General features: G+C 40.9%; 3 protein-coding genes across 4 annotated transcripts in view; 2 read left to right on the top strand and 1 right to left on the bottom strand.

Moving 5' to 3' along the window:
* Positions 1-1164: 1164 nt before the first annotated feature.
* On the top strand, positions 1165-28965 carry LOC122780146 (short transient receptor potential channel 4-like). The gene is made up of 15 exons (XM_044042961.1): positions 1165-1474; positions 5239-5468; positions 7106-7324; positions 13424-13564; positions 14882-15058; positions 15402-15602; positions 22628-22973; positions 23931-24070; positions 24147-24347; positions 24437-24558; positions 25216-25411; positions 25504-25698; positions 25925-25966; positions 26217-26306; positions 27373-28965. Exons 2-15 carry the CDS (start codon positions 5310-5312, stop codon positions 27964-27966), a joined length of 2823 nt encoding a protein of 940 aa, XP_043898896.1. The 5' UTR covers positions 1165-1474; positions 5239-5309; the 3' UTR covers positions 27967-28965.
* A 3752-nt stretch (positions 28966-32717) lies between these two features.
* Positions 32718-53030, top strand: LOC122779926 (periostin-like). 2 transcript variants are annotated; one of them, XM_044042602.1, is made up of 23 exons: positions 32718-33023; positions 34277-34375; positions 39371-39435; positions 39547-39704; positions 39778-39942; positions 40031-40177; positions 40269-40410; positions 41662-41874; positions 41963-42097; positions 42629-42777; positions 43132-43268; positions 43962-44092; positions 44595-44725; positions 45339-45441; positions 45536-45603; positions 45682-45727; positions 45811-45846; positions 47421-47648; positions 47749-47784; positions 50471-50515; positions 50768-50854; positions 50934-50972; positions 52419-53030. In XM_044042602.1, exons 1-23 carry the CDS (start codon positions 32905-32907, stop codon positions 52469-52471), a joined length of 2532 nt encoding a protein of 843 aa, XP_043898537.1. In that variant the 5' UTR covers positions 32718-32904; the 3' UTR covers positions 52472-53030. The 2 variants fall into 2 exon arrangements, with proteins under 2 accessions (XP_043898537.1, XP_043898538.1); XM_044042603.1 differs by lacking the exon at positions 50471-50515 and having other exon boundaries at positions 32719-33023.
* A 7901-nt stretch (positions 53031-60931) lies between these two features.
* Positions 60932-60948, bottom strand: part of LOC122780215 (UDP-glucuronosyltransferase 2C1-like) — a 4737-nt gene continuing 4720 nt past the window's right edge. Inside the window, exon 4 of the mRNA XM_044043072.1 lies at positions 60932-60948. This exon is cut by the window's right edge and continues 2648 nt beyond it. The gene's annotated coding sequence lies outside the window, so the exon portion shown is untranslated.

Genomic DNA, 60948 nt, shown 5'->3' with positions numbered 1-60948 from the left:
GCTTCTGTAATGAGAAAAAAAGTGTTTAAAATCTATGTATATTGTGTATACGTTTATAACACAGTCTTAAAGAGTGACAGTAAAGTAAATTAATATCCTGATTAAAGGTAAAGTAAAAGTTAAGTGATAGTGCAAACTTATAAATCCATCTTCTGTCCTATAAATAATAAAAATCCATGAAACAATCATTATTATTACATATACAGTCAGAGGCTCTGTGCATCCAAAAATGTGTCCCCTGTGACATAACACAGTAATCAGACCTGCAGATGAAATGCAAACACTGCCAGCATGACCTCTCTCTCTCTGTCTCACACACACAGACAGACAGGCAGAGGCCATGGAGACTATATAAACATGTCAGTGGATATTCAGCAGCATTACACACTATTAGGAAGAATTTACAACATCAACAGCAAACCAGAGAGAGAGAGTTGTGTTCATATTGAGTTTATCTTAAATTAGAGGTCATGATTTAATCTTGGTAAAGTTGTTCTTAGACAACCTCTTGTTTCAGTGCATAAAACGTGTAAAAATAAGTTTTTTTTTGCAACTTTATGAATATAATGCATTATTTTATTATTCTAAATGAGTATAGACGTTGTTTGCACAATGACCTTACTGTCTTACTTAAATGTGTATGATAAAAAACAAATGCAGATATTGAGAAAGTGACAAGTTATTTTTTTTTAATAAATTAATTGGTCTGCAGTGCAAATTGTGCAGTATAACGACATTGTTATTCAAATGGAATAGAATATTGTTTTGTGGTATAATAAACTCTACATGTCTGGCCGAGTTATTTTCTTTAGACGCCTGTTCCTCCTCTTGCAGTGCCACGGCGTCCAATGCGTCTCCAAATGCGCACGACCAATCTGCAGCAGCAGCAGCAACAGCAGCAGCAGCGCGCCGCAGACCGCCTGCTGCCAGGCATCTGGCTGCTCTGCGTTTATTCCCGCAGGCACCGCTTCTCGCTCAGTCTCCCCCCAACAGGTGGATAAGTCGGACATTGGCGGAAATACACGCAGGGGCGAAAAACTGTACGTGCAGCCGCGGAACGGATCCAGCAAAGGAAACTTGGCTGCTGATCTTCACCTCTTGGATTGTGTTGTGCGGTGAGCTGAATATAGTGTGCGCCGGTCTTTTTTTTTTCCTTCTTCTTCCTATCCAGATTTGACCTGATGGAAGTCGTGATCACAACTAATCCAATGTGGATCTACAAGATGAAAACTGCAAAGTCCAAACAATGACGAGAAGAGGGGATTCAGACTAAAAACCAAGAGGACAAAACGCAACATTAACGCGCAGAGTCCTTGTGCAGAACCACTGCAGTTTCCACATCTGGCGGATGCCACATTCAAGAAGTTTAAACCCTCTTCTATGGCATTAGTCCTCCTGTGCTCTCTGGATATGTTCTAAAGGAAGAGCAACACCGATCTCCCTGAGCGAAGTTCCAATGTCCAACATCCCAAAGGTTAGTTTTCTGCTCCATTCTACTTGAAAATTCACATTTCTTTCGTTTGGTGCGCAAAGATGGATACATAAACGATGTAACGGGGTCCCTCCGCTTGTAGAGGTAAAGAGAGGACTCCTCTTTTATCTCCTCGAAGCATTTTTATTTTTATCCACGCGGCTCCCTGGCGTATTTCTCGCCCACAAACACAGAGATAAACATGTCCAAATTGCTCACCTGTGAGTTTACGCAGGCGACATTCACCACACATGGCGCTGCTGCTGCCAATTTACACAGACCTGTTGTCTGTTCATGAGTGACTACTGACAATTATATGACTGTTTTTTTTTCCTCTCTGGGTAAAAGCACAGTGCAGGGCAGGCTGTTCTCTAACTGTGCTGCGTGTCTGCAGGAGCAGAGCTCACATATGAAGGGTGTCCAACTTTCAAAATAAAAGACAGATGAGACATATTTACTGCCACAGAACATGTGTGATGCTGGAGCTCCTCTCCTCCCCACACCCTTGTGTTTCAGTAATAGCACATATGAGCAGACAAACCACGCATCCTTTAAATTAGCACAATTAACCCGGTGTGGATTTAAAGGTGATTATTACACAATACTATAAGAACAGAGAAACAAAAACATGTCTACGAAGGCTGTGGCGATGTTTCCCATATAAAGCAAAGTATGTGGTGTGACCTGATTGCTCGTGTCCAATAAGTATAATATTTATTTCTCTGCCACTTAGACAAGCACGACGGTGAAACTGTAAGTAACCGTGGGGGGATTTTAACTGCCACTCACGACACAAAAACCCCAAATTAAATTGATTGAATTCAAATTCAGGTGCTTGACCACACAAACCAGATTTAGCCAGATTTTAGCCTCGAAACAAAAGACTCAACTCGTAAAATCTATCATCTTAAGTCTAGCTTCAGACTGCTTCTTCCTCACACCAAACTCCATTGAAAAAAATCATCTATTTTACATCACAGCACACAGAAGTCGTTGATCCACTGCTGCTTCCATCAGTCAGTTTAACTGTGTTATTCTGCGACTTCAGCGTTTGAAAGCCTTTGTCGAGATTTACTAAGTGACATGAACTTAACCAAATGAGGCAGCAGGAGACCGGCAGCCCACTTGTCATCCTTGAGCTATAAAGCATCATTTTCTGTACGGAATTTGAAAGAGCGAGTGTCAACTTTACGTCGCAAAAGGCTGCAAATCTATCTTAGATGTAATCAGTATTTTCTTAATTGGCTAAAATCAGTTGGGGTTTTTTTCCCCGTGTGTCTTTGTTGGCAGCCATGTTTTCAGTGACAATGAGCAGAGGGAAGCAGAGCGGAGGGAGGCAGCAGAGGGCGACGGGGGCCGCGCACAGCTCAGGCGGTGCAGACTACATGTCACTACCTCATACAACAACACTTCAAAATCCTGATCCTGACCTTTAACAATCTGCCGTTGGTGGGGTGTGCATTTAAAAAACCCCACAAAAAAGTCCATACATGGGCTGTCGCTGCAGAGTGGATGATGTTTACTCATGTTATTCAGTGGCAGGATTTGTTTCAAAGTAAAGTCCACAAAGTATACAACTAATTTCCAAAGATAACAAATAAATAAACCACATGTTATCATGAACTTAGAGGAAAAAAAATTTCAAACTTTGATACAACTTTCAAATCTGTCAGTTAAAAGTGAAGCAGCCGCTGAAGCCAGGTTAATTAGCCTAATTTAGACGGCAGGGTAATCAACAAGCTGATATCTCATTTGCTGAATTATTGCAAAAATGAGCGCTAGTATTGTTGCCTCACAGCAAGAAGGTCAGCGGTTTGGATCCCAGTTTGACTGAGGGCCTTTTTGTGTGGAGTTTGCACGTTCTCCTCATGTGTATGCGGGTTCTCTGTGGGTTCTCCAACTTCCTCCCACTGTCCAAAATAGAGGCCTGAAAATTACAACCCGACCCAACACGTAAGCAAAAACTCTGTGCTTGCCAGAAAACACAAAAAAAACCACTTTAAAACATGTTTTCACACTTCATCTTTTAAATTAACAAGATATTGCGTGCTAATTAGGGCGATTTAGAAGATTCTATCCGCCTCTCATAGAGATGAACAGTTTTTCCTTCTTCTTTCTTCTTGTTCGTAAACTAACTGGGCTGCCATGAGTCTATTAACGCGCTCGTTTATCGTATCGAGATACACAGCAGTAATGAGTTCTCCGGAGACAGTGGTAGGAGATCGATGGGAACATTAGACGCGAACCACTTGAACTTTTCCACTTTATTTTGTTTTGTGTTATTAAACACATCTTTTACTCTTCCCCCTCTTCTTGTCCTGTCTTGTTATCTTGTCCTCACTTGTCTTGTGCTTTTAAAGGGCGTCCTCAGTGGGGCTTGTAGCAACCAAGCAATTTTTCTTTAGCAGATTGTTTCGGTGGCGATTGTCAACCTCTTACATCCTGGTGGTTCGTTTGTGGTGCGACGACTGCTGTATTTCACATGGTCGTCACACGGCACGTGATGATGACAATCGACACACACACACAAACACGTGTAGATCTCACTAACAGATCCCACAAAATGCTGGAGGAATATTCCTGTCACCGAGCAACCACAAAGTCAAGTGCTGTCAATCAATTACGGAGCATCACTAATGGCATTAGGCAAATAGATTAAGACAGTTGAGAATTATAATTATCCATTGATGCCGCCGTCGTATATCAAGACAGCTCGTTGGTGTAAGAGGTTTGAGCGTTCAGGTTTACAGCTTTTCTCTTTATAGCGCAATAAATGCTCCAAGGTCATGTACAGTATGTTAGTGTAGTAACATCATGATGGAGGACTCACTTGTGCTGTGGGTGGACACTTGGGGATTGGAGGCAGGATTGCATCCAGCGTTCTCACTATCATGTTATCGAAGTATTATGTTAATCTCATCTTACTTCTGCTGCAACCACTATGTAATAACATGTGGTAGTAACAGAGGGAAATACTGTTTTTTAACACAGTAATTATCAAATGGGATCCATAAAAATATCGTTCACATTTTATCAAGCTATTATCAGGCTGAACAAACACTGGACGTGGACTCAAAAGCACAACTCGACAACAGTCCCAGTTCCAAAAAGCACAAGGCAACAAAAGATACAAAAATATGGCGACTGGAAACTGAAAAGGACACTTACTGGACGGCAGACAAGACGAACCGGCAACAGACGCGGGAAACACGCAGGCTAAATACACAGGTGGAGGGATAACGATCAACAGGTGACACAAATCAGGTAATCACAGAGGAGGGAAACTTGACAGGAGGCGGACACTGAGATGAGAGGCAATGGGAATTATTTCAAAAAATAAAACAGGACGTTACAGCTATTACCTGGAAATAATGTGGCATTATATTACCACTGTTATTACCAAGCTGAAACTATATTAGAAATTAAACACGATTACCCTGATATTACCTCCCTATTTTAAAATGACATGCTGTCGCTGTATTTTATTGTGAAGTGAGACCTGGTTCACACGGACATTTTTATGCAAATTAAGAACCAGTAAACACAGTTTTCTCACACTTATGTCCAATTTACTGTGTTACAGTTGCATGACGAAGTTGGTCAAGTTAATGACCTGATATTCTCCCTACGTTTTTAATCTGTGTAATGATTCCACTTCTGCCTCTTCTGCTTCTCCCACTGCTCTTTTGTTTCTTTGCAAAAGTCACCACTAACAACAACAGGTGCCTTCTTCCCTCGTATAATGCCATTATCTCTATCCCCTCCAGTGTGAAGTCCCCGTGCCTGGCAGCAGCTGTAGCAGTGTGAGCACTGTGCTGGTGAGCTGAAACCCGGGGAGATGTCACAGCTTTACTATCGGCGCACTGACAGCTCCTCGTATCGGGACCGCATCCCACTAAGAATTGTGCGGGCCGAGTCGGAGCTGTCGCCTTTGGAGAAAGCCTATCTCGGAGCTGTGGAGAAGGGCGACTATGCCAGTGTCAAACACGCCCTGGAGGTGTGTATGTACGACAGTGTGTGTTTGTGTGTGAGAGAGAGCGACTATAATATGGAAAATGGAGCATTTTGATTGGTGAGTGGAGGAATGAATGCAGCCACTGAAACACTAAATTATGGATGGATATTAAATCCTTAATCTAATTGCTTTGATTTAAAAAGGATTAGGAGATTTATTGGCTCCATGTGCAGCCGCGACGATTCTCGTTCTCTTCATTTTCACAAACGTCTGGTACTCTTATTTACCTTGATAAGGGTCGGTGCTTTAGCGGACACACAATACGGTGCACTCTGGGTGCCTAATATGTTTTAAAAAAAAAAGGATGATGTGCTGTGACAATGACAGATGACACTTGGGGACTGAATTAGTTTGTCGATATGAAGATGGACGGCGATAATGATCGATGCCTTACATAATAAATCACAGTTGTCTTTTCCTGATTTGTCTGACACAATCACAATTTAAGGAGGCGCTGTTTTGGTGTATGCCAAATATATGTCAAACATGCCACGAATTAGAAACTTAAAACTTAAATTTATAAATTGTCTCCAACATCCTGGACCACATCACACCGGTCCTCAGATCACTAGCTTCCCGTGAGTCAAAGGATAGATTTCATCTTACTCTTGGTCTTCAAAGCACTGAAAATACTTCCCAAGACTTATTAGTTCCCTATGAAGCATTCAGAGCCCTAAGATCATCAGGGACAGGATTACCGTGTGTTTCCCAGAGGCAGAACCACACAAAGTGAAGCAGCGTTCGGTTATTCTGCTCCTCACCTGTGGAACAAACGTCCTGAACACCTGAGGTCTGCTCAGACTGTTCAGTCCTCATTTAAATCAGGCCTGGAAACATTATTATTATTATTATTATTTACTGCAGCTTTTTCTCTTAGTTATCAATCCATTCTTGTCTTTTCAATGCACTTTTGTATTGGTAAATCACACTTTTATCTCTCGTGATTTCAATGACTATTTTCATTTTTAATGTTGATTAATGTCATTTTAATGTCCTTTGATTTTCTTAATGTATTTCTATGCCCTTAGCGCTTTGAGTTGCCCTGAGTATGAATAGTGCTACACAAATAAACTTGCCTTGCATAGACTATAGAACAATCAACCACTAAATTGCAGCCTTGCGATGTGCTAATTGCTTTGTCTCAAATTTCCATATGAAAATGCTGAATTGTTTCTCTATAACGGGCCATTAAATAAAACAATGTAATCAGAATCTAAGCAACCACACCAGATATTGCCCCTGTGATTTTACGCACGCTGCCGCCTCCTCCGAATCAGATCCATTTGAGAGAGATTAGTTGAATATTCAGGTGCATGTCAGTGGCAGCCTCAAGTAGAAATGGGGAAAATTGGGCAGTACTCATGCAGATTTATTTAATTTTTGTTGTCAGGCTCAGTTGACGGTTACTCAAGTGACATAATTGGGTACAATTTGGCAGATTCTGCACAGCGCCATCTCCGTTTCATACGCAGCGGCGCTCAGCATCGCTATCACCGTTGTTGTTTCAGCTCTAAACTGTCTCTCTGAGTCGCTCAGTCCGATCTCAGTAACGTTGTTGTTGTGGGTCTTAAAAAGAAAAACAAACCCTTGTCATCCAATCACGACCTTATTTCCCCCAGGAAGCGGAGATCTACTTCAAGATCAACATCAACTGCATCGACCCTCTGGGCCGCACCGCTCTGCTGATTGCCATAGAGAACGAGAACCTTGAAATTATAGAACTCCTGCTGAGCTTCGGCGTCTATGTCGGCGATGCCCTGCTGCACGCTATCCGCAAGGAAGTGGTGGGAGCTGTGGAGCTGCTGCTAAACCACAAGAAACCCAGCGGTGGAATGCAGGTGAGGACGCAGCGGAGGGGAATGGAGGTACTTTCAATTTAGGAGTGCTTTATTCATGAGGCTGTGGGGCATCAGTCTAAGGACAGTTATGTCTTCCACACAACCAAATGGCATCAGCATGTTTTTTTAGCACCAGTTTAACTTTTTTTTTGTTAAAGAAATCCCTCTTTTGTCCAACAAACACGGTGCAGTACGGACGCCACCAATAAACCCCATATATCGTTGTGCTTCCACACCAGTGACAGCAGTGGCCAGAGGCACTATTATGTCTTCAGCTTGTCTGCCCGTCCAGCTGTCCCAATCTTGTCAATCCGAGACGGTCTCGAAGGAATTTCACAATTGGCACAAATGTTCCCTTCAGCTCAAAGGCGTGATGAAATTCTGCCGATCACAAAAACATGTTTCTTGGCCTCCGAACACGTCGGGAACACACTTCTGTAGACTGAAATTGTTAGTCAGCAAACAAACACATATGGAAAACATAAATACTACATTATTTAACCGATTTTAGGCTCAGTTCACACTGTGTATGGCATGTTTTCATTTCAGCGGCCATGTTAACAAATGAGAATGTGTGTTCATACTCAAATGCATGAACTTCCATCCCTGCAATTGTAGATGACACAAAGAAAAAGAGAGGTGGTATCGATGACTCAAGTGTCCAATCAGAGCGGGAGTTTTCCGGTTTCCTCCCCACATGTCCAAAAACATTTGTCTCTATATGTTGTCCAGTGTGTACCCCACCTTTCGCCATATGTCAGCTGAGATTGGCACCAGCAGCCCTGCGGCCCTCGTGTAGTAGATGAATCTCACAAACAAAGCGCTCTAGAGGTGCTTGTTATATTGCTTTAATTACTGGAATTGAAAACAAATAGTCTCATTTGTTTCAAATTGGCGCTCTTTGCACTGATTGCGTTCCCTTCAAGGAGAGTTCTCTTTGCATCTACTTCCTCCTGCCACACATGCTCTGTGCACACGCTGGAACACGTGCTCATCCTCTTTTTCTGCCTGTCAACAGTAATGCGCTCATGTTTTTTGGGGGGGGAAGATGGTGTTAATCGCCGCTCGTGTCGTGTCCTTTTGCGCATTTAGGCTTCGATAAAAATGAAGTGAATGATGGAACAAAGACGGGAAAAAAGGAGAAAAAAAACACAAGCGATAGTTTGTTAAATGTGAAAGGGACCAAAAATTAGCTGTGACATCTATCAGCTGCTATTGCCTCTTTACTTTCATGTCCTAAGATTCCCCATCACATGGGTAGATTGTGAGAATAGCTCAGTCCAGTGTTACCGAGTCTCCCCAAGAGAAGCTCAATGATTGTATTAAAAAGCTGCCAGGGAAAAGTGTGTTCTATTTTAATGACTTCCATTTCGCTCGAACAGTGTGTGTTATTTCTTTTTTTTTTCTATTTCTCCAGCTGCCTGAATGATGTGTTTGTAGGAATCTTGCAACTGTAGTGGATTATTTGTTTTCCACCCAGGAGTGCTGGCATTTGTGAGTAGCTTAATGCATTATCTGCAGAGTCTAGATATGCATCCGGCACAAACACTGGAGCTCAGTTTTTCTTAATTAGAAATAGCCTGTGGCTGCGTTTGTGTTTCCTTTCTGTGTTTTTCATAGTCCATATTTTCCATGTTGGTTTTAGGTTACTGTGCAACCTACATAAGGATAGTTATGTAAGGGAATCCCTCGTCCTCCCACGTGTAACGCTGCAGAGCATAAACAAGCATTATCACGTCTGCAGTGAATCCACAAGGATTCGGTACTTATTTTTTTCCGCAGTGTCATTCAAAAAAAAACAACCAAAAAAAAACCCCGGCTTCGCTGTCACATTTTATCGCTGCTTCATCCAGATGTGTTTGATGTAAAACCCAGTGGGGAGGCTTTACAATGGGGCCACAGTGAAAACAAAAGCAATAGCAAACACTGCGGAAGTCTCACCCGCAGCAGATGCTAATGTTGTATATTTAATCAACATGCCGATGGCGGAGCAGACATACATTACACCGGCAAGAGGGACACAATTTCGTTTTTCCTTTCTCCGCCATCATCACAGCTCCATATCTACCAGCCATGTACCACTCATGCTCCATGCTTGGGCACAGGCCGAGGCTGTTTGATGTCGACCATTTGATGCCCCTCCTCCTCCTCCCACACGGAGAACAGAGCATATAGCTCATGAGATCGCCTGCAAAATACGACAACGCTCCCACTCTGCTCTCTGACAGGTTTTTTTGTTCCTGCAGCACTGCGATGCCTCCGGGAGTAGGAACTAATGTCCACATGATGAAATGACTTTGTGCTGCGGTAAATAGATGATGAAACATTTTTGAGAAAATGAACGATAACAATTGTTCAGGCATTTTGTTCACGAGAGAGCCTCGCCGATTCTATTTCTGTTTGTACCCATAACAGACGACTTTGAAGCGAGTCATTTTTAGAACGAGCGGCGGCTTGAACTGTCACTTGTGATGTTTGGGCATTTTGCGTGTCAGATAAAATGAATGAGTTGCCCACGTATCGATGGCACAGCTCGTTCTCATTAAAGCTGCTCTCACGTGCAGAAAGAGACGAGTCTGTTTGGAATGATGTAACTATCTCTGCCCACATGCTGACATGCATCTTTTACATTGCCATGGTTTTTATGCAATAGATTTACAAAATCGGTGGAGGAGGTTGTGAAAATGTTACTCTTAAAAAGGACATTTTTCAACGTGGGCTCTCTTGCTGCTTCTCCACCGCAGGAACTTTCTCCAGGATTTTGAAAAACCTCATCATGTTTCCACAGAAATTACCTGGGGGAAAAAAACCTTCCCTCGACCCCAAACTTTCACTGACAAAAAAACCTACTTGTGACCAGGGACTTTCCAGATTACCAGGAACTCTAGAGAGGCGGGGCTATGTCCTGAATGGAATACATTCTGCCAGCGTGGCTGTAACTCACCTTTAACCCTCTTATGACCATCAAGATAATCAGGCTGCCTGGATTTATCGTGATTTTATGGCTGTATTATTGTCAAAAAACGTTATTAAACCATTTAGGATTAATAATTACAGTACAATGGTGAATCTTGTCGTTCTGTGGAAGTCCTGAGGGCAAAGCTCTATTTCTCTTCTTCTACCACTTTATCCTCCACATGAGGGTCACACGGGGTTGCTGTGCCAATCACTGTTGAGATCCTTTTCCAGATATCACAAACCGTCTAGGAGTTACGGTAATGAGAATTGCGCATGCCAAATCCCGGATGAACAGAAGGGTTAAACAAGACCTTTAAAAGAAGACGAAGAAAGAAAAAAGGTGTTTGTTTGTTATGGGTCATTTAAAAAATAATTACACAGAATTCTTAGGTAAATCATTACCTGGTGATGAAAGTTCCTGGAAATGTTGGTGGAAAAGGGGCTTATGATTATATGTGTGTGTGTGGACATGAATAGTATGGGGCCAAGAAAGAGGACAATCTGCTTGAAAATATTGGTTATGTTACGCCCCTGGAAATGGGGGAGAATGTATTATCTTTGCATTACCTTTCAATTTGTCGCGGCTACGCTGCTCTCGCCCCGAGATTTTCAAGTGGTATTTCCTCCGTTAAGTGTATATCTGCATGCTTCAAGAAGGCTGTGCTATATATGGAAGAAATATAACCAGACTACAGACCGCCAGCGCCGCCCATTTCCATTGATGCAAGCGGTCAGTCCACTTTTTGGTTCAGACTTAAACATCTGAAGAAAGTACAAGAAATTCCATTGATGACCAGACAATCGTGTACATATATATATATATATATTAGAGCTGGGCATAGATTAATTTTTTTAATCTAGATTAATCTCACTGCAATCTTGGAGTTAATCTAGATTAATCTAGATTAAAATGGCTCATTTGAATTCTTCTTCTGCTAAGTGGCGCTCCTCTGTTTTCATCACACCTAACATTAGGAGTAGGACAGAAAAAGTATATCAGAGTAAGATTGCTAGTAGTAGTAGGCAACTATCAGCAACTAATCAGCAAAACGTTGATAACGTTAGCTAAAGCTATACCGCGTGAAGTTAGTTTCAGGTTGGATATTCATTCAGACAGTTGTCGGACGCGACGGTTGGATATCCAACCTGAAACCATTTTCACCGTGGTAAATTACATAGGCCGTTATAAAACAAAAATGACAATAAATTACATAACGTAACGTTACCTACATCCGCGCTCAGCCAGGTCAGAGCCTTCTGGGCCAGGTATACATCCGCGCTAACATATCAAAGTGAAATTCATAGCTTGCTCACTATGTGGACCCAGGTCCCAGACCCAACTTTGAGAATAGATTAACGGCGATAATTTTCTTATCGCGCGATAAGAGTCTATTAACTATAATATATATATATATATATATATATATATACATATATGTATATATATATATATATATATACTGCAGGTGATCTCTTTACGTTTTCAAGGAATGTTTACTTCCCCTACAAAGCCAAGACTGCTAGTTGTTTTTAAATTCTCTACGGTATCTGTTGCACAGCTACTATCCTTCAACCTTTAGAGTCTATTTTCTCAGCTTCCCTGGTTGTGCAGCTTCGGAGAGTTCCTTCTCTTTCACACCTATAGTCCACCCACACCAGTGTGTTTTTTTTTTTTTGTCTGATTAGACCTCAAGACAGTGTGGGTGAGGATAAAACAGACTTATCTGACATCTCTACTCTCCCAAGGTTTGTGTCATCACCATTTCCCAGTCATTTTGAATCGGACCCGCTCTCGTCAGCCAGAGTGTGTGTGCATGTGCACACGCGACAAGAGCCTCATGTTCCCAAAGGATTTCATATGATTTTTTATTTGGATCAACTTTCAACATCCATTTTCCAGCACCTTGCAGCTGTGGTAAATTCATATGCATGTATACATACATAAAACATATTATCCCACTGTTTTAATCACAATAAAATTATTACGATTATAATATACTTTAAACAACTGAAATTGTGTTTTATAATAGTCACAAATACACACACTATGGAGGTCCAGGCAGAGCAGGTTTCATTTTGACCTGCACTATTTTATGCCTCCATCTAGCAAGCCAAATATTCAGTAAATTAGCAATGTGTTAGGAAAGAAACACGGTTTTGCTCTTTCAAGGTCAAGAGTCACACTTTTCCAGCACCTGAAGTCATACATACACAGAATGATTATTGAACTCCTTTTATGACAATAAAAGAGATATTATTATGCTAGAAACAACCAAAATCCTGTTTTTATCATAGCCACACTTACACAAACACATGTTTAGACCGTCTCATTTATTGTATTCCTCCATCTATCAGTAGAGTCAGTGCAGTCATTATTTTTAAGCTTTTTCAGATATTTAATCGAAAACCCAATTAGGCTACTTTTTAAACCTTGAAAACACATCATTATAATTCAAGCACCTACGGTTTTGACACATACATCACCCAGCTACTGATACACACACAGATCAAATACACACATTTGCTCACATTTGACACGCTTTATACATTTTTAACCCGTTTTAAACATGATTCTAAATCCTAAAATATGCCAACAAAAATACCACCATTTCCCAAGCGAGTTATCCTTCAACCCTTCTTTGACCGTCCTGTCTTTCTCGTCTCTCGTGCTTTCAATTCAAAAAATAAAAGCGTTAAGCTCATTCCTCGGCCGCCTGCAGCCACGTGTTGCCTCTGAAAGACATGGGATGAGTTAAAGGGGCGAGCTGGAGGAGGTGATAAGAGGATCAAGTGGAATGAGCTTCGTTCTGAGGATAATGATTCCAACTGAAATGTGTTCAATATTTTTACTACACTGACACCTGTTTACTGAGGTCTGGATTTTGTCTGCAACTTTGATTCGATTTTTTATAAACTGCACAAATGTTTCCTGAGATCCTGCGGTCTTCCGTTTAAAGTCATCGTAAAGCTCTTTGAGCTGCACTCTGGAGTGAGCAGAGACCTTTTGGAAAGAACACTCAGACGAGTGTAAATTGGCAATATTTACAGCACGATACCGAGGTCAGACGCTGTGCGTCGGGGGCTTCATTGAGTGCAAAGTATATGTGATTCAAGCTTTTCTTTGCTCCTCTGCGTTCACAGGTTCCTCCAATCTTATTGGACAAGCAGTTCTCTGACTTCACCCCTGACATCACTCCCATCATTCTTGCTGCACACACCAACAACTATGAAATTATCAAGCTTCTGGTGCAGAAAGGTGTTTCTGTGCCGCAGCCGCATGAGGTCGGTAAACCATAATTGGTTTTGTGTTTGTGTTTCGTTGCGGCCTGAAAATGGTGTGTCACTAAAATGTCAACAACTGTCCAGGGGATAAATGTGTAGTACTTTATATAGGGATGCACCGATATGACTATTTCCGCCGATAACCGATATCTACCGATATCTACCGATATCGATATATGTTTTAAAAAAAAGTTTCTGAGGTGATAAAAGTTTGTACAGAATGAAAATCACGCAAGCTGAATTTTTGAATGTCTTCCTTTATTTTCAAAACATGTTTTACCTCCAAATAACAAGGTCACATAAGACACAAGTAACCAACTACAAGTAAAGGTTTTTAGAAACCTTTACCACTTGTAGCAAGTGTGTAACTAAATGAAAGTACAGTTTAACTCCCTCAACTCACTAAACTCCTGTGAGAAAGTTTGGATCATAAATTACAAACATGAACATAAATAAAAATAATACCCTGCCAAAGTTACTGTAACCGAGATAAGGGCGTCTATACTGGGTATGTAAATAAAGTCAACAACCCTTCCTCCCGGCAACAACAACCGCGCCACTTCCCTTCACAATAAAACTACACAACAGATATGAGAAACAATACCTGACGAGCTCTACTAAGAGCTGCCATAATAAAAAAAAAAACATGTTAAAATACTTTATCAAACTTGCCAGTATTCATGGCAACCAGATATTTATTAAATGCAAAACATCGGAAAAGTAGCGCCGACTTGGCAGGTTGTTGCGGGGTTCAATATGCGCTATCAACTAGCGTTACTAGCGTTAGCTTCCTGCCTTTGTTTGTGTACTTCTGGGTGGCGGATTTTCAAATGACATAATCAAATTTGTGGTATTGAATGACTTGACGCGGAACCCTCCTCGCATTACCTTGACTTTGCAAGTGTTGCATAATGCTTTTCGCGTATCTTCAATTGACACCCTGAAAAATCGCCCACACCGCTGACATTCTCTCTCCTCAACACACACACACACACACACCTCGTGCTGCGCTTGCTGTCATATGCCCAAACGAATGCCGCATGGCCTCCCCTTCCCGACACACATACACAAACAGCAGTTAGACGGGTATAAACATCGGTTTTAAAATCGGCGCAGTTTTACTCATTGGACCGATGCCGATATGTTAAAAAATGACGAACATCGGCCGATAACAATATTAATGCCGATATATCGTGCATCCCTAACTTTATAAGACGCTTAATTGCTTAATAGTCAACACTATTCAGAGGACGTACTCTACAAATATCAAAAGGCTTTATCGACAAAAATGTGCTCGTGCTGTGTTTGATGTCGCAGGTGCGCTGCAACTGTGTGGAGTGCGTGTCCAGCTCGGACGTGGACAGTCTGCGGCACTCGCGCTCTCGCCTCAACATCTACAAGGCGCTGTCGAGTCCCTCGCTGATCGCGCTCTCCAGCGAGGACCCGTTCCTCACCGCGTTCAGGCTCAGCTGGGAGCTGCAGGAGCTCAGCAAGGTGAGGGGGGCATGATTGTCACACAGTGAAGCCACGACAACATGACATCCACTCGTTGTTTGGCAGTTTGTTCGGTCTAACTTGACATTAGTTGCGAAAAGTTTTATTCAGATTTTATATAGAAGGCATGAAAAATAACTCTGGTGGCTTTGAAAAAAGCTTTGAAACTGTTCTTGGCACAAAACAGTTCCAAGCTGACATTTGATTTAGGAACATTGCTTTAAAGACAAACCTGCACTCTGAGATTCTCCTTGATGTAATGGTTTATGTCTCGGCTGCCAGGTTCTTCTTGCTGTTTAGGGATTTCTGTGCTCTGTGTCTTTTTTTTTCTTCTTTTTTTTAGGTGGAGAATGAGTTTAAATCAGAGTACGAGGAGCTGTCACAGCAGTGCAAGCAGTTCGCCAAGGACCTCCTGGACCAGACGCGCAGCTCCAGAGAGCTGGAGATGGTCCTCAACTACAGAGACGACACCAACATCTTGGAGGAGGAAAGCAACAATGACCTGGCGAGACTCAAACTGGCTATCAAGTACCACCAAAAAGAGGTAGATATGATACAGTGCATGAAATTGAAGCAATACAATATAACTTTACTTTTAAATCATTTGTGGTTCAGCTCGTTGACCCGTAGGAGTGAGCATGACGCCTCTTTCTTTATGTCCCTGCACTGTGGAAGTTTGGTGAACGGGCAGGAACAGAATGAGAGTCAGTGAGATGTTCACAAGTGGATTTAGATGTCGTCAAACATCTGCTCTCGTTCTGGCTTGTTTGCTATACTGTGACAGCACATCCTGCAGGTTTGCTTTCAAAGCACCTCGGGCGCCGCAAAACAAACGCAGCCAATCATTTCCCCCACCACTGTCTCCTTTTTACTATTTGTAGAATCTTTTTTCACAGGATTGTCATTGCTGTTGACTAATGCAATCAGCTGTTCTTAATACAAACCTTTCAGCCCGGTGCCCCAGGCAACTGTTTTAGGAACGGTCATTTATCAGCCTTGCTTTAACCACTTTAAATGTTACAACCACTTTAGTAGTGTTGTATCATACATCAATACAGATGAACCATGTATTATTACATGGGAACACTGAGTTAGCATTTAAACATTGTTTTCTTTATCATTATTATGACCATTATTATTCGTATCTACAGCAGATTCCAACTCTCCCGTTTCTTCTGCTTTTAATGGAGTTTTAAATAGTCTGCTTTTTAGAGCTCCAGCGTCTTTTCTGCACAAATTCACAAAGAAATTGCTCATTTTGTCGCTGAATGTGTGAATTGTTTTTGTTTAATTCTGTTTTTTTTCTTTACTGAAACACTTACTACTCTTTTTTCTGTCAGTATTGTTTACTACTTTGGCTACGATACAGTTTGTTGTTAGATTTTAGAGCCACATGCCCCAGACTACATTTTTTGTGTGTTGCTTGGCAAGGAAAGATTTCTTTTTCTTTGCAACTGCAAGCTCAGCACTTATGGATCTGTTTAACAATGTTTAGTGTGTCAGGACTTCCTCTGTGGTTGCCAGGCGCTGGTTTCAGGGAAGGGTTTTATCTGCATTTGCTTTGGCACCTTCCACAGATAAGCTTGAATTCCAATATCAGAGAGTAACGTAAAATAGTGATCTTTCATCTGTCTATGAATGCAAGGGACGTGTGTCTGGCCTTTAATCGCCAACGGGTGATTTGACAGGCTTCAAACTTGGCAGGTGACTGGCTAAGGGCAACAGTGTGTGCCGTGCTGACTTTGATGTTCTTTGGATAAGAAATACAAGAGATATCAGTAGCAATGTGATAGGAATGTCACTAAAGGAGGCACTTCCATTCCTTTACACTGTTGTTGTGTCACATATTCAGTGGGTACGGCACTGGTTTTAATAAAATCAAGTTGGTTGATATAACACTATAACACTTGAATTGTTTAGTGTCATCCCCAGGTTGTTCTATCACGTACTTCAATCAGACTCAAATGGTGTGTTTAGTGAGCTGAATAATGTATTTTAAAATCTGTAAAGAGACACAAAAAAAAGTGTTTCAGAAATAAATCACATATCCTTTATTTCATGCTCTAAGTGCTATTGTATGACTAAATGAGAGAGCAGTCACTTTTATCTCAGGAGACTCTTTTGCAGTGAGAGCTGACTGTCTGTCAGAGAAGGGATGACTCAAGTCTGTCTTCTCTTTCCTCCTGTTTTTCAATCCCGTCCTCACACCTGCAGTGACAGGTTTTCTGCAAACGTTGAGTTATGAAAGAGCAGGTGAACATGTTGTCACTCAGCCTTTTCTGCTCTTGTGAATAATGTTGATCTTGCAGACATCAAACAAACGTCCCCCTCCATTGCCACCACTGTCCCCGCTGCACATCTCATCTCCCCGGCAGTGTTTAAATTATACAGCTGATGTCCCAGCATGCCCCTCTGCTGCATCTATAACACCCATCGATCGCCTGCAGACTTTGATGGAGGACAGTGTCCCGTGATGTGGGTAACAATCCACCCAGCTGCCCTTTCCAGATGATAAATGTCCAACTCAGCTAATTTGAGTAGTTAGAGAAGAGGTTGATGGGTTAAATAATAATCTCTCTGCATTCATTGATTTTAGTTATTAAGCAAAGAGGGCAGTGGAGTGAAATAGGATTTTGTATAAATGTTGGGTTATATAAAGGTGTTCTCAGTTATTGCAGGTTATTGCTTGTGGGGGTTCGTGGGATTGTCCTACAGTTCACTGATTTGATTTGACTTGGAGAGCGAGAACATGGAATGTGTGACGTATTTTTCTGCATTGAAATTCTTTGACTGTAGAGTTGCTATATGTCTGTTTAAACTGACATCTTCACTTGAACACCTAAGCCTCAAAATGTTTTGGTTTTTTGGCTTATTTTAACCATAATAGGGGCAGAAAATATCCTGTGAGTAGGTGCTTTTGCCCATTTTTCCACAATAAATGTCACTATCTGGCAGTTATTTACAATTTACTGCATGTTAAAATAGTGTATTAACAATTTAAAATGAAGGGGGAAAGAGGTTTATTGACATGAGCACCATATTCTGTGAAAATTTGAACAGTCTAAATCATATTTCAAATGACGTTTGTTTGAGTTTTGGTCTCAATGACCAAAAACAGGCCAAAATAATGGAAGGTGCACTCAACAAAAATATCAATGCAACACTCAAAGCTCTAAAACATTTTCTTGATACACAAAAAGTGTTGCGTTTATATTTTTGTTCAGTGCACTGTATGGACAGACGTTTTTCCCAACACTCTTGGTGTTAAAGGGTTAAATCTAAGGTGACCTTGAGTGTTTTGAAAGGCCCCAATATATACAATATACAATATATTATTATTATTAGTAGTAGTAGTAGTAGAAGTACTAGTATTTGTTATTTTTAAATGAGAATTTGCTTTGGACATTTAAACATTGTTTTCTTTATCATTATTATGACCATTATTATTCTTATGCTGTTTTTGCTGTCGTATCTACAGCAGATTCCAACTCTCCCGTTCCTTCTGCTTTTAATGGAGTTTTAAATAGTCTGCTCTTTCAGCTCCAGCGTCTTTTCTGCACAAATTCACAAAGACATTGCTAATTTTGTCGCTGATTGTGTGCTCTTTCATACAGCGTGCTTTATGTCGTTGTCACGATTCAGGCTGTCTTCAGTTTTTCATCTTATAATAACAACATTTCAGGAATGGCAAGAATTGTTTTTGTTGAATTCTGTTTTAATACTGTTTTTTTTCTTTACTGAAACATTTACTACTCTTAACACTGCAACACTGTTTCATGTAGTCCCCGCAGAATGGAGGGAAATCTGTTCTGTGCAAATTGACACACACACACACACACCACTGAGGTAGTTACACAGATTGCTTTGTGCTGATGTGACAGATGATCTTTAAACTAGACAAGGTTTTTACTCCCCGTGTGGCTGATGGTTAAGTGGGCGCTTTGATGGTCTGGAAAGGCTAATGTATTTTTTGCAAAGTGAAGTGGATGTTATGTTCAGCACATGGTGTGATCACCTCTCATCTCTTTCTTCAGAATTGCAGACAAACACTAAAGCTGTAATTTGTTTGCCACTTATGTGTGTGTGTGTGTGTGTGTCTGTGTGTGTGTGTGTGTGTGTTAAGGTCATGGCTATTGATTGAGTGTTCCAGTGAGTCATGTCGAAACCTGTTTGTGACCCTCCGTTGAACAAAATGCAGGACGGTGTATGTGTGCGTACCTGTATTTGTTACCTCTTTTAGACATCAGTCCTCATGGAGACCAAAACCTGGTCTGGTTAAGGTTATCGCAGTGTCTGAAGAAGAAAAGCTGTGCACACCTGTGTGTGTATACGTGTGTGTGTGTTAGAGTGGGTGGGTGGCTGGGATGCACATGCCTGTTGTGGTGTTTCTGTCTTTATCCTTTCATCTGTATGTGTGTTCCAGTTTGGCGGCTGCTGTGCTCTCAGGGTTTATAAAGGCAATTTAAAATGGTCTGAGGAGAAATCTCCACAGGCCTGAGCATCTGAAGAGCTTAGCTAACAGAGCGGTCGCTGCTTTTGATGCAGTGGGAGGTCAAATCAGATAAATATGATCAGTAGCATCATGTGCAGTTTAGCCCCTTTATCATCCTGAGGGTTTAACAGTGGATTACCCTCATTTCACTGACACAAAAACCCCCCAGACTGTCTCTTTAGTATTTTAAATTATTACAGGCGCCCCCGGGAAAACGATCAGTTTTACATGCTGTAGTTTGACGTTGCCCCCTTGTGATATCACATAAAAACTGCAGTAAAAATATTTCATTTAAGCGGAGACGGAATCGTCCGAGCATGAGTAAGTGTTAGGTAGTGAAAGACCATTAGCACCTCAGTGGTTTCTGCATTTGCAGCCAATATCTGTCTCCATAAGTGAGTCTCCAGTGTTCACCAGTGTAGATTTCTTAAACAACGCCATTCATTCCCAGCTCAGTGTATTAAATATGCATTCACAAGTTTATTTGTATTTAAATCACTAAAATAATAACTGATGCCATTTACGACCGTAGTTAAACCTCAGGCAGTGTCGATGGAAGAATATGTTTAGAGGTTGCACTTTGAAAATAGACATTTTCAGCACCAGCGCTCCTGCTTTCATACGTCAACTTCGTCAACATCACTGGGGTCTGGTTTTTTTTTAATCGGCGTTAGATGAAAGGTGACAGACAGAGAGTGGGACCGAATTGATCGTGGTTGTGAATGTGAGTGTGAAAGTTTGTCTGCGTGATATGCCGCTTTACTCTGCCTCACACTCGCTGTCACGTGGGATCTTCCCTCATGACTTAATAGATTACTTCACGATACACTTTCTTTCTATAGATTTCTAAACTCTTATAATCTCAGAAACTGAAATGATGTTCAGATAAAAACACTTTGCGTACACAGCGGCAGATTCACGTCACACGTAACGGCAACACATTTAAAGGCGATTAAAAGTGTTAAAAGAGGTAAAGGGAAATAAAATCAAATAAGATTGAAATCTTTTCGAGGTCAAACAAGGAGAAAATCACCACTTGTATACATAATGAATGAGTCAAAATAATAGGGTTGGACACAATAAGTGAGATAAATCAAATCATTGGCTTTTATTGTTGTTAATTTGAAATTTAAATATAAAAAAGGACAGCTTAATGTATTGGGGTGTCAGTGGTATGTGTGTGAGTGAGGGTAGACTTTTATTTTGGTAAAACTGTAGGAGAACATCAGCTCTTGGTCTCACTTTTTTTTAGCAGCCAAAGAAAAGGTGAGAAACACTTTTACAAATGGACTTGAGACCTGGAACGATTTGTTTCCACACTGTGGGAACAAGTCACTTAACTACTGCTGAGTAGAAGTGACTTGTAATTTGTGTCAAAGAGAAAAGGGGGGATGCATAACAAGAGCTGCGTCGGGGCATGTTTGGGCAAAAGGTTTTCAAATGGGAATTTATATGATGAGCGGGAAGATAAAGACTTGAGCCAGGCAATTTATCCTCGAAGTGATTCCCAGAGCGTGTGCTGTACCCCGTGGTTGGCTGTGATTACTGTTTGTGGGCCATGAGGTCAATAATAATAAGAGTGCGGTATTTCTGGACTGTGGGAGTTTGATATAATCGGTATGTGAAGCTTCACCTTCTTGGAAAATGAAAGCATTTTATTTTCTCAAAAATGTTCTCTTTTTGTATACCTTAAAGGACAATTCCTGTGTATATAGAATATACCTGCTGTTGATTTTTAAAACAGTATCTTGTATTTATTATGTCCTTCAGAGTAAGACTAAACCTGTACGACTGTTCTGCTTCAAACTTCCGATGCCACTTATTGAGGTTTGATGTTTTATCTCTAAACACAAAGTGATGAAATGAAAGGAGAAAAGCAGCAGGAGTTCTCTCTTAATTCCTTTCCTCTTTATTCTTAATCCACCATCCCGACACAAAGAGCCAAAGTCCTCTTCATTCATCGTCCCTATTATCGTAATTCTCTCTGTCTCATTTGGAGAAAGGAAAGGAAAGGACAGGAAGGTGTTCTCTTCTTCTCCACTCATCCATATGGAGATATGAGCCATTCTGCTCCGGTCCTGGATGCACATAGAGATCTCTGGTTCCCATGGTAACACGGCTGAGGAGTTTTTTGATTCGGCACCCTCTGGAGCCGGTCAACACTTTGACTCTGATATCACTCTGCCAAAATGACGTGAACATTTTTACAGCGCGATTGCGTAAATGTGTTATGCATTATTACAGCAGTGTAACAGTGTAACACAGATCTACATTATCACCACAAGTCAGTTCATGTCCCATTCTCTGTTTGGCTCCTCTGATGCCTCCCTGACCGAGCAGTTGTCCATGGGGTTGATGTACATTAGAGCGAGACAGGAGGAAGACAGGGCCATGGTGTACACCAGCACGCACGGCCACACAGCAGGTCACAAGTCTGTCGTAACCTTGATTAAAAGCAATAAATAATCAGCCAGTTTTTCTGTTTGGATGATCGGACCTGGAATTTACCACTGATGCTAATTCTTGCACGTAATCAGAGCGTTGTATTATATTATTGAACGACTACATAGCCTCAGGCTGAGGATGCTGTCTACACAGGCTCACACGCTGCAGTCATGCCTTAAATTATCTATTTGTCTATTATCTAAATTGTCTCTCAAAGCTTCTCTTCAGTGATTTATTTGAATCTCCAGGAGTTAAACTCCAGTGTGTAAATGTTAGATAGAAACAAATGTCAGTTACATTCAAACTCGCACTCGCTCTGTGTTCAGATTTTGCTTCATCAAGCAACTTTCTGGCTTTGCATGTAGAGGAAGGAAAGAAATGTGAGTTCTACTATTTAAAAAATCTGGTCATTCAGCAGCTGCACTACCACTGTATACACACAAACGTTCCCTCGGTCAGGTCTGATAGTTTTGCCGGACAGAGCCCATTGTCAGATGAAGAATGTAGCAAAATAAGTAACGTTGCATAATTTCTGTTCACAAAAACAAAAGAAAAGCAGAATAATAACAACATCAGCAGCAAAAATTGCCCACAACAGGTAACGCTTTCTTCTTTTATATTTTCTTTTCTAGTTTGTTGCTCAGCCAAACTGCCAGCAGCTGTTGGCGTCCCGGTGGTATGACGAGTTCCCCGGCTGGAGACGGCGACACTGGGCGGGGAAGTTCTTTACCTGTGTCTTCATCGGCCTCCTCTTCCCCGTGTTTGCCCTCAGCTACCTCATCGCCCCGAAGAGCCGCTACGGCCTCTTCATCCGTAAGCCCTTCATCAAGTTCATCTGCCACACGTCGTCATACCTGACGTTCCTGTTCCTGCTGCTCCTCGCCTCCCAGCACATCGTCACCACGGAGCAGGACCGGCAGGACAGGCAGGGCCCTGCACCAACGACAGTGGAGTGGATGATCCTGCCCTGGGTTCTGGGTGAGTAAAGTGCATGGAAGTGACACCAAGGTCAAGTTTGCTAAGCTTCGCTTCTTACAGGATCGCGCGATTCATCACTGTTTTGCCGTGAATTGATTTATTTTAAATCATACTCAGGAGTCTCAAGTGACCTTGCTATGAAGAAGACAAATCAGACCTGCAAACAGAGCTGTAGCAATTTTAAAAATTGACTTTATTGTATTTTTTACTTTCACAAAATGCTAATTAATGCTTTTGGTTGTAAGTAAACCTTTAGAAAATAAGCCTGCATGACAAATTCATGTTAAATGTGAACAAATGAGGGGCGAGTTTGCACAAAGATGCTTTGATGAAAGATTTGTGCACGGATACTAAGCCAAAAACTCCCACTGTGTGTGATGGGAAAGTTACAAATGTGAATTTTAATGACACTTTCTTCACACCTGAATCTGACTGGACAATGACAATAAAACATCAAAGACAAGTCTAATTTCAGCGTGGAGATGGTGACATTACTGTTTGCAAACCCACCCATGGCTATTATCTCTCCCCTGACCTCTGACTGACCTCTACTTTGGGACACTTGTGACCTTCGCAAATTGACGGCGACATGACAAGGGCCACACAATTGGCTCAACACAATCAAGAGAATAAATCATACGGAACGAATGACAGGCAATGACAGGCAGAAAAAATGATACAGCCCAACTGAACAAGAGAGGGTTATACACTGAAGGTACAAAAAAACTGGAGTGTCTGGAGTGCAAAGGCATTTATTTGTGCAACGAAAACAACCAATGCAGAGATCTGATCTGTCGAAGTGATGACTCAGTCTGGGGAGTTTCAGCGCTCATCTCCGTCTCCCACTCACCTTAAATGTGTCGATACAGTAAATGATGCCCGGAATAACAAAAGACCTATTATTCTGCTGAACACTGTTTTGGCAGATGATGAAAACCAATCCCTGTCTGTTTCTAGGATTCATCTGGGCAGAAATCAAGCAAATGTGGGACGGTGGTTTCCAAGACTATGTCCATGACTGGTGGAACCTCATGGACTTTGTCATGAATTCGTTATACCTGGCCACCATCTCCCTCAAGATTGTAGCCTACACAAGGGTAACCACTGATCTATGAATGGCGGTCGAATTATCCGGTGTTGCGTGTTCTCATTTTGTCTGCCTTCTCTGTTCAGTACAGCGGCAGTAAACCAAGAAACCAGTGGGAAATGTGGCACCCAACGCTGGTCGCTGAGGCAGTGTTCGCCATCGCTAACATTTTCAGTTCCCTGCGTCTGATCTCGCTCTTCACCGCCAACTCTCATCTGGGGCCACTGCAGATCTCTCTTGGGCGAATGCTGCTGGACATCCTCAAGTTCCTCTTCATCTACTGTTTGGTAAACACGCGCGACGTTTGCACGTGACGCTGGCAGATATTATGTCACAATTGCGCGCATTTTTGATCAAACATTTGCTTTTTCCGCAGGTCTTGCTCGCCTTTGCTAATGGGCTGAACCAGTTGTACTTCTACTATGAGACCAAGGCTTCAGATGAGAAGGGGAAATGCAAGGGCATCCGCTGTGTGGAGCAGAATAACGCTTTCTCGACGTGAGTCCACGCGATTAAAAAACCCGCTTGAACCTGTTGAGTAGATGTGTGGTGTTGTTCAAATTAAGTTTATCATTATAAACCCATGGGTCGTGGAATGTTTGTATTCCTCTGTGCTGGCAGCAGCCATGGCCAGAGGCAGTGTATTGTCTGGCTGTCCATCTGTCCTTCCATCCGTCTGTCCCAATCTTGTTAATGAGATAACTCAGGAGCGCCATGAGGGGATTCTTTCCAATTTGGCACAAACATTCACAGTCACTCAAGGATGAACTAAGACAAATGGATGAACTGGTTTTTTTTTTTTTTAGCAATCAAATTTGCCACGAATGTTAAATTTCAGTAGTGAAATGTCAATGTTTCCAACATGAGTTCCACACATGCTCACAGGAGAATGCTGATTTTCAAGCCTCCAAAGGGTTGTTTTTAGTTGTCATGTTCTTTTTTATTCTCATTTTACCTTTTATTTTCTTTATTTGTGAAAATAAAATAAATATAAACAAACTAAACGGCGCCTATTCATCTGCAGAGGCATCCAACAGGTGAGCAGTGGTTCTAGTTTCAACTTTGTGATATCTCAGGTTCACTATCTAAGTCAAATGTGGAAATGCACTTTGGATAAAAGCGTCTGCTAAATGACATGAAATGTTTTCGCTGCAGGTTATTCGAGACCCTGCAGTCTCTCTTCTGGTCAATCTTCGGCCTGATCAGCCTGTACGTGACCAACGTGGACGCGGACCACCAGTTCACGGAGTTCGTCGGCGCCACCATGTTCGGCACCTACAACATCATCTCGCTGGTCGTCCTCCTGAACATGCTCATCGCCATGATGAACAACTCCTACCAGCACATCGCAGTGAGCACAGACACGAAAACCGACAGAAACAATCCCACGCGCGCTGCACAGTGTAAGAGATGACATGTCCTGTGCCGTGACCTTGATTTCAGGACCATGCCGACATCGAGTGGAAATTTGCCAGAACGAAGCTGTGGATGAGCTACTTTGAGGAGGGAGCCACTCTGCCGGCCCCGTTCAACATCATCCCCAGCCCCAAATCATTCTTGTACCTCATGTGTTGGATTAAGAGGCAAGTGTGCAAGAGGACGAATTCCAAGCGGCCGGAAAGCTTCGGATCTCTCGGGGTAAGTAACGAGCTTTGCAGTGCAGTATTTTCCGTTGACATTACACAGAGACAATGATTGATCTACTCAAAAGAGAGGCGAAACAAAGTAGTGCTTTCTTTGTAGCCCTAACTGGTGGAATTAGGTTTGTGTTTTTCCAGATAATAAAAGCTTTGAAAAGACAGAAAAGGTTGGTGAAGACATGTTCTTCTCTTCCCCTTTCATCTCCAACTCACTCACTGTGCAGAGGCGAGCGGCAGAGAATCTGAGAGTAAACCATCAGTATCAGGTAAATGTGTGCGTTCATTTCCTGTCAGTCAATACAGTCTCGTACAAAAGATCTAACATAAAAACTCAGTGGGTTGTTCATCACTATCCTCTGGACAGTTTTGTTATTTTTGTCCGCATCTGCAGGGGGTTATTGTTGTGCTTCTCATTATTGTTACTGTAGCTGGAAACAACGTCTTCCTGACGGACTGTGAGTAAAATTTGAATAAAATAGTCATTTTAATTTATGCCATTTTGTTCAAATGTTGTAGGAGGTGCTGAGGAACTTGGTGAAGCGTTACGTGGCTGCCATGATCAGAGATGCCAAGACAGAGGAAGGGCTGACTGAAGAGAACTTCAAGGTAAACTCGTGTTCTACACGGAAATATGAATGTGTTTTAACAATAGATCACATACATACAAACATGTATTGACATTGTTCTCTCCGCAAAGAATTTGACTTTGCCTGTTTTTCAGCCACCTTTTGATGCCCATTTTTAGTACCTTACCCACTGTGAGCACAAACTGGGAACACATTGGAGCATTTAAAAGCTACAACTCTTCCCTCCTAATGTAATTAGGTTCATAAATTTCAAACAACAGTCTGGCTAACAGTCACCAGGTGCATAAAAATGACTTATGTTGAATCCTAATGTTGCAGACACAGATGTAACTAGGCAACTGAGTGACAGTAATTTAAAAAAGAGTGTTGTGTTTCCACTGTGTTCCCATAGTAATAAGTAGTAAAACAGTAGTTATTCTTGAATTGTTCATGATGTGGTTTGGAGATCAGGTCCAGTTTGTAAGAATTAGTGCCATCTAGTGGTGGAGACTGCAGATGGTAACAAGTGGAGGACTCTCTCTGTTCAACTCTTTAGCTGCAACTAACGATTATTTTCATAATCCATCATAATCGTAATCGTTTGGTCCATAAAATATCAGAAAACCTTATAAAATGTTGATCGGTGTTCATCAAACCTGGAAATGCCGATGCTCTCAAATGTCTTGTTTTGTCCGCAAACCAAAATGATTAACTTTTAGTTATTTCTTTGTTATCCAGAGCAAAGAAATAAAGAAAATACTCACATTTAAGAAACTTAAACAATTGTTTTAATCATGAAATGAGACACATTTGGGCTGCTGTGAGTAAGATTGTGAAAACACACTTTTCCAGACATACTTATTGATGCAATATTCAATTTCTGGCAATAAGCGTTACACACTGGACCGATTCACTTTATTGTAGGTTTTGTCAGAAGAAGACAAGTGTCATCATTCTATCATTATTTAATGAGTCACTCTTTATCCATTTAATATAGACTGGTTGACAATTAATTGACTCTCTATGCAGTGCTTCACAGACACCAATAACTAGGACTGAAGGGAGCGATCGTGAAATGAAAAATATTTTTTGTCTCTCTTTCTCAGGAGCTGAAACAAGATATCTCCAGTTTTCGTTATGAGGTGATGGGCATGATGAAGACGGGGAAGCCCGCGCTACAGGCGGCAAAGGCCAGCGGCAGCGCGGTGGACTCCAGTCTTGCTCTCCTGAATCCCCCTTGTCCTCAGAGCAGCCAGGCAAAAAGCAAACTCAACAGATTCAAGATCACCGCCTCCATCCTGAAGCTGGGCAGTTCTGCAGCTTCACCCAGACCACCCGAGGCCTCCAACGGCCTCCCCAATGGACTCCTGTCCCTGGTCCCAGACAAGAGCCCCAGCGAAAAGTCAAACCAGAGGAGAAGCTTCCCCAAAGATATCGCAGACTTTGTTCCACTGTTCCAGAAACATCACTGGAGTGGCAGTGACGCCGCATCAGCTGAGGAAGACATTTCCAGAAGGATGTACTCTTTGTCAGAGGAAGCAGCGGAGTCTGGAGGCTCAGACACGGACGAGCAGGACAAACAGGCCGTGGCTGCAGCCGAGGGTCAGAAAAGGCTTGAAATGGGAGAAGAGGCTGCGGAGATGGAGGAGATGAAAGTCTTAAATAGCAACTGCTGCTTGGAGGAAAAGGAGGAACAGTAAAGGACAAGGATCCGGCATTGACCCAGTAGCTGAGAGATGTTTAAATGCTTAAAAGGAACATCACCAAAGGCCAGGAGTGACAATCAACGTGAGCTATAAGTCAGGAAATGTTGCTGAAGAAGAGTCAGACTTTTTCCAATAATGACTATAAATGAATGATCAGCTTTGATCTTTTGGAGACTCAGGGAGGTCTTTGGTTTAAGGGTTTTAAAACGCTGACGTGGAAATGCAGCAAAGGTGAATGGAGCTGTGTGGTAATGTCATTAGGATTTAGATTTCAGGATAATCTCATCTTATCTCTTCCCCACAGATGATTAAACAGCAAGTATGGCCTGAAAATTAAACCTTTTTTTCTCCCCTCTCCTTTCCTGACATGTGCCCTGCGTTAGAACTTTAACCTTTAACCATCACTCGGATTATTCTATGAGTGCCCTCTCCTTCATCACTCTTCTCTCTCTACCTCTTTTTAATTTCCATTTATCTCGATGCCGCTTTGTCTCCCCCCCGTCCTTATGTCACCACAGCAATAGATATTGTAGATGTTCTGTTTTAGACCCAATTCTCTGCCTTATTCTGTCCGTTTCTGCACTTTGCACACTTTACACTGGCTTTCAGTCCGTCAAAGATGTGTCGAGCTCTGATCATGCAACAATTCCTTCGATATTTTTTCTATGCAAAACACTTGGGGATCGCGATGAGCAAGGAACGTGTGTACATTTAGCTGTGACAGTTCATTCCGGGAATCGTATGAAGGGTAAAGCGTGGTTGACTGCCAGTGGAAGAATAATGAGGTATATGATATGAACACAGCCTATCCACCATATAAAGCAACATATTATTCAAGTTTTATCACTTCTACAAAAAGATAAAAAAAACGAGCTGTTTATTTTGAAAGGTTTTGCTGTTTTTAAAAAGGTACCTTTAGACGTAACGTTAGTTCGTATGAATGATGTTATAGAGACTGAACCAGATCAGAAATAAACCTTACATTTCACTCTTTTTTCTGCATTCTTCTTTTGATATCGCCATAATGTCAATGAAGTCATGTTTCAAATCCATGCATTATTGTATGTGCCTTCAAAAACCTGCCATTAACTTGACTTATTCACTTTACTCTCGGACAACACGGATTATTTAGTTTCCATGACTCGTTTCTGTCTCGAGTCGTCCGTGTTTATTAACAAGTCACAGAGCAGAGATGAAATATTCAGCAGGTGATGAAACTGTTCCATGTGGGATCAAACGGAAGTGGAGAGCTCCTGGGTTTTTGATGGGTTTTCAAACTGGACTGAACCGAGATGTCACAGGTGCAGAAACACAGAAAATATAAGCTCTCAAACGTGCATAAACAGTTTATATACAGTATATACATGCTTACACTGATATTTAAATGTTAAAATGTATGTTTTATTCAGTAATATAATACTTATATTACTGAATAAAAATTATATTTTTCTGATTAATGTTAAAATATAATCATTATTGTTATATATGAATGTTTAAAACGCAAAGCACATGTTCAAGCACATAGTTATTTAATGATAAAAATGTTATTTAATTGCATTTGTTTTAGTGGTTGAATTTCTGACTTCCCAGAGAAGAAGCCAAGTGAGCCGGCTCAAATTTGGGTATGAAAAAGGTGAATTCAGTTCAACCAAATAAATAACAACAGTATATTTTTATATATATATATTTATTTTTTTAGATACAAACAAGTTTAAATATACTTAATCCGTGTAATTTATATCCTTTAAAGCATTTGCAATGTGTACTTCACAAATGTATTTGAAGAATTGCATAAAACTCTTGAAGACTGCACTGACATGTCCCATCCACTAGAGGGAGATGTCACCATAGGATGGATTACTTGTTTCCACAAAAGGCTCCAGCAGCAGGATGTGAGTACGCTCATAGATATATGAGTACGCTAGTCTGAAGAAGATGGTAAGTTTTACTGGTTGAAATAGAAAAAAGACACATAAGATACGCATTATATGCAGTCCATTTGGTGTATGTGTGTCTGTTTATGTATAATTAATGTGTTGTCATTTGCAGACTGTGTTTTCAGAGTGTAAAATCTGTCTGTTTGTTTTTCTCGTTCGTTTTAAGACGCTGTCATTGACCGGAAGTTGCCTCGAAACGAGGAGGTCTGTTTTAGAAAGCTCACGCAAGAGGTCAGCAAGTTCATGAAGCGTAAGTCTGTGTTATTAAATATCCTTTTCTAGGTTATTATATAACTAAACATGCTGAATTTATTCTCCTGGTCATAATGTGTCATATTTAATGTTTTTGAACAAGGTTAATACAGGGAAACTTAGATTTAAATTAGATTATATGAGACCTTATTGAGTCCATGCTGAGAAAATTAACTTGTTACTGCAGCAAAAAAGAATAAACTAAGCAAGAAAGCAAGACAAATAAATGTAAAACTATTGCAAAGTGCAAAATTAATAGAAAAAGCAAATCATTTAATGATAAGATAATTATTCGTCATACAACAGGAACATTTGCATTGCTACAGCAGCACAGATAGTCAAGAAAAGTAACTGCAGAAGAAATATTAGAAGTTATTGCATGATTGTTAATGATATTTAAATGTACAGTGTGTAAGAATAAGCAACATCTACTGGTGAAGTTGCACGTTGCAGGCAGCTACATGTCTCACACCTGTGGTAGCCTCCAGTTATCATTATAACTCAAAAGGTGTTTAGATTTTAATCCGAAATATGTATGTATGTAACAGGAATATAAAAGTATATGAGAAAGTGTTGAAATATTATTAGAACTATTTACATTTATACAATTTACAGTCTTCACTGCATAACATTAAACATAAAAGAGTGCGGCGGCACAGGATTATTGCACAGATAATCTGTCCTGTGGAGTAAATCAAAGGAATAACCTAATGAGAAATTCCTGAATCCTGACCTGCACATCTCCAGTTTGGAAATCTACCTTTTTATGCTCATAAATCAGAACGGGACGGGGGCGACTTCGGGGTGATTTCAGCCTGCTGCTTCATGATGAATTCTCCTTTGAAGTTGTATCAGATTTGGCTGCACATTAAGGAGACGGAGGCAACAGTAGAGGGAGGGGAAAAGAAGCTGAGGTGATGAACGATGAACAAGACAGCAGAAGGGATGAGGAGAGGAGAGCAGCTGCAGCATGAACAGGAGTTTAGTAGGGGGAAAGAGTGAATCCACATTGCAGGATTAATGAGGAGGGAAGTCGTCACCCTGGGGGCGGATGAGAGAAAATAAAGTCGGGCTACTGTCAAGAAAAGTGTGAACTTATCTCTCGTCTGCACTGATCCATCATCCTGTGTTACAGGGTTTGATTCACAGCCTTACTTTTCAGCGCATAAAAACAAATACATTCACATCAAGTCTATTTACAGCTGCGTAGTCAATATCATTATACAGCAGGGATGAAATATTTGAAGAATATTTGATTGGTCAGTTAATGCAACTATGTGGGATTATATCAAAAAGTTTTATCAATGATTGCAAACATTTCCCCACCAATGACGACCTAATTTGTGGTGCATCTATCACCACAAGGTGGCAGCAGCAGCAAGTGTAAAGTTAGTGAACTGCACGTGCGCTTGCAAAAGTGATGACATTTTACCAGGGTCACTGAATGCATCTCATTAGCTGGAAACACTATGTTACTCCAGCTAGTGGTCATGTGCTGTTTCTTTTTCTTTATTTATTTTAGATTAGATATATTTTTTTTTGTCCACAAGGGAAGTTAATTTGCCACACATCGGTAACACAAATAACAAACAAGGCAGTAAATAAATATATATGAACAACGACAAAGCTGTACAAAAAATATTCAGAGAAATAGATTTTAGACCTATAGACCTGTAGTTTTCCCGCCATCTACAACTTTATCATAAACTTTCCCTCATCCTGCTCCAGAGAATGCTTACGTGTCAAAATAAAAGCATGTATAACTAGAAAAGGCAATTTTGAACCTCACGCAATACACTAATTCACACTGCTGGAAAAGTCCAAAAACTTGATGAAACTTAAACTCTGATTGTGGAAAAAGTATGAACGGTATTAAAAAGTTGAATCCAGTGAATATTTTTGAAATGTTTGTGACCATTTTGAAATTTGAATGAGTAGAAGGAGTTGAAAATGTTGAAGTTTGAAAACATTTCTTCATTCATTCCTATGGGAAAAAAATCCGCGGAAAATAAATAATTCGGACAATATTGAATATTCACTTTTGTCACCATCTTCACTTTGTAGGAAAACAGCCAGGGAAGGAACAAGTTGCCTGGCACTTCGCCTGGTATATATGCTGCTGCTTATACATGTCTATGAATTTGAACAGTGTGCCTCCCTGGAAAAATTGTGTTGTATGACAGGACTGTGTGACTGGAATATTCAACTTGTAACTTATTTCACCGTCAAAGACCATGTTGTATTTCTGGACAGTTTGTAATTAACTGGAGGAGGAGAGATAATCCGTTTCTGTCTTGTCTTCTGCCTGAATATTCCTATGAAATATTTTGTATATTGACAATCCACAGCCACAAGACAAGCTGTCATGACTCGGAGCAGAGCTCAAAGCAAAATTAACAGGGTGTCCTCGGTGCTCTGGGATGTGATGGTGGTAAAGAAAGTCATGTGTGAGAATGGGAGGGAGGGAGGGGTTAGAGGGAGGATTCTGAGAAGGGCGTGAGTGAGTGAGACCAAGACATAATGGTATGGAAAAGACAGTGAGGGAGTGGGTGTTGAATGGGTGTGTGTTACACAGACACAGAGAGAGACCTGTTGGTATAAAAGCCTCTCTTTTTCATGTGCACTGCCATTTGTCCCAGTGTATTTTTGGGAAATTTATATATATATATATATATATATATATATAGATATACATACGTATGTGTGAGTGTTTGTGAAGCAAAGAGGATCATAACCGTCCAGGATGCATCAGCTGCTTACAGTGACCTCAGTGCTGGTGGCACTCTGCTGTCTCGGGAGTGTGGATTCATCGGCATATGACAAGATAGTGACCCACAGTCGCATACGCGCCAGGAAGGAAGGGTAAGTGAGAAAGTGAGGATGAAAGAATGGAAATGTGTGAGGGAGGAGAGGGAGAGATGACAGTGTAGTTTAAAAATCTTGTAACTGAGCAGATGTTTGGTGACATTAAATAAATCCAGGCCTGGTTCTAGAATCTTTTGGGTGGAGTGACATTAAAAAATGTTCATTAGTCTTTAAATGTCACACTTGAAGACTCATACTCAATGCTTTTTTGTTTATTTGTTTTTTGGTGTGATAGAAACAATGGGTGGTGCACTTGACCCAAGTCTAATGTCTTTTTAAAAGTATTTTGCATCTTTAAAGATAAATTGATCACCAATTGTCAAAGGACTTCTCTTTCTGATTTTTTAAACACACACTACATCGTGATTTTAGGTCCGAAATAGGTCAGTCTGCAACTGCTTTGGTGAAGAAATTGATTCAAACCAAAATCAAAAACTGAAAATTGTCTCACAGTCATTCTTGAAATTAATGCATTACTTGAAATGGATAAAGAAATTAAGAGAGCTAAGAATTTTTTCTTTTTCAGCACAAGTTAAGCATTCATTTATCGGTGAATTAAAGAAGCTGTTGCTCTCAGTAACTTTATGTAACATTTATTTATTATTCTACATTGAATGCCATTTAAAAAGACATTAGACTTTGGACTTAAAATCATTCCCGGTTGCCAACCTCTTTTCTGATGGCTACTTTCTAAAATGCTTAAGATATTTTATTATTATTGAGACAATCTGAAAGTATTTAAATCTAGATTATTAAAAAAATAAAACTCAATTTTTACGGGTTGTAACGTGAAAAGAGATAATAAAGGTTTAAAAGAATAGACATAATATAAATGTGGGACAGTTTATTGAAGCAGAAAGCTGTAGATAAGCTTTATGTAGGGTTAATATAACTGTTAACAGTTAAGTCTTGTGTTGGGGATTATTGTTTTTGTTATTTTTCTGTGTATAAATGCTATTATGGAATCATTTGGGGGCAAAAAAGCTTCCTTCTTCAAACAAGTGAAATGATTCATTGTGAAAGCAGTGTACATAAGCAGTGACATGTATACATGACATATTTTTCTTTACCTGAATGCACCCTCCCTCCCTCCCTCTCTCATACCCTCACTCAACAACTAATCCTCTCCTCTTCTTACCTGTCTCTCTTCCTCCCCAACAACCTGCCTCACCCACTTCCCCCTTGCTCCTTTCTTTCTTTCCATGTCACTCCTTCATCACCATCCCCCAATCTCCCCCAAATCTTCACAGACCCAACGTGTGCGCTCTGCAGCAGGTCCTGGGGACCAAGAAGAAATACTTCAGCACATGTAGGAACTGGTACAAAGGCTCCATCTGTGGCAGGAAGGCGTAAGTCTCTTTATGTCATTTATGTCACTCCCAGCTTGCACACAGCCCCCCGGAAAGTAACGGTAACACATTCAATTGCAGTACAGCAACAACATTAAGCCGCTTCCAGCTCTGTAAAAGTTACTGCAGGCTATACCATCGGTGTAAAACCTTCACAATGACCATGTTTGAGAGGATTCTCAGATTGATTGGTATAAGAAGCCTCTTGGTTGTGAAGTTAAATTTTCCTTTAACTAACACCTGAGGATGATAATTAGCACGTTATAAAGTTTAATTCATCTTTAATCTTCTGCACTGTTACTGAGTTGTCACTACGGGATAAGATGGTATACTTACTTTCCTATCAATAAATGACAAGTCATACATTGTTATTGTAATGTTATGATGTCTACTTATAGAATATAGGTCTTGCAGACGGTGGGTCAGACATTTCGAATAAGCCAGATAAACATCAGAAGCTCAGTTTTCACTCACCTCCTCAACTTTCACCCGCTCGTTTTTCTTTGCAACGGCAGAGTTCAGTGAGCACAGTTTGACCTCGTCTGTGTGCGGACACAGATTCTTTTTGTCCTCCTCTCATCTCAGCATGTCCCTTCATGTCTCATGTTGCTCCCTGAGCTTCCACCGAGGTTCAAAGACGCCTCTATTTTCATTAATTGAATGTCTTTTTTAACGTTTTTGATTCTCCTAAAGAGACACGAAAAGAAAGAGGACTCAGCTTATCATTAATCTGTTTTGTTTTATACTGCACAAGTTTAAAATCTCTATCGCCATTTATATCTGGTTCTGTGGATACATCCACCCCCTTTAAAATACCCCCCCCCCATGTATGGGCTTGCTGCGTCGCCTCTGGCCAAGTTCATTCTCTATTGTAGAGTTCGCTGATATTGTAAACCGTGCTCAGCAGTGATTGATGCCTCACTTCCTCTCCGGCAGATTTCAGGTGCTCAGGAAGGATTTTGAGTCTCTATGCATTTTTAAAAATAATATGTATGTGTGTGTGTGTGTGTGAAAAAAGAGGATATAAGTGCTGCAGGCTCCAGTTTCAGCAGATCTTGATATGATAACTGTGTAATACTTCTGTTTGAAATTAGACACAGCCTAGAATAGAATACAATAGTAGAATAGTCTCCCAAAGGGTAAATTATTTGTGTAACACCAACAGAATAAAAAATAAATAGACATAAAATACAAATACAATTCAGTGAACGTGATTATTTGGAGGCAGTTTGTTCAATTTTCTATTGATACATTAGTTTCAATGTGACGTTAAATCACTTTTGTTATTGATAAACATTTTATCATTACTTTTGAACATGTCTCTATTATTTTACTGCACTTATGATTATTAACTTCTCTCCAAACTGGTCATTTGTTACAAATGTGCATGTTCTTGTGACTTGATGTTCAGATGATGTCACGGTGTGGAATACAGCTGCTGCTGCTGCTGTTGTGTTGGTGGAGTGTAAGGCTCGGCTGGTGTTGCCCTACCTTGTAGGTGTGTAGTGTGCGGAGACGTCGGAAAGAATCACCTTTTTTTTCCTTGTACTCAATATTCCACAGACACTCGCACACGAGAACACACATTTGCTTTGTGTCATGCAGTCGGCTGAAGGATAAAGGTTGTCAAACATGTTGATTTTACTTTATTTTTGAGAGATATTTTTTTCTCATCAATGAAGGAAATCGATAAGGAAGGAATAAAACATGTTAAAATGAAATGTAAAAATTGAATGTAACGAAAACAGGATCTACATGATGTACGGACCACACATAATCACCAAAAATGGGCGAAACAGACGCCCAGCCAGAAAACACTTGCTTCCCTCTATGGTCACAGTGAGACATTGTTTGGCAGCAGTGGAGGAAATCCACCCAGCTGTGATTCTGTCTGACTTGGATTTGGAGTTGATGATTGATTAGGAAGGGGTGTTAGAGTGAGTCTGTGTGCAGCATTTGAAGAAATACGTGCAGTCCTGTACCGAAGGTCAAAAAAAACAACTTATTTTGATGTCGACGTGAAGTCACAGATGTTTTGAAGTGAGCTGCTGGAGATGCAGGTGGAAACAATCTTCCATGGTGTTTTGATTTGCTCGAGGTGACGGACAAAATATGAAGGGAGCAGAGGCTAAATGCTTATGTGTGGTTATAATAAGTAGAATAATAACAGAAGAGGCCGTAGACTTGTCCGTCTTTGGTCACTGTTCTGTGTGTTACATGAATCTGCACGTCTCTTTACACTGTGCACATGGAGTATCTCTACTTATTTAAGTTCATTTTTAGAGCTGCATTTTTGGTCATTTTGAATACATGTTAAATTGTATTAATCCTGAGCATAAACTGTCTAAAATAAATTGACATATAGTCTTCTGGGTTTGTTCCTGGTTGTACTTAAGTGCAAAATTCACGTATCTGTGTGTTGCTTTGTTATTTGTATTTCTAGCAACTTTGAGCTACCATGGATGACTTTTTTAAATTACTTCTTTTGATACTGAAGTACAGTAAATGTCATATCAAGACTTTTTACTTAAGCAATATTATAAAAAAGTGACTTCAACTTCTGCCAAAGTAATTTTCTGGTAAGATACTTTAAAATACACTTTAAAGGAACAAAAAAGAAAGATATATATTTAATTGTTGATCACCTAACAGAAAAAAAGACTAATGTTTGCACCAGATGCCGCTGTGTGTCTGTGTGTACAGTATGTGTCTGCACATCTGCTCATCTTTAAGCCCACGCTGCATTGCTAAATGCAGTGACACTGTCAGGCGCCTGTGCATTGGCTTGTTGCTGTTTCTGTTTTTGGCTTGAACTGCATCCATTATCCTGTCAGAGCGCCGCAGCCGGGAGAGCGATGACTTCATGCCTCCCTGACGTCCAGCTCTGCGTGGATTCTTCACGTGGGTTACATGATATCAATTAATGTCAAAACACATCATGATTCTCCTGTAAGCAAGGCAGCTGCTAAAATAGAGAAATTCACATCATTTATTATCACGCGGAATATTTTCAAACACTGATTTAAGTGGATTAGAGCGGTTCCAAAACTCGTGAGTCATTTCTGGGAGTCGACGGGAGAAAGTGAGTGATGTTTGAAGTCGGCTATGAGGGGAGTGATCGGCTCTTGAAGAACATACCACTTCTGTTCATCTCTGAAGTCGTTATTTGTTTTGGATATGTGTTTTGCACATATCCAAAGGAAGAGAAAACATGGAAATGACCCCATATGCAGTGAAAGTGGAATAAGCTGTGAGCAAACCTCTTTAACAAACCCACTCAAACATCCAACTGGAATCTATGAAGTGTTTTTTTGGTTGAAACCCAATAAAATGTATTCCAGCGTTGAGTAAATTTGTGGCTCATACGCCGGTGAATCGTTGTTGAGCGTCCAGTGTTGACTCACTACTGTATTTATATTTGGAAGATGCTGTGGTAAACTTGGAGTAACTCCGAAACAAAGGTCTGCTTATAGTTTTACAAAAAAGGATCTGAAGTGCAGTGCGTGGCATTTTGTAATATTTGACCTTGTTGATGTTATTATTCTGGTTCTGCTTGGTTTTAGCGAACAGTAACATGATTTATATGCCTGGTCTGTCATCTGAAATCAGGCTTTGTCAAGGACCAAGTGTTTGTGTGTAGTGTGTGAAAGACACAGCAGTAGAATTCACCTTTGAGACTTTTCATGGGCGTTTCTTTGCGTTTTCAGTCATACTCCAACCTGTTTGCAGCCTTCTCAAAGCCATCTTTGCATTTGCAAAAAAGATTTGACATTTGCATTGAAGCCCAATTCCTGTCCTCTTGGCCGTGGGCTGCGAAGTGCAACGTTATGGTATATAACAACAAATTCAACTCCTGTTTTGAAGCTATGAGATTCTCTATTTGTCCGACAAAACTAAAATTCAATCGCACCTGCATCTGGTCATTCATGTGTTGGACAATAGCTTTCATTCATCAGTGAGAAATTTTCACATCAACTTTAATTCAAACTTAGTTCTTTTCCAGCAGAGTCGCCTCCTGGTGGCTATTCAATATATTGTTACTGTATCAATTTTTTTATTTACAGTCTTGAAGTCAAATGAATCTTTGCGGCAATTAATCTAAACACAGCTCTTAATCAGCCACGTGTGAACTCATTTGACAGTGGTTTACATGTAACAGACATTTGTTTATACAGTTTTAAGTGAAATGTAGATGGAATATTTAATTATAGGCCTCCTGTTCGCTCTGCTCGCACAGCTCCACGTCTGTGAGCATGTTCCTCTCAGCTTCCTGCCTGAGCGTTTCTCCTACTCTCGCCACATAATTTCCATAAACTGTTTCTTCCGCCCGCCACCCAACCCCCGAAGTCTTTTAAATGGCCACAAGAAGGCAACTGTTTATCAAGAGCTCCATAGAAGTTAGATTAAATCACACAGACACGCCTGTCTGCTTCTCTTGTGAATATAAAATACACAAGCTGCAGTTTCCCATCTGCACTGTGAGTTTACATCAAAGTATATACTATATGTATATATATAGTTTTTTTGGAGCTGCTGAGCCAAAGGTTTTTGCTTCCTGATGTCATAGTTTATTGATACAGCATTGAAATTGTAGGAAATCTCATAAATAAATCTGTTCTTGAAACCTTTCTTCTGCCATCAACCTCATGAGACTTGTGCTTTATCTAGTTTTTATTCACTCCCCCATGCTTTCAAATGCACTTTGCCCAATTATGGTTTTGTAATCTTTAGAATAAGATTCCGTCTCATTTCACGTCTTCACTGCTCTCAGTCCAAACACTCGTCATCCTCTCCCTGCACAGGTCCACACATTTGTCTTCTTCCTCTCATTTGTCAGTTCTGCTTTGTGGACCTGAGGGATTTCCTTTGTTTTCTCAGCATGCCTCACGTTTACATTGCCCATTGCCCCCCCCATTTATTTTCCTTTCGTTTTTTGCAAAGACAATGAATCATTATAATAAACTGACTCACTATTTGTGTTCTTTATTTTGGCAGCATGAATCTGTACGAGTGCTGCCCTGGCTACATGAAGCTGGATGGTATGAGAGGATGTCCTGCAGGTACATGCCTCAAACCACACTCTCAACTATCCCTGTGGGCTTCAAAGTCAATTCAAAGTTTCGGTTCATTGGTTATATAGACTGAGCTTGAACTGTCTCCCCCTCCCATAGTGGCTCCCATTGACCATGTGTATGGCACACTGGGGCTCATCAAGGCTACAACCACACAGCAGTATGCTGACATGTCCAAGCTGAGGGAGGAAATTGAAGGAAAAGGCTCCTTCACCATGTTTGCTCCGAGCAATGATGCCTGGGATCAGCTTGATTCTGTGAGTGGAGGCTCGATGTTTAATACCAGGAAAACAAATAAAATGTTACAGGATTGCTGTGATTCTTCCCCAGAGTGTGCGGTCAGCGCTGGTGAGCAATGTGAATATCGAGCTGTACAACGCCCTTCACTTCCACATGGTGAACAACCGTCTTCTAACCAAAGACATGAAGGACGGCATGACTGTGAAATCCATGTACAATGACCTGGGCCTCTACATAAACCACTACTCAAATGGGGTCGGTGAATCCAAAGTCTGAAAATACTACATATGATGGAATGAAATGTGGAAGTAACCCCATTTATTCTTCTTATTCTTTGTTAAAGATTGTAACAGTAAACTGTGCCAGAATCATCCACGGTAACCAGGTGGCCACAAACGGCGTGGTGCACGTGATTGACCGGGTTATCACCACTGTGAGCAACACCATCAAAGAAGTCCTGGATGTCGACGATGAGCTCTCCTCCTTCACTGTATGTAAAATGCACAATATTCTTCAAAGCCAATGCTACGTGAATGAAAACCACAGTGATGTTAGACCCACTGTCCTGTCTTGTTTCCCAGGCTGCGGCGTTGGCTTCTGGTATGATGGACAAGCTGGACAAGCCTGGACAGTACACTCTGTTTGCTCCCACTAACAACGCCTTTGACAAATTGAGCCCTGACTACCTGGAGCGCATCATGGGCGACAAGGCTGTTATTGCAGGTACCGTATATTGTACAACATGTATAATAATAATAATAATAGTGACATTTAATGTGTGTGTATTGTTCTTTGGATGACTTGTGTGTGCAAGCAGTCAAGAGCAGTTGCTGACTCTTCAAGGGTTGGACGTTTATTGCAGCAATTTGGAAATATCTCAACAGCTGTTGGATGAATCCTACACGTTTTGGGATTTGCAACACCACATAAATAAAACTGAAAGGCGTAACATTGACTAGATGGATTGGCACATAAGTTTGTAGAGGCATTCATGGTTTCAGCATGGACTAGGATGATGTATGTCAGTTGAATGATTCAGGATAATGTGGCAGAGTTCCCATGACTTTACTCTTTTGGGCGATTGAAAATAGAAGCAAATTTATCACAAATTACCTGCAAAACTAGTGATGTTTGCATCACTTGTACATCATCTGTCATGTGGTCTACTGTAGTAAGTATACTGCTGTCCCGTCCCCTGTGATGCATGGTGAAGTGAGAGCATAAGTGGTACAAAAAGACACACACACTCAAAGCAGCATGGGTTGCCAGATCACCAGCACAATTGCCTACACAAACAGAATCAATTGTATTTAATGATTTTGATTTTTTATGAAGATAACCAAACATCCCCACCTTTAATTTGCAAATGTTCTGCTAAAAACGGTGTCGATCTGTATCCTTTTGAAAGGGGTTATCCATTATATTTTATCATTTTGACCTAAAGTTAAATTAAATCCAACTAATACCTTCACACTACTCATCTGTCTTATTTCAAGGAAAAAAACAGCAACTCACTAAGTCCAAATACCATGCAGTGAATGCAGGAACCTCATGTCTCCACACTAGCAGCTTATCTGCCTATTTGCTGAATCACTGTCCAGGAATGTCTATAAACACACATCCAGTTAGCTGCATCCTCAGTCAGCAGCTTCCTCTGGGAGCGCGATATAACCTCGGATACATTCTCAGACACTTGGCCAACAAGATTTACTGACCATCCATGTTATAACAGCCACCACAGTAGCGATAATGTAGAACCCAGTGTCTCATTTCTACAAGAGAAGGTTTGGGCCACAGTAATTTGGCCTGCACTGCGGACCATAATGGCTTGAAATTGGAATTCCTGTGGCTTTGGAAGGGCTTTCCCATTACAAATTGTTCAGTTTGACATGCCTGTGTCGTTACAAAAGATACATTTGAGTCTAATTTCATCAGGTTCATTTTTAAAACCCTCTACCGCTTGTTCTCCATCAGCCCTGGTGAACTACCACCTGCTGAACAGTGTTCAGTGTTCTGAGGCAATCATGTCAGGATCAGTGTATGAGACGGCAGAGGGCAGCAACATAGTGATCGGCTGTGATGGTGACAGCGTGACAGTCAACGGTATCAAGATGGTGCTGAAGAAGGACATTGTCACCAGCAATGGCGTCATCCACCTCATTGACCAGGTGCTCGTCCCCGACTCAGGTAAGAACACAATCAGGATTTGATTATGTCCTCACTATCTCATGGTTTTGTCATGTTTAAGTCACGTTTATGTGATTTTTTTTCACAGCCAAGGAGGTGATTGAGATGATGGAAGAGTCCCAGAGCACTTTCACTGACATGGTGTCTGAACTGGGCTTAGCCGCCGCCATGCGCCCAAAGACGGACTACACGATTCTGGCTCCACACAACAGCGCCTTCACCAGTGAGTTGATTTCCAATGAGTTCTGAGCAAGTGAAAGTGACACAAGAGGGCGATACACTGTACTGTATGTATATAATCATATCAACAGTATAAGAAATTTTTTTTTTTTAAATCTGCTGTTTTTAAAAGGTCCAGTGTGTAAGAAAAACGAAAGAAAAAGGGCCTCCCCCGCACTAAAAGTACATATAAAAAGCTTTAGTGTAAGGCAATGAAAATGAAACAAATCTGCACTTATATAAACATATTAATGAGTCGTATACTCAAATTGTGTCATTAAACCTTGATAAATATCACACACTCGACCTTTCAATGCATATATTTTGATTTTCAGATATGTACATGTCAGTTGACATGATTCACTAGCCATGAAATGGCTATTTGAGTGCCTTAGATTTCTTTGCACTTGTCTAAGATCATTCACCACACATGGATAGAACATCTAGTTTAACCCTTTGTTTGTTTTTTGACTGGGTTCTATGAGTAAGATGACAACCTGTCACGTCACATCTGTAACTTCTCTGTGTCTGTCAGATGAGGTGATGTCAACAGACCAGAACCTGCTGAGGATCCTGCTGGAAAACCACTTCCTGAAGCTCAAAGTTACACTGAGTGAGCTCTACAATGGACAGATGCTGGAAACACTGGCCGGCAAATTGCTCAGAGTCTTCATTTACCGCACTGTGAGAACTTTGTGCGTTTGTTGCATCAGAGTCAAACCAAGTGAATAAAGACCAGGGTAGAGAAATAGAGAGTTGGCTTCTAATGCTGTAGATTTGAAAAGCCATTACCAGGCACCTTACCAAGACCTTACATGATTTGGTTGTTCCTCAGCTCTAAACAAAAACAGTAATTAGTTCAGCTTTTGGCAGGTGATGTATGTTTCTGCTTAAGTGGTTCAAATATTAGAATCAGATGGGTTTGGATCCTGAAGGAAATGTATTGTACTGTCTAGTGTAGTTCATGCAACGCTCCCCCGTCCTTAAACTAAATACTTAATAGATTCTCTCCTCTCTTTTTGTTTCTTATCTTGTTAGGCTGTGTGCATAGAAAATGCTTGTATGCTGCGCGGCAGTAAGGAGGGAAGCAATGGGGCCCTCCATGTCATGAGTTCCCTCATCAAACCAGCTGAGAAATCTATGTACGAGCTCCTGATCGCTGACGGACGCTTCAAGTAAGAGCCGCAACAAAATGTCATGCATGTTAAGTTTGTTTTTCATATTATTAATCAAACAGACATAAGGTTCCTGGAGTGATGTCAAGAGTTTGCCCCAAGTAACATAAGGAAATTGAGAAAACAGTCGTGCTGGAAGGAAAACATTTCCCTTCTCCCCAACAGAATTACCATTTAATGTGTTAGTGGAAGTGCTTCACCATATAGATTTGACATTTTATAGCTCTGTGACGAATACTGGCTCCAGGAGAGAAGCTGTTGGTGCATAACTGATGAAGCAGATGTGTGAACAAGTGACCACAGAAGCCCACATGTCTCACACAAATCCCAACATACACAACTTCACCGTGTCACACTGCCAAATCCACAAATCCCCCCGTTGAAAAATGAGCAACATATGAGCTGGTTTGTATCCAAATATGACTAAAAGTATAATTTATCCTCAACAACAGTCGTGCTATTATAGTTATTTTTTCTTTATTGGAAGAGGTGCAGAGGTCATTGTGTTGACATTAACAACAGGACTGTTGTTAAAAACACACAGTTGACCACATAGTTACAAAACAAGATAAAGTTTCAGTGATTGCGTTTTATATCAGCATTGTTATGAAGCTACAAGGTCAAACTTTTTGCACTTGATTTCTCTCTGGCAACACTGCACATCACGATGTCTGTCTTCTCTCCTCATTGTAGGATTTTCCTGTCACTGATGGAGGTCGCAGGTCTGACTGACCTGCTGAAGCAGGAGGGCTCCTACACCATCTTTGCACCGACTGACGATGCCTTTGCTGGCCTCAGTCGAGAGGACTTAACTCTGCTCAAAAGTAAGTGCAGAAACACACATAATGTCATATATTCGCCTTTCCAGGTCAGCCAATGTGTTTTTTATGAAATGACACTCATCTGCCACTTTATTAGGTACACAGTAATAAAGTATCAGGAGTAGTTACTGTCACCTTTATATCCAGTCTTCCAGAACCAGTCTTGCAATTCTTCTGACCTCAGGCATTTTCTCTTTGCCTTTCATTTTTAGACCATTCTCCGGATGGTTGTGCATGAAACTCCCAGTAGATCATGCATTACGTTGCTGCCATGCGATTTGTGGCTGAGAAAATGTGTGTTACCACGCGGTGAAACAGATGTACCTAATAAAATGATTGTAACGGTACATAATGTATGGGATAAGGGCAGAAAAATATCATCTTCTACCGCTTTATCCTCCACATGAGGGTCATTGGGGGCGCAGTGCAAATCTCAGCTGACGAAAAGCGGGGTACACCCTGCACAGAATGTAAATATTGTTTTCTTTTTTGTTGACATTGACAGAAGATCTAAACGCTCTGAGAACCATCCTGCTTTACCACTTCAGTAATGGCGTCTTCATCAATGGAGGTTTGGAGGGAGGAGTCACCAACCTGCTCAAAACCCTCCAGGGCAACAACCTCCAAGTTATGTCTGTAAGTACAATCAGCCTCGTACTATTTGGAAAGATGATACATTTCTGTCAACACCCACTTATGCTTCGTCTCCCAAATCATTTTTTCCCCCACTTTCTAACTTTTTTAATTTCACCCATTACTTTGCTTTAGCCCTCATTCTTGTTTCCTATCATATTAGCCAAAGTCACAGTTTAGGCCTAAAGGACATAGGAAACGTGTTTGGGATAATACACTAATAGGAAAGCCATGTATTTCAAGCCTAGAGCCAGTATGAAGGACACGACAACAAATCATTTCATCGTTTCCAGTGAAATGTGTCTTGAGTCTAAAAAAACAGATCGAGGCTAAAGGAAACGTGGTTCAGTCGGGTGAGTGAAAGGGAGTAAGAGGAAGCAGAGAGGGGAACATGTCCGCCCTTGTGCTCAACTGTGGAGACAATTAAATGTCAGGAAATCAAAAGTGCAACGCCCCCAGTTCTCACTTCCAACAATGGCGCACACTGTCTGGGATTTATATCATGTCCCGCATGTGAAACCCTTTTTTAAAAAGTGCTTATTCAGATGTCTCAGTGAGTGGAAAAAAAAAGAAAAAAGAAAAAGACGTGTCATTGTTTGGGTTTTTTTCTCCTCAGGTGAATAATTCCATCCATGTCAACTCCGTGGACGTCCCCGACAGTGACCTGATGGCAACAAACGGTGTGATCCATGTCGTGAAGAACGTTCTCTATCCTGCAGGTATAAGAACAATGAGCGTGTAAGAACAATGATGAGAGATGGGGTTTTTTTTTTACTTTACTTTACTTTGGTTGATTTTGTGTTTTATTCACAGACCTTCCCGTGGGCCGTCAGGACCTCCTGGTCCTCCTGAAGAAGCTGATTAGGTACATCCAGATAAGGGTAAGGCAAGAGAAAACATGTTTGTGTGTGAGCTCAAATTTCCTACCTTGTGTAAATTTTTCCATTTTGTTCCTTTAGTATGTTTCTGGATATTCCTACGCCGAGATCCCTCTTACCTTCCTCAGTAAGTTTCCCTAGCTTCGCCATCGCTAGATTGGTTATGTGTCTACAGTAAATTAATATTAATATTGTTTTGTTGCTTCACAGAGAGGACCATCACAACTACGCATTATTACGAAACAGGTAAGATTGCTCTTTTCAAAACTTTTGAATAGATTTATCATTAGTGGTGTTTATTATTATTATAACAATAATAATAATAATAATACTTGTGACTGCTTTGAAAAAGAACACTTGTCCTTTGTTGAAAAATCTGCCGATAAGTGAAATCCAATCTGCAGCTACCTGAGTACATAACTATTATTATTTCTCCATGCTGGCGTCTTGCACGGCCACTCTCTTTGTTCCTCTAATGTGTATTTACTCTCTCTCTGGCTTGAGCTCATACCTCTTGGCATATTTAATCTGATCTTTTGGAGATTAGGTAATTAGCCTGTCAAGGCAGAACAGGGTCCAGGATTGTACAGAACTCTTGGACACCGTTTCTCCTGTTTGGCATTTTTTAATGCATTTCCACACGGATGGAAACTTGCCTCGATTTATGATGCAACGTAGGAGACGCACAATCTGATTCTTCATTATCCAGCATGTACAGAGCTATTTTTCTACATTTTCTCTATATACCTTAATATTAGAATAACGACAGAATATAATGCGGAGTATATTGGTGAGCAATATTTTTATAATAGTAACAATAAGACCTTTAGTTGTTACTTTACATGTAGCATTATTACATTCAGCATTACATTATATGTATGTATATATACACACATATATACATATATATATAAACTTGGTTGGCATTTAATTATAGTTGGCAGCGTTATCATTATTTACTTAATTTTCGATTTATTTCTCCATTTTTGACAGTAACCGATTTACATATGCAGATAACGATATGCTTTTATTGTGAAGTATACATCATTCCATTTCAAGACAAGCACTTTTAATGTGGAATTCTGTGAAATATCCCCATGAACGCTCATTGGCCCCCAGGTCCTTTGAGTTTGACACCTCTTTAATTTATTTATATTTGGTTGCTGTGATACTATCTGATATATGTGGTTGTGAGGCCACTTTTGACACATACGCACACAATGTAAACATATCACTATATTATCTCTAAGTGAGATAATGCATGGGATGGCTTATCGTCCATTCAGCATTTTTAAGCATAAATTGACCAAACACTGCTAATTAAACTGTCTGTGCTTATCAGTCTGAAAGGGATGTTTTAAGGGATTTTGGAGGCCCCTAGCAAACTGTTTCTGAAGCAGCAACAGTTTGTTAAAATAACTTGACAAAGTGGCTTAATATGGATGGATTAAACTGTAAATAAGCATTGATTGTTCACAAAATATCTACACAAAGGCTCTTTCAGGAGCAGGAATGTTCCCGGCTCTTTCTACATGTCACAAACCTGAGTCCGTGTACTTCGTTAACACTAAAACTCATAAACGTTGTGTAAAGTATGAAGGGGAAATGCGACGCTTTGAAAGTCAGCGGAGAGGAGAAAATGAAACGTGTCCACAGAGGAGAGCAGCTCACTGGACCATGGAGTTTAAAAGCAGCCTCTCTTTCTTCAATTTAATATCCTACACACGCTCACACACAAGCCTCGATTTGTTCTTCAAGTTCTCATGAAGGGTTCTCATCTTGGGTTACTGCTCCCTCCTCTTCCTCCTCTCTCTCTACAGTCCCTGACATGACAAAGGTCATTAAAGTTTTTGAAGGAGAGCCAACTGTCACCAAAGTGACCAGAGTCATTGAGGGGCAGCCTGTGATCACCAAAGTGACCAGAGTCATCGAGACAGAACCGACCCTCACTCAGGTGGTTGTCAAGGGGGAGCCGGTGGTCACCAAGGTAACCAGGGTCATCGAGACTGGGGAGCCTACCATTACCAAGGTTACAAGAGTTATTGAGGGTAACGGCATGTTTTGTGTTTTTATATTTTAATATATGAACTCCATAAGTGTTTTTTTGTATGTTTTTGGATGATGTAATGTGTTTTTATTTGAACGCAGGTGCCGAGTTTGATGCTGAAGGACGGAGAATTACAGGTAAGAGTTTGTCCTCTAACAGCTTCACTGACCACAGTTAACAGCATCTTCGTCTCACGTGGACTTCGCATTACATCTCCTCGGTAATCATGAATTAAAACAGATACGTCGCTTTCATGGTGTGCACCGTTTTGGCCTGGAGGGAACTGTTCATACAAATATGAACACACACAGGCGTCTTCTGCCTCGCACAATGTGGAGTCATGTTTTTATATGCACTTGTCAGTGCTCAAAATTCAAATAAATTGAATTATTTCACTCATTTCTGCTTCATCGGCATCAGAATTGGCTCAGAAGATGAACATCATTACTTCTGAATTGACAAAACACCACGTCTGGCTCAAATTCTTGAAAGTTAAACTTTCTTTTTTATTTACTAGCAACTCAAACAGTGACTTGGTTACTTCACATGTGCCCTTTGAGCTTACGGTGATGGACATTGTCGCATTTTAACCGAACAGAAAAGACCAGTGTAATCAAATCTGGTGGGCCCTTTATGCAGCAGTCATTTTGACAGGTCACTACAGGTGTAAATAATCAAAATTGGATTGTTTACAATGACGGCCGAGTTCTATTTAGCGTCCTCATTTCAGGGGTGCACGTTGGTTCACTGTCACACTGTCCTGACTCGCATGAACTGAACAGAGGCGTCGTTAATGAGATCAGTAACACATGTGCTTTTCCTGCTTTAACACATCAAAATGGCTGCTGTGGAAAGAGGCCATAGACACACCCATGGAACTGCCAGTATTTTAAACCACCTCCAAGAAAATCAGATCATGTTGATGACATTTATTACATCATTCCAGTTTCACTCAACATTTTGTGTTGCCTACATTTTGTAAAGTAAATTGGCTCGGGCCAGAGAGGCACAGGAAATGAATGTTTCATAGCTGCAGCAGCGATGTCACTTATCCATAATGACTTACTGTGATAATGATCGCTTGGCTTCAAGCGTTGGCCGGCCACCATTCTAAACATCACAAGCTCATTCTGGGTTTATGTAGAAGAGGAAGGAGGTTGAATTGTACAGTTTGTCGTACAGTGACACAGAGACAAAGCCAAGTTTCTGTAATTGTTGCCGATGGTGCAGTATGATTTGGATGTCTGTCCATCTCATCACTTAACCCATCTGTTTCCACCTCTCTGTCAGTGTTATTGTCTCTCAGATGACTCACACCCGTGTGTGCCAACGCTCTTTTGTATCTGTGCGGTGAACATGTCCAAAAATGCGACTGGCTTAGTTTGGTTGCAGGGGGCAAGTGAGCTCATAGCCACAGCTGCATCTCTGGTGTCTTTGAATCTGCTCTCTGTCTGTGAGCTGTGTCCCCCTCACACCTGTGTGAGTGTGTGTTTGTGTGTGTCTTAGGCCACCTTTAGGGACGGAGGTAAAAAACAAAAAATGCCAAAGGAAAGTTGAATTTTGGCTAATTGGTTAGGTTTAAGGCCTTTGCACATCAACACAGACATGAATAAACAGCAAATTATTCTGAGGTGAATTTGTACACATAAGGACCAAGGTAAATAAATGTCTTAGTGGGAAAAAAACAGGTGGCGTCAGTGTCTCAATAATCAGGCTCTGCAGTGTCAAATTTTTTTTCTGCATTAAAATATGATTTAGAGCCAAGAATACAAGCCTTTCCCGTTTTATTCAGTTTTCTTTTCAAAGTTAAGAGAAGGAAAGTATAATTTAAGAGAGTTGACGTAAGAATTGATGTAAAATAGAGATTTCACGTCACGTTTTTTACACTTTTAAATGAATTAACTGATGAATGAGTACATGTAATACCAAGACTTTAATTTAGAGCAATATTTGTCTTTGGGTTTTTTTGCCTTCAAAATTATAATATCTCGTTCATTTTAGGAGGCAGAAATAAACTGTGGGCTTCAGCCTGTTCCTTTTGTTTTGTTAGTGATTGTATTTGTAGTATATTGTATGTCAAATGCAAAAAATATCTCTTAATTATCATTTAAATTAAAGAAATATTTGAGGACTGGGGAGAGCTTGGTGTGCAGGACACAAATGCCATTTATAATTAAAAAAAAGTCTTTAACAAACAAAGACAGGAGGGCAGAGTATGAGGCAAAAGACAAAAAACACAAATACACTAGGAGCATGACAGACACAATGCAGTTAAACTGAATAGATGAGCCGACTAAAAGACTGCAGAGCACAGAGACTAAATCCACTCGGCTGGGATAATTGCACGCAGCTGAAACTAATTGGTCACAGGTGGAACAAATCAGGGCGGAGGCAGGCAATCACAAGGGAGGGAAAACAGTGTAAACACAGGAAGTAGGAAGTGAAACTAGACGAGGCACGTACGAGGAAGAGCTACTAAATAAAACAGGAAGCTAAGAAGAAGAAAAAAACTCAATGTTCTGAAGAAGAAAAAGCTGCATTCACTCAAGGCCGTAAAGTTTTAAAGCAAGTCAAGGTTCGGTTTAGCAGCGGGTTTAAGGATTACAAGTCCAGGTGACGTCCCTAAAAGCGACCTGTGACATCATATCTGTGTCTGTGTGTGTGTGTGTGTGTGTTCACAAATACTGCACACGCATGTGCGGGAGCATCGGAGGTGTCTCTGCGGCTTGTATGTGCCTGTCAGTCTGTCCGTCTGTACAGTCAGTACAGTTGCTAAGTCGTTAATTGACTTTCAACGCCCCTTCTCCGCTGCCCGGTCTGAAGGTGGAGCCAGATTCACCACGGAGAACGAGCCTCATGTCATTGAGGGTAGGCTCCTCCTACATGAACACTCCATGAACACTTCACACAAACAGGTTGCTTGTTCAGTTTGGGCCCTTTCCTCCTTGAAATAATCCGAAATCTATTCATCACTTCCCAGATAAGTGGTTACTTCAAGGTTGGGGAAAGAGACTGTGGAGCATTTTTTAAGTGTTAACACCATACATACCTGATTGTGTGTGTGATGGTCAAATAGTTCTGTAGCTTTTTGATCTGAACGGTTTTATTCCAAATGTTCAGGCCCAGACTACTCGAAAATCACCACCATCCACAGCAGCCCCGGTCTGATCGACGACGAAACAGAGAGAATTACCAGACTCATTAAAGGTAAATACTAAACTGCAAATGTGTGCGATTCGCGTTGATGCTTTTCGTCAGTGATTGACCATGACTTCTTATTTCACAGAGGGACCTGCAGCTCCCAGGAAACCACAAAGAGATCACAGTGAGTCCATGACACGTTCATCAACACCAACGTTGCGAAAGAATTTGCCAAAATACACACAATTACTGCGGGGAAAATATGCAAGACCAAAATCAACTGTCAAACTGCCTTCTCAGCCATTCCCCCGTTTGAACCAGCGTGTTTTTACAAAAGCCCACAATGGACAATCTAAACATCTCTTGAGTTTTGATGCTTAACTCCTGTACATACTTCACAAGAACAGAGAAATGTAGTATTTTCTTTGGCAAGAACAAGACCAAAGTTAGTTCTGGCCAGGATATTTCATACTTCATGAGAAAAGTGCAGAACTCCTGGGGAGACCTTATAGGGAATGACCACATTTCTTCATTAACCACAACCACTTAACATTTCTGGCCAATCGCACAATAGTTGTCGCGCACCACACAAGAAAAAAAAGTTCTGCCCAGATGATGTGTAAAGAACAAGCTGCAAGAACGGTGACTTTATTCCCGCAGCCCTCGGAGAGAGAACACATTTCTCTGTTCTTAATCACATCAAAGCAACAATGGCGATGTCTGTTTACCCTTTAAAAGTAGTCGTTAAATGTGTGATCCCCAGTCTTTTAGTCCTCGTAATAAAAGGTCAGTTTGTGTGCATTTAAGACTTCTCTGGTGGTCATTTTAGACGTTTACCGTGAAAGGTATCCATGAGGTCTTCGGTCTTCGGTAGTTTGTTGTAGGGAACTGGACTTGTTTGAACCCTCATCCAAGAGGCTATAGCAGACCGTGTCTCTCAGGTAACGGCAAGTCGTATGTCATTTTTATCCACATGGGACCAGGTTTTATTCTTAGACCGGGTCACTAGCATTTTCAAGTAAAACCAATATGCAACTTTGGGAGATTTATGATGTCATTGTTGTCTTTTTCTTGGTGTTTTGAATTTGTACACACCACAGGCTCCATGTCTTCTTCTCTGTGGTATTTTTTACTACAGCATTCAGAGTTGTTTTTTGAAACAATGCTGTACAAAACAAAAACCTATCAAGAACAAAAAAGAAAAACCTCATACGGAGGAAACGCCTAAATACCTGGATTTCGTTTCCCACCAGTCAGTCAGAACAATTGTCTGTTGATTCCAGCATACTAGTGAAGAAATGCAATTGTCAAACACATTCAAGAACAGTCATATCAGAATCCATGCAGGCTTTATTAGCATTGTATTTTATATTACATTATCTCACAAACTTGACGTTTACTGCTGCGTGCCATGTGGGAGGGCAGTTGCGTTCAGACGCACTGTTAGACACTTGCGGTGATGAATGTGCACCATCTGTTGCGAATTAGCTCTGAATCAGATTTGAACAATGCGACTCGTCGCCTTGACACAGCTTGAAAAGCACAATATTTATGCTTCGGGAAAATTGTAAAAATCCATCCGACGAGACCAAACCCTGGATGTAGATTAACTCCGTCTCCCTGTTTACAGCTGGATTCAGGAGAAGAAGATTGGTCAGGCGCCACCACAAGTCGAGGCAGTGAATGTGGCAGAGAGTGAGAGAAAACACCACCAAGCTCACCGCAGAGACTGAATGCATCTGAAACGCTCCTGGTTGAGCGCTGGAGGGTCGGGGAAAAAAAATGTGTGGACCTACAGGGAACAATCAGATCAATTTAGCTTTGTCCAAACCAGCAATGATTGTTTACTATTTCATCTGGACCAAACTGTATGTGATAGGCGTGATGTGTAATAGCAAGGCAATGATACTAGTATACAATTCATGTCAGTAATGGTGTGTACGTGTGCATGGGATATATGGAGTAGATGGTGCATAAGGTGAGATATATTCTACCGTAAAGATTTCTTTTTATAATGTTTGCTTTAAAAAATAATAATTATAATGATAATGTCACTTTGTTAACATGGCTTGGGAATATTTTTGTATGCTTTTTTTGTAATTGGTGCTCACATCCTGCAACATGGATGCATTTTAAAAGGAATCAAATGACGAAAAACGTGTCAGACGGTGTTTTGCAATCAACAGATGCTGTACCACAATTCTGTAAATGATCACATGGTTATTAAAAAAAGTAAACACAATTCATTTGTACACAGTGTGCAATGTTTGTTTGTTTTTCTACAATGACAATCACAGGTTTTTCTAATTGTGATGATGCTGTTTATAACCTGAATAGAAATGATTAATTCCATGGAGATGAGCTAAAACAAATGAAAGTAGAAATTAAATTACTATATGGCTTGTTTTTGAGGTAAAAACACATATAGATATAGCGATTGACCCTTATTTTGGTATAGTAGCCTAAATATAAAATATTGTCAAAGTAAAATTGCTACATAGTGTTTTTAGTTAGAAAGTCAGAGCAGAGAAGAGTCATGAGTGTTTATGCTTGTGATTACATATTTAGACAACTCAAGCTGCACACAAAACACGGCAGATTCGAAGAAGAAGTTACACAATGCACTTTATGCCCCTCCTGAGAAGCGAGGGAGGTGGAACCGAGGCCGAGCGAGAAATTGTTAAATTCTTGGTGTGTGCCGTAGCTATTTCGCAACGTGATTAATATGATCCAGAGCAGCAGCAGCAGCAGCAGCAGAGGGGAGTTACGGTTTGCACAAGGAGGACTGCGGACTTGACGTCACCGAGTGCAGATAACATGGTGACGAAAAGAGTTCATGATCGTAAAATCTTACGAGTTGTGGTCATGTAGTGTAGGGGCCTTTTTCTTAACTGCACATACGCACACGGGTTTACGCAACTATTCCTTTTAGCACAGTGCATTAACCACCATTGATTTGGACAGCTTAAACCAAGCATTATCCTTAACCCTAACCATAACCACTTAATATCTAACCCTATTCTTAAGCATCAGGTGGCACAGCCCTCCCGAAGGGCCAGAATCGGGTGCAGACCTGGATGGAATCAGGATGGCCGAAATGGAAGGGATTAACGGGCGTGCTCTGTGACCGGAGGATATCCGCAAGAGCATACCGTGTCGCATTGATGCCAGCCAGGTCGCTAGGGCCAACTGGACAAGGTTAGAAGCAACCATGTCAGGGAACGGCTTCGGATCAGAGGAGTCACGGAGGAGCCCCAAGAAAGGGGCCCAGATTACGGAGCGCATGTCGCGAACAAGCTAGTGGTGGACGCGCAGAGGAAAGCGTCAGACCGACGAAGGCGCAAGAAACGGCATGGAGTTACTGAATCTGAAGCCCCAGGACACCAACTGACTCGCATTGGCCGAGTGATGATGATCCTCAACCAAACCACTATTCAAATCTTTGCCTTGAACTTAACTAGTTACTCAGAAAGGTAGTCCTTCCTCTTTAGGACCAGGTTTTGGTCTCCATGGAGGACCAATGGTCCTGACTAGGCCAGTTCGAGGGTTACCAGGTCGAGGCTTGGATGACTATCCTTGGTGACTACTTCTTATGTTTGTTTTCTGCTTGGTGAGCAGGGCTTAATACTCCACCTAGTGGTGGGGCGGAAATTCACTTTGCACATGCGCTGTCCGCGCGTACCCAACGTACTCTTGAGCACGGTTCCGCAGGAGCAGCCTGCGTGTTGATGAAATCGCTTCCTACCCACGATGTCAGTTGGGTTCGTATATTACAGTATTATATATTATAGTATATAGGATGTTATGCTTTATGTTTCTTTGCATGCTGAGTTATGTGGTGCAAAAGTGTTTGTGGTGTCTTCACTGGCTGCCTGGCAACTACTCAGAGCCTCGTTTGTGTAAAATGTTCAGCATGATGTGTCAACGATCAGCGGTACGGATTGAAAACAAAGGAGCATTTTTATTAATCACAAAGACAAAGCAACACGCAGTTGTGTCCACTTAGTCCATGTTTCCAGAGGAACATCTGCTTGTCGTTCCGTCCATTTGATGTCATGAGTCATTGTCAGATGTGTCGCATGTAGAGGAGAGAGTTGGCAGAAGTGCCGCTGGTATGTTGGAACTGGATTTCACACGCTGTGAGGCACTTGTGCGAACCACTTTAACACCACAGGACCTGGTGGGTAACAGAAACCACTGTTACCCACGCAATATTTATGATACCACTAACTTGTGCTGAAATCAAATGTTGTTCGAAGATGTTTGTTATGACAAAGGAGGTTTTTGTGCTCGCACTCTGGCGACTGCGTGAATACAATTGATGGATGAATCTCAAAAAGTCATTGATACGATTTAGCTCATGTGCATCTCGTTCCAGAAATGACAGTTGGCCAAGTATGAACTCACTCGACTTACTTATTCTGTTACTTAAGGGGCACAGCAAGTGAAACTAATCAAATAAAATGGAATAAAAAAAAAAATCAGCCATGACATTGTTCATGAATATCCAGTGGTTAGTGTCTTTGTAAATTTACTTTAATTGTTTTAAGTATACTTTTCTTTGTTTATTGGAAGATATCATGGACAGCTCCATGGATCTTTTGGGAAAGTGAAGACATTTTTGGGTGGTCTTCACATTCTGTCACCCCTTAAAAGGGCTTTTGGGGGTTAAGACTTGGGTTAGAATTGGGTTTAGGTTAGGGTTAGGGTTTGGCATAAGGTAAGGGACTAGGGAATACATTATGTCTATGTGTGTGTTAAGGACATTTTGGCTGGTCCTTACATGTTTTTTACTTACACTCAGTGACTTAGTTGTATTATTCTTTTTATATAATTTTGACCTTTTCATTTCTTTACTTCTACTTCTACTATTATTGAGCATCTTAAATAAAACCAGAAACCAAATTCCATTGCACTGTACTGTCTGTCTCAACAATCCAGATACTTCAGAGACTTTATTCAGAACATTTTCATCTTATTAGACTTAACCCTTTAAAAATGAGGGTTTTTTTTTGTCTTCCTATGAGTTTTTTAGTAGTGCTATAAAGTAGCAATAATTGTGCAGAAGTCACAACATCGACCTATTTATTCCTCTTTTTATTCATTAAAACAAACCAAGTAAGCTTTGAACTGTGTCCTATTTCCAAATTTTGCAAATTCAATCCAATTTTAAACATTCTGAGTACTTTTTGCTCTGGTGTGTTCATATAGTTGTCGAAAATGATTGCTGTTTTTGATCAGGTTGTCTAGGTTGTGCTGAAAAAAAGGATATAAGACTCTCTTTATTGCACATTCTTATACCCTCTATATATACTGTACGTTTAAACATAGTAATGGAAAAAAGCAGCCAAGATGCTGTGTGTTCTAAGGGTTAAATGGTGTGAAAATAAGACAAGCAAAGTAAACACATTATGTAATTCAGCAGCTTGTGTATATATACCTTAAAAGATTCCCTTTGCAGACACACACACACACACACACACACACGTGGGATTGTTTGCAGGTGTGACAGAGTCAGGACGTCTCCACCACCAGGTGCATCTCCTTTACTGCAATTAAGTCGGCCACATATACTCTGCTCGTCCGTCGCCGCCCTGCCACACCATGCGCTCCTCACTCACTGTGTTGGAAGGCATCCAGAATATATGGGGATTTTCAAAATAATATGTTTGTCAGGGTTGTTTTTTTTTTTTCCAAGTTTCTACAGGTGACAGTGTCAAGCCTTTGACTTAATTAAACAATACAATACCTATTACACCAGGTTAATTCAAGACATGCTCGCGCTTCTTCGCGTTTGCTTCAAACAGGACTGCAGTCACATCATTCCATGCTGAATTTGACAGACATAAAAACAACAAAGCTGGTGGTGCCCTGAGTCTTTATGCACAGTGCTGTGTGTGTGTGTGAGAGAGTGAATATAAACCAGTTGTTTTTTTTCCCTGACCTGAAATCTAATCTTGGTTTTCTGCGTTTCCTGTTTTCCTGCTGTAACCTGACTCACCCTGCTCACCCTCATCAGGATCAACAAACTCTCTTATGTCTGTCTCTGGTGTTAAGTTCCTGTCAAAACATTTTATTTCTTAGAAATCCTTACTGATTTATTCATTTCTGTTTCCTGATGTCTGTACTACTTACTTGTGGGATCAATAAAACAACCTTTATCTGTGTATATAAATATGAGAGGGAAGTCGTGGGCAGGTAGTCAACATGTATATGTCTTCGTACCTTTTCTTATACAAAATAAAAAGAAGTTGCAAAACAAAAGTTGAAGACATATCGTTATTCTTTAAGGCAGGGGTGTCAAACTCATTTTTGTTCAGGGGCCACATACAGCACAATTTGATCTCAAGGGGGCCGGACCAGTAAAAATAGTAAAATAATAGAATAATAACCTATGAACAACAAGAACTCCTTTGTTTTTTCTCCTTTGTTTTACATTTAATGAAGGATAATTTTATAAAACATGAAATTTCTTGAGAACTATAAGTGCAATTTCAACAATATCATGCCTAAATTTACTATTTACACAACACACTGGATCTATAAAGGCACAAACATTTAGTCACGGGTATCTGGAGCATTTGACATTATGTTTAGATTAGTGTGAAATTTTAACAAATTCATCCTGTGGGCCAGTTCTGGCCCCCAGGCCGTATGTTTGACACCCCTGCTTTAAGGTCATGAATCCTGACCTAACTTACACTCAGTGATTTAGTTGTATTATGTTTGTTCGATATAAATTTGACCTTTTTATTACTTTACTTCTACTTTTACTATTAATGAGCATCTTAAATAGAGTGTACCAGTGTGTGTTTGTGTCTGTCTTAACAATTCAGATACTTCAGAGACTTTATTCAGATCTGTGCCGAAGTTTGTGCAGAAGCCACAAAATCAACCTTTTTATTTATTTATTTATATTCATAAAAACAAACCAAGTAAGCTTTGAACTGTGTCATATTTCCAAACTTTGCAAATTTTTTCGCCAATTTTGAAGTACTTTTTGCTTAGGTGTGTTTATATAGTTGATAAAATGATCATTATTATTATTTTTTAAAGGGTATAACACACTCTATATTGCACATTATTCTTATATCCTCTATATGTACTGTATGTTTAAACATGGTAATGAAAGAGAGCAGCCAAAATGCTTTGCGCTCTAAGGAGTAAATGGTGTGAAAATAACCCTCAACCCTCAACAATGTGGCCTTTGCAAACACACACACACACACACACACACACGTGGGATTGTTTGCAGGTGTGACAGGGTCAGGACGTCTCCACCACCAGGTGCATCTCCTTGGCTTCACATATACTCTGCTCATCCACCCTGCCACAGCATACACTCCTCACTCACTGAGTTGGAACGCATCCATAATAATCCATGTTTTTTAGGGGGAGGTAGTCGACATGTATGTGTCACAGTACCTTTTCTTATATAAAATAAAAAGAAGTTCCTAAACAAAAGTTGAAGACATATCATTATTCTTTGTGACACGTGTATTTAGGAACTGATGACCCCTGTAACTACCACCACTTCCCCCCCCGTATAAACACACGGACGCGGCTGAAAGTGCACAGTGTCTCCTCCCTGGCTTTGACTCAGATGCTTAGTACACTCCTTAACCTCCCAGCTCGTTGCCAGACAGCTCTGAAGTCTGTCCTCCAACTTCAAATTAAGCCCAGCTGTCTGCGGGCCACAGATCTGAAGCTTGTGGAGCTTGAGGGTAGACTGCAGATAGAGACAACAGCAAGAGAATCACTGAGGATTTGCTTTGTGATCGATGTACTCTGGCAGAGAGGCTTTATCAAAATGCTCCAAGTGTGCAACTTTCACTGATCTAAAAGTCTGGGCTGTAACGGATTCACTTTTAACCATATCCTTTGCATGTGTCATACTGGGCGCATCCTTTTACATTACATTACATTACATGTCATTTAGCAGACGCTTTTATCCAAAGCGACTTACAAAAGTGCATTTAAACATTTGGGTACAAATAAGAGCTAGAAGTAAGTAAGAGCTTCAAGTAGAACAAACTATGAAGTGCTAGTCATAAGTGCAATACAATTTTTTTTTTTTTTTTTTTGTCGTCTTAGTCGAGGTAGAGTCGGAAGAAATGTGTTTTTAGTCGGCGTCGGAAGATGTGGAGGCTTTCAGCTGTCCGGATGTCGATGGGGAGATCGTTCCACCATTTGGGAGCGAGGACAGTGAACAGTCTCGAGTTCTGCGAGTGCCTCTGTGATCCTCTCAGTGAGGGAGCAGCAAGCCGGTTTGTCGATGCAGAGCGGAGTGGGCGGGCTGGGGTGTAGGTTTTGATCATGTCCTGGATGTAGGCTGGACCGGATCCGTTTGTAGCATGGAACGCAAGCACTAGAGTCTTGAAGCGGATGCGAGCAGCTACAGGAAGCCAGTGAAGGGAGCGGAGGAGCGGTGTAGTGTGGGAGAATTTTGGTAAATTGAAGACCAGTCGAGCTGCCGCATTCTGGATGAGTTGCAGAGGTCGTATAGCGCATGCAGGAAGACCAGCCAGGAGGGAGTTGCAGTAATCCAAGCGTGAGATGACAAGAGCCTGGACCAGAACCTGTGCCGCCTTCTGGGTTAGGAGAGGCCGAATCCTTCGGATGTTGTGCAACATGTATCTGCAAGATCTAGCTGTTGCAGCAATGTTGGCAGTGAGGGAGAGATGGTCGTCAAGTGTCACACCCAGATTCCTTGCGGTGTGAGAAGGAGTTACCACAGAGTTGTCGAGGGTGATGGTTAGATCTGTGGTGGGAGAGCCCTTTCCTGGGAGAAAAAGAAATTCAGTCTTGTCGAGATTGAGTTTCAGGTGATGGTCAGACATCCACTGAGAGATGTCAGTCAGGCAAGCGGTGATCCGTTCTGCTACCTGTGTGTCGGAGCTGGGAAAAGAGAGAATGAGTTATAGCTATAGCTATAACTTTTAGTTATAGCTACACCTGATACTCCATGCCACACAATGGCACATGCAGCAAGTGCTGTAGCCTTGTTGCATGCATTGCCTCCCACATGTCCAAAACCATTAAAACACTCTAAACTGCCCGTAGGTGTGAGTGAATGGTTGTTCGTCTCTTTATGTTGGCCCTGCAATGGACTGGCAACCTGTCCAACCTGAGATTGGTACCAGCGACCCTCATGTGGAGGATGAAGCAGACGATGCATGGATGAATGGACAACAAGATGCTGCAGAGTGGAAGTAAATGTTGGTTCAAGTAAATTGCCAAATGTTACAAAAACACCTCAATAGGAAGCTGCACTGTTAGACCGCATTAATGCACACGTGTTTCTGCTTGAGAGCAGCACAGAAGAATCATTGCATGATGAAAGGAGACAAGGCGACATTTTCAACAAATCTACAAATCCAGTTGCTACCGATTCAGTGACGTTTGGATACAGTGATGACCCAATGGTTCGCAAGGACAAAAAACAAGTATTTTCAGTGGGAACCACTTTTGCAGGTTCCAATCCAATTCATTTGTCCGTGTAAAAAGCACCTTCCAGTTAGAAATGTGACTCGGGAACCAGAACCAGTGCTGGAGTAGTGCCAGTGTGAAAATCAGCAAGAGAGTGTGCCACCATGTTTTTTAGCCATATGGTCCATCAGATTTGAGAGAATGGATAACACGATTAGTCTTGGAGGATTTCACATTGCTGAATTATGACTGTGATTTAGACGTGGAAGCGGCCAATATCAGAGCAGAGCCTGTGCAGATTCTTGGATCGTTGCTTTGCTTCCAGAGAAAAAGAGCAGTTTCTGTGATGCGTTCGTCTGTGGAGCAAATGATGTCAGGTTTTGCAGATGACTCTTGGGAGCTCGAGCCACAGAGGCTGTATGTTCGAGGGTGTGTTGAGTGATTGGTGGGAGTGCAAGTGCACTTGGTGAGTAGAAGTATAGATAAATACAAAGGCTCAAGTTTGCTTTTTCGTAGCAAAATAAGGTAATGAAAGTCTCTTAACATCAGCGTTTCATAGTGGGGTTAATAGATAGACACACTGGTTTAGGTCCTTACAAATATTATTGGTTGTATTTCAGAATTCTAAGTATTCTCTTATAACATAATTTCTACACATTTAAATAAACTTTTTCCTTTAATTATTTGGAAGTTGTTTCTTTTTATGGTCTTTATTGTTAATTTAATTTAAT

This window comes from Solea senegalensis, linkage group LG13, assembly GCF_019176455.1.
Source record: "Solea senegalensis isolate Sse05_10M linkage group LG13, IFAPA_SoseM_1, whole genome shotgun sequence".
Classification (NCBI taxonomy): Eukaryota; Metazoa; Chordata; class Actinopteri; order Pleuronectiformes; family Soleidae; genus Solea; species Solea senegalensis.
The sequence above is the reverse complement of the archived record's forward strand: the minus strand, read 5'-3'. Positions and strand labels throughout refer to the sequence as shown.

What these genes read in the sequence shown, in the direction of transcription:
- LOC122779926 (XM_044042602.1), top strand. Translation starts at nt 32,905, where the DNA reads ATGCATCAGCTGCTTACAGTGACCTCAGTGCTGGTGGCACTCTGCTGT. An exon ending in TATGAGAGGATGTCCTGCAG is followed by an intron (nt 39,436 to 39,546) that starts GTACATGCCTCA and finishes CCCCTCCCATAG; the next exon opens with TGGCTCCCATTGACCATGTG. An exon ending in GAGTCTTCATTTACCGCACT is followed by an intron (nt 42,778 to 43,131) that starts GTGAGAACTTTG and finishes TTATCTTGTTAG; the next exon opens with GCTGTGTGCATAGAAAATGC.
- LOC122780146 (XM_044042961.1), top strand. Translation starts at nt 5,310, where the DNA reads ATGTCACAGCTTTACTATCGGCGCACTGACAGCTCCTCGTATCGGGAC. An exon ending in GTGTCAAACACGCCCTGGAG is followed by an intron (nt 5,469 to 7,105) that starts GTGTGTATGTAC and finishes TATTTCCCCCAG; the next exon opens with GAAGCGGAGATCTACTTCAA. An exon ending in AACCCAGCGGTGGAATGCAG is followed by an intron (nt 7,325 to 13,423) that starts GTGAGGACGCAG and finishes CTGCGTTCACAG; the next exon opens with GTTCCTCCAATCTTATTGGA.